Here is a 72,089-nt window from a genome sequence, read left to right on the forward strand (position 1 = left end):
GCAGGGTTTAAGAACATTTGTTGTTCGACCTGTTAGTCAAATGCGTTTCGTTAAAATATACTTTTTCACTTTTTTGATCTTTTGGAAAATGTTGTTTGTGCTGTATTTAGACCCCTCTAACAAGAAATTTGTTTTGCATGCACACGTATAAAAATTGCGGTTTTTATCCAACGCAATCATAGGTTTGAACGTTGTTTTCAATTTAGACTTGTTTATATTTTTTCGTTTGGGCTTGTATTATATTTGCCTTCGGGTTTATATGGTCCGTTCATCCTATTTTGACTCCTCAAAATTCAAGAGTCTATCCTAAATTGAGGTAAATTATGTGGCCTTCCAATAACCGTTTCGATTCCTAACATCACTGAAGAGACATTAATTGTCGAAATCCGGATATGGTGTACAAAAAATCTTTGCACCTTTGTTTGCGGTATACCATCTTTGCCGCTAGTATATTGTTTTCCGTTTGGTATTAAATTTATAGTTAAGATCCATTTATTACACCTTGTGATCCGTTTATTTGACAATTGCCAATGGCAGTCAGCAGGGTTTAAGAACATTTGTTGTTCGACCTGTTAGTCAAATGCGTTTCGTTAAAATATACTTTTTCACTTTTTTGATCTTTTGGAAAATGTTGTTGGTGCTGTATTTAGACCCCTCTAACAAGAAATTTGTTTTGCATGCACACGTATAAAAATTGCGGTTTTTATCCAACACAATCATAGGTTTGAACGTTGTTTTCAATTTAGACTTGTTTATATTTTTTCGTTTGGGCTTGTATTATATTTGCCTTCGGGTTTATATGATCCGTTCATCCTATTTTGACTCCTCAAAATTCAAGAGTCTATCCTAAATTGAGGTAAATTATGTGGCCTTCCAATAACCGTTTCGATTCCTAACATCACTGAAGAGACATTAATTGTCGAAATCCGGATATGGTGTACAAAAAATCTTTGCACCTTTGTTTGCGGTATACCATCTTTGCCGCTAGTATATTGTTTTCCGTTTGGTATTAAATTTATAGTTAAGATCCATTTATTACACCTTGTGATCCGTTTATTTGGCAATCGCCAATGGCAGTCAGCAGGGTTTAAGAACATTTGTTGTTCGACCTGTTAGTCAAATGCGTTTCGTTAAAATATACTTTTTCACTTTTTTGATCTTTTGGAAAATGTTGTTTGTGCTGTATTTAGACCCCTCTAACAAGAAATTTGTTTTGCATGCACACGTATAAAAATTGCGGTTTTTATCCAACGCAATCATAGGTTTGAACGTTGTTTTCAATTTAGACTTGTTTATATTTTTTCGTTTGGGCTTGTATTATATTTGCCTTCGGGTTTATATGATCCGTTCATCCTATTTTGACTCCTCAAAATTCAAGAGTCTATCCTAAATTGAGGTAAATTATGTGGCCTTCCAATAACCGTTTCGATTCCTAACATCACTGAAGAGACATTAATTGTCGAAATCCGGATATGGTGTACAAAAAATCTTTGCACCTTTGTTTGCGGTATACCATCTTTGCCGCTAGTATATTGTTTTCCGTTTGGTATTAAATTTATAGTTAAGATCCATTTATTACACCTTGTGATCCGTTTATTTGGCAATCGCCAATGGCAGTCAGCAGGGTTTAAGAACATTTGTTGTTCGACCTGTTAGTCAAATGCGTTTCGTTAAAATATACTTTTTCACTTTTTTGATCTTTTGGAAAATGTTGTTTGTGCTGTATTTAGACCCCTCTAACAAGAAATTTGTTTTGCATGCACACGTATAAAAATTGCGGTTTTTATCCAACGCAATCATAGGTTTGAACGTTGTTTTCAATTTAGACTTGTTTATATTTTTTCGTTTGGGCTTGTATTATATTTGCCTTCGGGTTTATATGATCCGTTCATCCTATTTTGACTCCTCAAAATTCAAGAGTCTATCCTAAATTGAGGTAAATTATGTGGCCTTCCAATAACCGTTTCGATTCCTAACATCACTGAAGAGACATTAATTGTCGAAATCCGGATATGGTGTACAAAAAATCTTTGCACCTTTGTTTGCGGTATACCATCTTTGCCGCTAGTATATTGTTTTCCGTTTGGTATTAAATTTATAGTTAAGATCCATTTATTACACCTTGTGATCCGTTTATTTGACAATTGCCAATGGCAGTCAGCAGGGTTTAAGAACATTTGTTGTTCGACCTGTTAGTCAAATGCGTTTCGTTAAAATATACTTTTTCACTTTTTTGATCTTTTGGAAAATGTTGTTGGTGCTGTATTTAGACCCCTCTAACAAGAAATTTGTTTTGCATGCACACGTATAAAAATTGCGGTTTTTATCCAACGCAATCATAGGTTTGAACGTTGTTTTCAATTTAGACTTGTTTATATTTTTTCGTTTGGGCTTGTATTATATTTGCCTTCGGGTTTATATGATCCGTTCATCCTATTTTGACTCCTCAAAATTCAAGAGTCTATCCTAAATTGAGGTAAATTATGTGGCCTTCCAATAACCGTTTCGATTCCTAACATCACTGAAGAGACATTAATTGTCGAAATCCGGATATGGTGTACAAAAAATCTTTGCACCTTTGTTTGCGGTATACCATCTTTGCCGCTAGTATATTGTTTTCCGTTTGGTATTAAATTTATAGTTAAGATCCATTTATTACACCTTGTGATCCGTTTATTTGGCAATCGCCAATGGCAGTCAGCAGGGTTTAAGAACATTTGTTGTTCGACCTGTTAGTCAAATGCGTTTCGTTAAAATATACTTTTTCACTTTTTTGATCTTTTGGAAAATGTTGTTTGTGCTGTATTTAGACCCCTCTAACAAGAAATTTGTTTTGCATGCACACGTATAAAAATTGCGGTTTTTATCCAACGCAATCATAGGTTTGAACGTTGTTTTCAATTTAGACTTGTTTATATTTTTTCGTTTGGGCTTGTATTATATTTGCCTTCGGGTTTATATGATCCGTTCATCCTATTTTGACTCCTCAAAATTCAAGAGTCTATCCTAAATTGAGGTAAATTATGTGGCCTTCCAATAACCGTTTCGATTCCTAACATCACTGAAGAGACATTAATTGTCGAAATCCGGATATGGTGTACAAAAAATCTTTGCACCTTTGTTTGCGGTATACCATCTTTGCCGCTAGTATATTGTTTTCCGTTTGGTATTAAATTTATAGTTAAGATCCATTTATTACACCTTGTGATCCGTTTATTTGGCAATCGCCAATGGCAGTCAGCAGGGTTTAAGAACATTTGTTGTTCGACCTGTTAGTCAAATGCGTTTCGTTAAAATATACTTTTTCACTTTTTTGATCTTTTGGAAAATGTTGTTTGTGTTGTATTTAGACCCCTCTAACAAGAAATTTGTTTTGCATGCACACGTATAAAAATTGCGGTTTTTATCCAACGCAATCATAGGTTTGAAGGTTGTTTTCAATTTAGACTTGTTTATATTTTTTCGTTTGGGCTTGTATTATATTTGCCTTCGGGTTTATATGATCCGTTCATCCTATTTTGACTCCTCAAAATTCAAGAGTCTATCCTAAATTGAGGTAAATTATGTGGCCTTCCAATAACCGTTTCGATTCCTAACATCACTGAAGAGACATTAATTGTCGAAATCCGGATATGGTGTACAAAAAATCTTTGCACCTTTGTTTGCGGTATACCATCTTTGCCGCTAGTATATTGTTTTCCGTTTGGTATTAAATTTATAGTTAAGATCCATTTATTACACCTTGTGATCCGTTTATTTGGCAATCGCCAATGGCAGTCAGCAGGGTTTAAGAACATTTGTTGTTCGACCTGTTAGTCAAATGCGTTTCGTTAAAATATACTTTTTCACTTTTTTGATCTTTTGGAAAATGTTGTTTGTGCTGCATTTAGACCCCTCTAACAAGAAATTTGTTTTGCATGCACACGTATAAAAATTGCGGTTTTTATCCAACGCAATCATAGGTTTGAAGGTTGTTTTCAATTTAGACTTGTTTATATTTTTTCGTTTGGGCTTGTATTATATTTGCCTTCGGGTTTATATGATCCGTTCATCCTATTTTGACTCCTCAAAATTCAAGAGTCTATCCTAAATTGAGGTAAATTATGTGGCCTTCCAATAACCGTTTCGATTCCTAACATCACTGAAGAGACATTAATTGTCGAAATCCGGATATGGTGTACAAAAAATCTTTGCACCTTTGTTTGCGGTATACCATCTCTGCCGCTAGTATATTGTTTTCCGTTTGGTATTAAATTTATAGTTAAGATCCATTTATTACACCTTGTGATCCGTTTATTTGGCAATCGCCAATGGCAGTCAGCAGGGTTTAAGAACATTTGTTGTTCGACCTGTTAGTCAAATGCGTTTCGTTAAAATATACTTTTTCACTTTTTTGATCTTTTGGAAAATGTTGTTTGTGCTGTATTTAGACCCCTCTAACAAGAAATTTGTTTTGCATGCACACGTATAAAAATTGCGGTTTTTATCCAACGCAATCATAGGTTTGAACGTTGTTTTCAATTTAGACTTGTATATATATATATATATATATATATATATAGATATAAGAAGATGTGGTATGAGTGCCAATGAGACAACTCTCCATCCAAGTCAAAATTTATAAAAGTAAACCATTATAGGTCAAAGTACGGTCTTCAACACGGAGCCTTGGCTCACAAGAAACAGTAAGCTATAAAGGCCCCAAAAATTACTAGTGTAAAACCATTCAAACGGAAAAACCAACTGTCTAATCTATATAAAAAACGAGAAACGAGAAACACTTATGAACCACATCAACAAACGACAACTACTGAACATCAGATTCCTGACTGAGGACTGGTGCAAACAAATGCAGCGGGTTTAAACGTTTTAATGGTACCAAACCTTCACCCTTTTTCTGAAACAATAGTGTAACATCACAACATAGAAAGAAACACTATAAAATATCAACTGAAATAGCTTAACTCAATCAAAGGACATATTAACACCAGTAAACAAATAAATTTGACCTATGATACAATGTAAATACAAAATAAATAAACTGAGGGAAGAATAATAAAAGTAACATGTTATATCGGTATGAAATGTTAAACAATTTAAGGAAAACAATATGCTCGAACAAAAATATCAGCCATTTGCAATAACTTTAAACATAGGTAAATGAAAATATTTTGTTGTTAGGTATACGTGTACAGTTCCAATAGAGAAAGGAAATATTGTTACAAAATAAATAATTTTGATGTTCATAGTACGAAGTGAAAATTTATAGTAGTACCTAACACTTATCAAAGCTGGTATATAGACCAGATATAGCCCTGAATAACATTAAATAACAAAAAAGCATTACAATTAGTATCAACAGGTCAAATAAACAAGAAAGTACGATTTGAGAGTACTCGCAGTTACTGACAGCTAGTTAAAAGCCAAAACAATTAATAATAAAAAACCATGCATCAGAGACTAAAATCAACTAAAACACATCCCAGGGATTTAGTATTTTAATGTCATGGACAGTCAAGGAAGACATGACTAGTGCAATGCCAAAAATAAATGTATCGACAGACAGTAGGATAGTTAGGAGTTTAACCTCTTTATAGATCAAAATGAACGTGGGTGTGTCTTTATACATCCCGTTTGAAAAGAATTCAAATTTAGTTATGTTTTAATTTGCTGATGACAAAATCGATATTAGTGCCAATGTAAACTATATTCAAAGATCTAATTACAACATTGGTAAGATAACCTTTACTAATAAGTTTATTTAAAGGTTCGATGAGTTTACACGGATCACATAGTGATTTCCGCGCTTTAAGTACAATATTACCGTGAATTTAGGATGTAAAATACCGTTTTTAATCAGTTTTCTACAGGTACAGCCAAATTTACTAATCAAATCTTTGTATCTATGAAAGAACTTAGCAAAAGTTTTACGTAATTTATGGTAACGAAATCCCTGACTTAATAATTTACCAGTGATGCATTGATTACGTTCGTTAAAATCTATGACATCACTACACACACGGGCATAACGAACGAGTTGGGATATGACTTTTTTCTCCTATCTCAAATATTGCTTTGTTCTCTATATCAATCCAAGTTAAATATACAGATTTAAGTAAATTTTAGTACTTTTTTGTCAATTGAATTTATCATTACAGGCTGTCGATAGACTGGGTGATCAAAATATGCTTGATGAGTGCAAAATGCGAAAAACAGAAAATATTGGAGGGTCTATAGTGCCATGGAATGTCAGAGGTAAGGATCTAACTCTTGAACTGAATATAAAAGGACCAAATTTGAAAATACTATACATTACTATTAAAGTGAATTTAAGTTCAGCAAAAGAAGAAATGACAACATCATTTACTGAATACCAATAGTGGAGAAAAAGAGGTAATGACCAAACTACTAGACTTACAGTTGGGTGCAGACCAAGCATAACATACAGAAAATGCACGTTAACGCCGCATACTCATGTTTTGTTTGTCAATTCCAATTTTCGCGTTTACTGCAATTACTAATTTCTAATGTTTACTCGAGTAAACGCACGTTTACGCTGTGTCCGTTTAATCAATAGTTAACGGCAATTACTACATATTTTACATCTTTATCCGTACGTGCACTTAGAAAGCACGCGGTTACTCTTTGCGTTAACTATTTGGGAAATTTTAAATTTAATTTTTTTTAATTGTTTGAACGATTTTTATTTTTTAAGTTTGAATATAAACCATAACTTTTTTAAAAGTACGTTCTTTTAGATTCCAAATAAACAATGTTAATCTTGATTTTCAATGGCTTATTCATTTGTTGCAAATGATAAATAAATAAAATATCGCTAAAAAAATTGATAAATTATTGGATAATTAAAAACTTCAAAACTTCAAAAAAAAAGAAAGTTTTATATGTTAACAACATTGTTCATTACGCTAAATTTTAACTAGGCAATGCTTCAAGACTTGAAATTAAACAGACGAAATAAAATTATCTATGAAATTTTGTTTTCAGATAATACACTCATTTCAAAATATTTGCCGTAGTTCATAGTTTTACTGCATTTAAAAGGATTTTGTTGATCGACATATATATACAGACGATGCAGACAACAGGTTTATTTTTTTATAAAAAAGAATTCTTCGAAATAATTCCTTTTCTTTTATGTCAAAAGTCTATCCTAAGGTATAAAAAGAGAATTCATTCCGCCAGTACAATGGTACAAGTTTTGATTATATGAAATAAAAAAAATAGAAATATTCATTATTTTTATTGTTATCGACATACATATAAGTAACTGTAGATTTAAAGAGCTCTCAATTTGTGTAAAAATATCCCTCGTGAAGTATCAAAAGAATAGAATTGTAATGTAATATTTTAACAAAAGGTAAAATATGGCACGTTATATTGGTGTCAACAACAAATTAAAACTCCTTGAAGTTCCCTTTCATGAAATCCATCCGAAGGTAAAAAGTTCTCAACCATCAGGCTCATACAAGAATATTATTTAAAAAAAATTATTGGCACTTTTTATTGTTATCTACATACAAATAAGTAACTGAGACTGAAAGAGCTCTCAATTTGTGTAAAACTATTCATTCTGAGGTACCAAAAGAACTAAAATTTAGTGCCGGTACATTATAATCAAGAAACCAGGAAAATATTGGCAACATTTATTGATGCTGACAACAAATTTTGCAATTTTAAACTTAAATTTCTTCACTTTTATGTATAACAATCCATCCTGACGAACATTTATAGGTTAAGAAAGCAATCAATTATTAGGCCAGGAAACGATGCCAATCTGCGTTAAAGCGTGTTTACTACAACAAGTAAACGTGCGTTTACCTTTTATAAAACTAGAAGACGCGCCTTTTTCACGTTAACGCGGAAGTAAACGCGGAATTAAACGCCCGTTTACTCTTTACAAAAGTAGAAGACGCGCCTTTTTCGAGTTATCGCGGAGGTAAACGTGAACGTAAACGCCCGTTTACTTTTAATGTCTACTGAAATGTTGCAGTTAACGCAGAGTAATATGAAGCGCATGCGAGTAAACGCCGCGTTATCTTTCTCCACCCGTCTACATGTAATGCTTGATTCTACACTCAACTGTAATATCAGAAGAGTGAACGGAGTTTCGACCAACCTATTGGACTCAATATCTGTGCAGCAAAGGAGGTAAGGACCAATCTGTCAAACTTATTATCAGTGGATTGAATGAGGTCAAGACCAAGCTGTCAGACTTAATATTAGTGGAGTAAAAAAGGTCAGGACCAGGCTATTAGACTTTATAAAATCAGAAGACCAAAAGAAGTTAGGACCAAACTATTAGACTTAATAGCAAAGGAGCAAAATAGGTAAGGACCAAGCTATTAGACTGAAAATCAGTGGATCAAAACAGGTAAAGAAACACTTTAGATATTAAAATCCACGTTCAAAGTGTTAAGTATCAAACTTGTGACTCAAGATTAGTAGCGTTTAGGACCAAACTATTAGACTAAATATCAGATGAGCAAACGAAATAAGAAGCAAACTATTGGAATCAATTTCAGTAGAGAAAAACAGGTAAGAGCCAAGCTATTAGACTGAATATCAGTGGAAAAAAAGAATAAGGACCAAATTATTAGACTAAATATCAGAAGAACAAAAGAAATAAGGACCAAACTATCGGACTCAATATCAGTGGAGGAAAACAGGTAAGGACCAAGTTATTAGACAGAATATCAGTGGGAAAAAATAAGGACACAATTATTCGACTAAATATCAGAAGAGCAAAAGAAATAAGGACCAAACTATTAGACTGAATATCAGTGGGAAAAAGAATAAGGACCAAAACATTAGCCTCATATCAGAGGAGCAAAAGAGGAGACAAGGACAAAACTATTGGACTCAATATCAGTGGAAGAAAATTGGTATGGACAAGCTATTAGACTGAATATCAGTGGAAAAAAAGAATCAGGACCAAATTATAAGCCTTATATCAGATGAACAATAGAAATAAGGACCAAACTATTGGACTCAATATCAGTGGAGTAAAATAGGTAAAGACCAAGCTATTAGACTGAATATAGTGGAGCAAAACAGGTGAGGACCAAGCTATTAGACTGAATATTAGTGGAGCAAAACAGGTAAGGACCAAGCTATTAGACTGAATATTAGTGGAGCAAAAGAATAAGGACAACATTATTTGACTTAATATCAGAAGAGCAAAAGAAATAAGAACCAAACTTTTCGCCTCAATATCAGTGGAGCAAAGCAGGTAAAGACCAAGATATTAGACTTGATATCAGTGGAGCAAAAGAAATAAGAACCAAACTATTCGACTCAATATCAGTGGAGCAAAACAGGTAAGGGCTAAGCTATTAGACTGGATATCAGTGGAGTAAAAGAGGTAAGGACCAAACTTTAGATACTAATATTCATGTTCATAAGTGTTAAGTATCAGTCTTATTGAAAATAGAATGTTTTAAAACACACATGAATTAATTTGGTAGAACATATATAAATGTTATTTAGTTTGCTAAATAAGTTAAGACCAGATTACATTATGGCGAATGATTGGTTAAACATAATGCACCAATGGATGAAAAAAAGCGAAATCTTCGGTCGATTCCTTATAGGAAAAAATATAATAATCGAAACCGACCTCTAAGAAAAATTTAAAACGGAAAGTCCTTTATCAAATGGCAAAATCAAAAGCTCAAACAATAAAACGAATGGAAAACAACTGTCATATTCCTGACTTGATGCAGGCATTTCCTTATGTAGAAAATGGTGGATTTAACCTGGTTTGAAAGCTATCTAACTTTTATGACAGGAGTTAGTACCCTTAAATGATAGTTGTCTAACCAGTTAAACTGTTGTACCAAATATTATAAAACTTTGTCACAAAAGATCAGCTACACAAGTGTAACAGTTGAATCAAATTAAAATGATTGAAACAACAACTCTTTTCAAATTTTCCCAACTAAATTCCAATGTTAGACATTATAAAATGTTTTCTTCTTGTCCTGAAAACTATAATGAATTAATATTAATTTAACACACTTACGATGATCTGTAAGACAACACTGTAACAATACAGTTTCAGTTTAATACCAAGCTATTAGACTAAATATCAGAAGAGCAAACGAAATAAGAACCAAACTATTGGACTCAATATCAGTAGAGGAAAACAGGTAAGGACCAAGCTATTAGACTGAATATCAGTGGAAAAAAAGAACAAGGACCAAACTATGAGACTAAATATCAGAAGAACAAAAGAAATAAGGACCAAACTATTGGACTCAATATCAGTGGAGGAAAACAGGTAAGATCCAAGCTATTAGACTTAATATCAGTGGAAAAAAAGAATAAGGACCAAATTATTAGCCTCATATCAGAAGAACAAAAGAAATAAGGCCCCAAATATTGGACTTAATATCTGTGGACGAAAACAGGTAAGGACCAAGTTATTAGACTGAATAGCAGTGGGAAAAAAATAAGGACAAAATTATTAGACTAAATATCAGATGAGCAAAAGAAATAAGGACCAAACTATTGGACTAAATATCAGTGGAGGAAAACAGGTAAGGACCAAACTATTAGACTGAATATCAGTGGGAAAAAGAATAAGGACCAAGTCATTAGCCTCATATCAGAAGACCAAAAGAGATAAGGACAAAACTATTGGACTTAATATCAGTGGAGGAAAACTGGTAAGGACCAAGCTATTAGACTGAATATCAGTGGGAAAAAAGAATAAGGACCAAATTATTAGCCTCATATCAGAAGATAAAAAGAAATAAGGAATAAACTATTGGACTCAATATCAGTGGAGCAAAACAGGTAAAGACCAAGCTGTTAGACTGAATATCAGTGGAGCAAAACAGGTGAGGACCAAGCTATTAGACTGAATATTAGTGGAGCAAAACAGGTAAGGACCAAGCTATTAGACTGAATATTAGTGTAGCAAAAGAATAAGACCAACGTTATTTGACTAAATATCAGAAGAGCAAAAGAAATAAGAACCAAACTATTGACCTCAATATCAGTGGGGCAAAATAGGTAAGGACAAAGCTATTAGACTGAATATCAGTGGAGCAAAAGAATAAGGGCAAATATTTTTGACTTAATATCAGAAGAGCAAAAGAAATAAGAACCACACTTTTCGACTCAATATCAGTGGAGCAAAACAGGTAAGGGCTAAGCTATTAGACTGGATATCAGTGGAGTAAAAGAGGTAAGGACCAAACTTTAGATACTAATATTCAGGTTCATAAGTGTTAAGTATCAGTCTTAAGGACAATAGAATGTTTTAAAACACACATGAATTAATTTGGTAGAACATTTATAAATGTTATTTAGTTTGCAAAATAAGTTAAGACCAGATTAAATTATTGTGAATGATTGGTTAAACATGATGCACCAATGGATGAAAATAAGCGAAATCTTCAGTCGATTCCTTATAGGAAAAAGTAAAATAATCGAACCGAACTCTAAGGAAAATTCAAAACGGGAAGTCCTTTATCAAATGGCAAAATCAAAAGCTCAAACACATAAAACGAATGAAAAACAACTGTCATATTCCTGACTTGGTGCAGGCATTTCCTTTTGTAGAAAATGGTGAATTTAACCTGGCTTGAAAGCTATCTAATTATTATGACAGGAGTTAGTATCCTTAAATGATAGTTTCTTTACCAGTTAAACTGTTTGACCAAATATTATAAAAAAAGATCAGCTACACAAGTGTAACAGTTAAACCAAAGTAGAATGATTAAAACAACAACTCTTTTCAAATTTTCCCAACTAAATTCCAATGTTAGACATTTTAAAATGTTTTCTTCTTGTCCTGAAAACTATAATGAATTGATATCAACTTAACACACTAACGATGATCAGTAAGACAAGATTGTAACAATACAGTTTCTTTTTAATTTTTTTTTATTATTGTTGCATTGAATAAGTTATATACAAAACTGTCAGATGAAGGATACAAGCTCCATGGAGCCTCTAGCTATGTAAATTGTTCTTAAAATATAGGACATAAATTGTAAATAATATTATTTTCTTTTTGCTGGGTCCACATTTCAGTATGCGTCGAAAAATTAACTTCAAACTTGACTAAATAATAAGAAAAGAAGGAAAACTGGTTCTTTGTATACTTGACTTTTTCCTTGAGTAATTTTGGTTGAATTTCAAATACTTTGGCCTCGAGCAGCCCTGAAGATACATTATTTGTTGATGAGCACAACTGGTGCGGAAATGTTGGTACAGTAAATGTTATTATAAACATTAAAAATATAAAACTTAGTTTATTGGTTGATCAAGTAAGGGGTGGAATATTTATCTATAAAATATCCAGATTAAAATGATTATACGTATTCTAATGTTCATGATAAAACCTTTACGATGCAGAAATGCTTGTATTGTGCCCTAATTTTAATGCAGTAACCGTTTACCAAAAGAGGAGGCAAGTTCTAATCCATCTAGAAAATGTTTCATTTTGTTTTAATTGGGAGAAAATATTACAAAATATTACAACCAGATTCAAGATCGTTTTTAATATAATTTCACAATTCTTTAAACATTATAGAAATGAAGTTGTAAATTGTTTAGTAGAAATGATCATTTTGCGTACATAGCAGCAATGTTTCATTGAATTATATTGGTGATGTAACAAAGTAGAATTAGTCAGCTGCACAATCGGGCACGCCTACCTTAGCCAAACGAAATTCTTAATTTGGATTCGTTTTAATCGACAACCATTTCAAGAGGGTGTTAATTTGTTACAAAACACCAAAAAGATGTGTAGGTTGAACGAATTAGACACAAAGCATTGAGTGTTATAGGATCTTCAGAGCTTACAATTGCTGGTCAGTAATTGCAAAAAAACGAAAAGTAGTGGTTATTATAAAGATGAAACCATAAAGAAAATAGAAAAAAAACCTTTGCAATATTCAGCTTTAGATTACTTAATGTAAAATTTACTGTGATTTTTTGTTTGATATAATTTATTGATATTATGTCCACCTTACCTTAGGTATTTGAAAAAAGAATTGGGTAAAATTACCAAAGTTTATAACTAAAAATTATTTTTTTCTTGTCTTCTTATTGCTTTGTGCAGGGCCATCCCGTTTTCAATAATTCACAGATTACGCCATAACCTTTTTATATATTATACTAACTGTTAATAACTATTATGAAACTGGTAAATATACATTCCTTGGTAAAAGCTATGACTGTCGTAAATATGAAACGTTTAGTGACATGTATTTAACGAATTCAATATAATTTTTAAAAAAAAGTAAATATTTATCTTTCAGAACAAATCAATCAGATATTAGAAGAATGGCAAATGAATGCTTGTACATTTGTTGAGACTAGAGCTGCCAAACATGTTTTAGAATGTGTGCAAAAAAAATAATTGTGTAACTATTACTGCTAGTTCTGGTGTTGGAAAGACTGCAACACTGCGATATGTTGCTTTAAACATGATGAATGACGACTATGATGTACTATTAGTAACAAATCCACAAGACATTCTTAAGTTCTACAATCCATACAAGAAAACATTGTTTGTTATGGATGATTTATGTGGAACTTATTCTATAAATAAGTATGAGATTGATAGTTTTCAGTCCGTCATTGAACGTATAAAACTACTGCTTAAGAATCAACTTACAAAAATCATTGTTGCAAGTCGATTACAAATTTACCAAGATGGAAAGTTTAAAACGTTATCAGTTTTTAGGACATGTGTATGCAACCTGCTACAAAAAGAGAAGCAGTCAATAGCAGAATTATATTTGGAAACAAAAGCTTCAGATATAATTCAGTACTGCAATTTGTATGATTGTTTTCCTCTTCTCTGTAAATTGTATGATGCTACTCTTGATCTCAATATTGAAGATTTCTTTACAAATCCATTTTCAGTATATGCAACCGAAATTGACAAGCTTTATCAAAAGGAATATAATGGAAAATACTGTGCTTTGGCTTTGTGTGTCATGTTCAACAACCGATTGAAGGAAGAATGGTTGACCAAAGAAACACAAAAAGAAATAAGAATGGTAATAGAGAACACATGTGAGGCCTGTAGATTGGACAGAGGTACATCTCGACTTATCCTATTAGATGAAATAAAAACTCTTGAACATACTTTCATTAAGAAAGATGAAGATGTATATAAAACTATACACGATAAAATATTTGACTTTCTGACATATTATTTTGGACAAAAAATGATCCAGTGTTTCATAAGAAATGCAGACAGTCTGGTTATTATGCAGAGATTTTCAATTGAAACAAATTATGACACGGATCAGTTTATTACTCTTGTACCAACTAAATACCAACAGATGTACATACAGAGAATGATCAATGACTGGTCAAAATGTAGAGTACAGTTTGTTTTTAATAACATAAATTTTCAGGAACTGACATTCAGACAGAGATTCCTATGTTATTTGAAAACACTGAACATTTCATTCAAGAAACAATTAGCACTGAAATGTGATGTTATTAACAAAGATACTGTGCTGATCCAGTGTTGTTACATAGGTGATATTCCTTTAATTCAGTGGTGTATTTATCAGGGTGTTTATGTTGACCGTTGTAACTATAGAAGTGTGAGCCCTTTGTTTGTATCAGCATTACAAGGTCATACCGGTGTAGTGAAGTTATTACTTGAAAACAAGGCAGACATTAATAAAAGTGAGGATGTAGGAATATCTCCTTTGCATATTGCCTGTCAGAATGAACATAAAGAGGTAGTAAAACTATTATTGGACAACAAGGCAGACATTAATAAATGTACAAACACTGGAGTATCCCGTTTGTATTTTGTATGTCAGGAGAGTTATATAGAAATGCTAAAACTGTTACTGTGCATATTGCATGTCAGAATAATCATAAAGATGTCGTAAAACTTTTACTGGACAACAATGCAGTCATTGATAAGTGTATAGATAATGGAGAAACTCCTTTGCTTATTGCGTGCAACAATAATCATATGGAAGTCGTAACATTATTATTAGACAAGAAGGCTGACATTAATAAATGTACAGATGAAGGGGAATCTCCATTGTATATTTCTTGTCAAAATAATCATCCAGAAGTAGTTTAACTATTACTGGATAACAAAGCAGTCATTGATAAGTGTACAGAAGATGGGGCATCACCTTTGTATATTGCCTGTCAAAATAATCATATAAAAGTAGTCAATCTTTTACTGGACAACAAGGCAGACATTAATATGTGTACAGATAAAGCAGAATCGCCTTTGTATATTGGTAGTTACTATAATCATATAGAAGTAGTAAAATTATTACTTGACCACAAGGCAGACATTAATAGGTGTCCAACTAATGGACAGTCACCTTTGTATATTGCTTGTCAGGAGAACCAAATAGGAGTAATAAAACTATTACTGGACAACAAAGCAGACATTAATAAATGTAGATATGATGGAGCATATCCTTTGTTTACTGCTTGTCAGAATAATTTAAAAGAGACAGTTAAATTATTACTGGAGAGCAAAGCAGACATTGAAAACTGTGCAAATAATGCAGAATCTCCTTTGTATGCTGCTTGTCAGAATAATCATATAGAAGTATTAAAACTATTACTGGACAATAAGGCAGACTTGAATAAATGCAGAGATGATGGAACTTCTCCTTTTCATATTGCTTGTTACAAAAATCATATAAATGTAGTCAAACTATTACTGGAGAACAAGGCAGACATTAATAAGTGTTCAGATGGTGAAGTATCTCCTTTATTAATTGCATGCCAGGGTAATCATATAGAAGTACTGAAACTATTACTAGACAACAAGGCAGACATTAACAAGTGTGCCGTAAATGGAGAATCTCCTTTGTATGTTGCTTGTAACAATAATCATATAAAAGTAATTAACCTATTACTTGAAAATAAGGCAGACATTAATAAGTGTATAGATAATAGATCATCTCCGTTGTTTATCGCTTGTTCTAATAATCATATAGAAGTAGTAAAGCTTTTACTGGGTAACCAGGCAGACATAAATAAGTGTACACATGATGGCGTATCTCCTTTGTTTGAAGCATGTCAGAATAATCACGTTGGGGTAGTAAAATTATTATTAAATAACAAGGCATGTATTGATAAGTGTGCAGATGATGGAGTATCTCCTCTGGTGATTGCTTGTAGGAACTATCATATAGAGGTAGTAAAACTATTACTCGACAGACAATAATAACTGTGTAGACAAAACTAAAGATGCAGACGAGAAAAATGACTGTGTTTTATAGCCTCAATTTAAAAATAATCACAGCTAGTCTTTCAAACTATTGCTGGATAACCTCCTTTGTTATTCATAAATAAAACATCGCAAATTTATTTATAAGTATAACTACTGTAAACCAACTTATTTTTGCGGATACTTTATTTCGCGTATAACCCTTTCTATCCCAATTCGCGCCGACTTAATTTCGCGATTCTCAAATTAACTTGATGCAGGATCATTCAAATAAGGAAAAATCCAAGTTTTACGTATTCGCGACGATTTATATTCGCGTTATTTTTCTGCTTTACCTAAATTGTGATTAGATGTAATTTTACTTATAAAATTGAAATATTCAATTGTTTTTTTTTAAGCTATGTTTGTTCTTATTTTTGTTGGATGTTCATCTTTATTTTTCTCTTAGTGTTTATATTAAATAGTAAATGCAGCTCATCTTCAAAGTCACCTGGCATGTACGTTAACACCTTGGAAATCATAATATCTTCCGATTTCACTAAGCAATTAAAGGTATACTTGTACAATAATTTACATTGTTTTTATAGAACGAAACATTCAGATGAGTTGTCGAGTGCATATGATTCTGTCTGTTTTACAAATTGGTTATTTGTTTCTAATAGTACACTAGTAAAACAGTCATTTTGATCTGAACAGCTCCCAAAAGACAGAACAATGAATTGTTTAGTTATGTTTAGTCTTTCCGTTCATTTTCGTCAATAAAACAAGGCTAATTTGTAGTCATGATTCTTTTCCTGGTACACTTCGGGAATGAGTTGTTATATGATTATTTTTGAATTCTAAAATTTGTGGTTAGCTGTGATTCAATAAATTCATTAGATATTATATCCCACAAATGAAATTAAAGAAGAATATAATGATAAATATACAGAAAAAAGGGGTTTAAAAGTAACCAAATGACAAAGTCAATCATGCGCACATATATAAATATATGTATTGTTTTAAACAAACTTCGTACTCAATCAGAAAATTTAAGTTATGCAGTTATGCTCTTACATATCGAACTGAATATTTTTTATGAATAAATGCAACAATAGTTAACCGGTTTTCAAATCTCGTAAATTGATAAAAAGGCACAAATCAATATAACAAACAAAAACTGAGGGAATTGACTAATGGGTGCGTCGACATGGTTAGTGTTTCTTGCTATGCATTCATCAGCCGAAAAGCAAATCTAAACTTTGTCAAAATATCACATTGGTAAATAAAACGCATACGGTAGAACTACATATCATGCGAGTGTTCTGCTATCGCAAGTTCTAAAACCACAAGAACATTTCGTTCGTGAGTTAAGACACCACAGTGAAATTAAACTATCACATTGATTCGAAGAATTTCTTTTTAAAAATAGAACCCATAAAGACCAACCTAGGTATAGTAATTAAATCGTCTTGCAATGACAATGAAAAAGTCAAATACGATTTAAAATTTGGAGGCAACCAATTGACAATCTTTACACCTGCCTCTGTAGAGAAAGTGCGTAAGATTATTCTGAAAGCTCTAACTAAACCATGCGTAATGAACCCACTTCCGAAAAAAAAATTTAAATCGTGTTTGAATATTTTAGCTAGAGTCATCATGCCAGATAGTGAACTTGTCACTGAAACAGTGTTGTGTAGCACCATCGTTAAAGGAGACGGTTGTCCGACCACTCTGCCCCTCTTGCGTAATGCTGGTACACACAAAGAGGTGTTGAAAAATTATCGACCGATCCTTAACCTTTCGTTTGTACCCAAAGTAGTCGAAAATGTCGTTGAAATTTCTTGAAAACCATCATATGTCAACACTTATGATGACGTACACTCAGCCTACCGTGCGTGTCATTTGCTTGAGACAGCACTATTTCGTGTTCATCATGACATTACTTTTGCACTTGACAACAACTGTTTTGCCGTTTTCCTAATGCTAGATCTATCGGCTGCTTTCTATGTGGTCGATTATTCTATTCTGGTGAAGCAGTTGAAACATTCTTGTCGATAAACGGTACAGCACTTAGTTGGATGAAATTGAATCTCGAGATAAGGTCTCAATGCATCACTATTGGTTCTGTTATTTCGGATGAAATTCATCACAAGTATGGTGGTCCCCAAGGATCGGTCCTGGGATCAAAACTCTATTATATTTTTTCTTAACCAATTGGCGAAATATGTAAACGCCATGATACGTACTCTCACTGCTATGCAGACGACACACACGTTTGCTACGTGTTCAGACTACTTGATAATAGGACAAACATATCAAGGCGACTTGAGGCTTGCGTTGCTGATATCAGCAAGTTGAGATTATGTTAAAATTACTCCAGGATAAAACTGAAATGATTGTATTTTCTCCAAAAATACCGAGTGAAGTACCTTATAGACTTGCATCTGAACTTTGGTGGAAGCATTGGCTGTATGGACTATCAGCTACCATTATTCAGAGATTACCGCGAGTCCAAAACAGAGCAGCAATGGTCATTACAAGGAGGAAGAAATACGACCATATCACACCAATCCTTTAATATCTTCATTGGCTGTCCGTTACTGATCGATGCCAATATAAACTTCTTTTGTATGTGTTCAAGTAAGGTTTTGCAAGAGGAGGCACCAGTCTACCTAAAAGAACTCGTTACTATCTACAAAGCGATGTGAAAACTGAGATCTGAAAATGCCATGCTTTTAATAACGAAAAATGTTAGATTTAACAAATGGGAAAAGAAGATTCAACAAAGTAGATGAAGTTCTGTGGATCAATTTGCCAAGTGAATTACGAAACATACATTCTATGAACATTTAAAAAAAAAAACCTAAAAATTCATTTATTCAGGCATGCTTTTTAATACTTCTTAAAATATATTTACCTCATTGTAATTTTTGAATTTCTAACTTATTTGAATTGTACTGGTCGAGGACCAGTTACCGTCACTTTTTGTCAGTATATGTCATTTATCTTCTTAACGTGAGAAAATTTAAATCTATCCTTTGACAAGGAAAGTGGTTACCAAAAATACTTTAATACTTCAATTGGTCAGTATTTAATATTGACCGAATTTTCTAGAAATTAACTTTTTACGGCGTCTGATTTCGTACGAAATTTGAAGATACCGAGGACCAGTTACCGTCAGCACCGAAATTGATACAATTCTCTCTCAATGGTTGTCAGATGACTTTAAACACGATCTTAAACTATTCTAACAAAATGTATAGTATTGATCTTTTACATAAAATGTTATGAATCAATTTGGAGATAAGCAGATATTTTTTTAACGTTGAAGCGTCGTCTTCGTTACGCAGGAGTTGTCTCTCTTTACTTACCTCGTCAAAGTACCTCATTTTGATTTACCGCCCTTTTTTGATGAACGGTGAACCCCGGCGTGGAAAGCATGGCTCGAAGTAGAATGAAGATGACTGACCAACTGTGAGGAGGAGAAATTTGAAACAGACGAATAAACAGTCAAGACTTTACTTAAAATAGACCGCACATTTGGTTGTGATATAATTTCGAGATCGTTAATATTATAAATCTGACTTGAAATATCGTGAATTAGCTTCCAACTTCCAAGTTCCAGACAGCTCCAGTTTACACGCAGGTAATTTCACTAAAACACGGGTCAACATTTAATTAATTAGGTGTGTAAATACAGACATTTTTTTCCATTTGTTATGATGAACCTGAAGTAGAAGGGGCGACCATTTGATATGTTGTTTTAAGGGGATGGGGTCCACTTCAATACTTAATTGTTAGGGGTGCCGCTAGGGTTCTGTTTTTGTAAATAATTGTTTGTTTTGATATTGTAACACAGTGATGACTGCTGTACCCATATTTTGACTATTTTATTTATAATGTCTGTTTTGTTCACGCATCGTTGTAAATATAACGGAATTTGATAAGACTGTCGTACAAGTGAGAGGTTTAGCGCTATAAAACCAGGTTCAATCCACCATTTTCTACATTTGAAAATGCCTGTACCAAGTCAGGTATATGACAGTTGTTGTCCATTCGTTTGATGTGTTTTGTCATTTGATTTTGCCATGTGATTAGGGACTTTCCGATTGAATTTTCCTCGGAGTTCAGTATTTTTGTGATTTTACTTTTTACCCCCATCCTTTTTATATAATTTATATTTTAAAAATGTATACCTTTTCATATATGGTGTAGGTATTGTTTGGGTTTCATGTGGTGTGTAATGTACAAATGAAATACCAAAGTGTCAAAAGAGAAAAATTGGTTGATAAAAACACAACCGATTTTTAACACCAAGAAAGATGACAGTGAAGAAGTTATGGGAACTTTATTGACATTGTCATATATTTCTGATAGTTTTCCGACCTATTCACACATTTTTAAGCCTGAAAAAGTGACATATTCCAGCTGTACATCCTTTCACCTTGTATATAGGAAGTGCCCCCACCCACCCCCCGGGTCTTCAGTTGTATCGCATGGTTATGTTAACTTTTTAACACATGACATGTCCTGATGCATGTGTTACAAATTATGCCACCTGCTGGCCCCACAACGAGTTGTTGCAAAAGTTCCGGAGATGCATAGTGTTTGCCACTATCTGTACACAAGGCATCGTATAAATGTACCAATTCTAACTAGACATGGCTGCATATATACTTGTACTATAGATACTGTGTTAACTGTTATCTTGATGACCAATTTCTTGATCAAATTATATATACATGTAACGTGACGGTACCCAAATTGCACCTATTTTGACAGTTTTTTCACCTACGTTTATTTATGATCCAGACAAGTTTCCATTCTGTGTTTATTTTGTAGAAGTGTCATTATTGTGTAAATGGTTCCACCAATTTAATTTTGAATCCATATTGAATCACAGAAAAACGGGTTTCAACAGACCTCCAAACGATCCAGAATACTGTAATGAGGAGTACCCAAATTGAATCAATGCTTAAATTCACATCCTTAAAAACCGAATAAGTTAGGAGATGTTTTGTGTAATTTTTTCAAATATTTAGAACAATTTGACATTGGTCCATGCTTAGTTACTGTTCATTTTTTAAGAAATGGATGCTTGTTACATATTTAATATTTACTCATTTTTATACGCCCGTTTACCTCTGTCCATCCGTCGTCAACATGTCGGACATTAACTCAAAAGAGCTTTAACCAATTTGCATAAAACTTTGGTGAATTGTTTATAAAAACGGGACGTATTATGGTATACCATTGTCCGTCTGTCTGTCCGTCCGTCTTCCGTAGATTTACTTTTTCCAGGGAATGCTTCATCATGTGTTCATATGCTGATATAAACTGTGAACGTTAACATTTTGTGTATATTTTAAATATATTTACCTATGTTGAAAGACGTGCATAATGTCAAATCATAAAAATACAAATTGTTTAGTCTCAAAGAAAACGTGTAAGATTTCCTCAGCTATTTTTGTTGAATAGGTGCAATTTGGGTGCTCGGTGCAATTTGGGTACTGTGACGTTAATTAGTACAAATCAGTTTGATGTCCTCTTACACTATAATAATAAATTGATGAAATACATTGGTACTGGCAAATCAGGTTGGGAACAACCCCCCAAATGAGAAATATCCCTTAAATTAGGGACTTTCCCTCGGGCAAGGGGTCATTTTACTGTTGTAGGAAAAAGAAAAAAAAACTTTTTTTTAACTTGAAAGGGGAAAAATTCATTATAGTTAAAACAACTTTTCTAAAAGAGGGATCCCATTATTTTTAACAATATAAAAGAAGATATAATAAGTCCATGACATGTTACGACCATACATGTTTGTATGTATAGTTCTTTGGGAAAAGTTTCTTCAAATAATATAAATATAGGCTCATTTGTATTTAAAGTGGTTTTTACCAAAAAAATATTTGTTATCTCTTTTAATGTACCCCTCTTAAATTAAAAGGGATTTTCATTACATTGATGGTCATTTGAGGGGTTGTTCTCAACCTGATTATGGTACATGTTAGTCCTAATATTTTAAGGAATTTGTTATTTTGTAAATTAGCTGATGTACATTAGTCTGAGACACGTTTTGGACTACATGTAGTGTACAAGGTTGAGTATTAATGAAAAATTGAATTCTTCCCTCTTGTTAGATTAGCTTATATATATTGATTAGCTCAATAGCTGGTCATACAATGTATGTATGCTCTAGTCTATATAGTCTTCGCAAGATGTACGTGTACTTGACTCCTTGACCATTGCTCTTGTGATTTATTGACCTACATATGCATGTAATCAAATTTGCATGTACATGTACTAGACTCCTTGACATTGCTCTTGTGATTTATTGACCTACATATGCATGTAATCAAGTTTTTATGTTCAATTTGTACTATCATGTTTAGCTACATGTAGCTGTGTAGGTCATCTATATTTGGTGTCTGCAATAATTGTAAGATGTGTATGTCTTTCTGGAAGGATTCAACTGACCACAGCCTCAATTTCCTGGTTCATGGCTAAAGGTGATCAGTGGTGTGTTTTCTGTTTTTTTTTAGTCTGTTTCTCAGATGCAATGGAATGAGCAGATCGTTAATTATATAAGGGTATGTTATGATTGTAAAGAGAACATGTCTGTCTTGCAGGGTTCATCTGAAATATTTTTTTGCGTGTTTAAAAGGGTGAAGTATCTTCTTAATTTGAACATTATTAGAACTGGTCTGCAGTGATCGGGAAGGTCGTGCGCCAGTTGCGCATTTTTGACCAGAAATGGTGCATAGAGTGGCAAATGTCAGCGCCAGTGTGGCGCACGATATTTTTCGGTTCATATCTAAACGTTCAGATATATAGTAAAATGAATTTCCGATCGTGTTTCGTGTCACCATATTTGTGTACAAAACTATGTTGTGTTCTCTCCAATGACCGGAGCACCACCTATATATTTTTGGGCCGTCTTGGGCGTTTTCCTTCGTGTTTAGGATAGCAACGTGCGGTATATCTGATTACCGCAAAAATATGATTTTCTGTAATTATATTTATGGTGTTCAAATACAAAGACAAAACTTGCATTTTATCAATATGTTCTATTTTAGCCATGTGGTCCATCTTGGTTTGGAGCCGGGGTCATCAGACAAATTTTTAAAGTTGAGATGACAAACCCTCAAGTGTGCTCACATGGCTCCTTGTGACTGCAACAAAAATAAAGCCTGGTCTTTTATAACGACAAAACTACAGGTACAATATACCTTTTTTTAGCTCACCTGGCCCAAAGGGCCAAGTGAGCTTTTCTCATCACTTGGCGTCAGTCGTCGTCGTTAACTTTTTACATTTTGAAATTCTTCTAGAGAACCACTGAATGGAATGAAACTAAACATGGCATGAATGTTCCTTATGAGGTGCTGACAAAGTGTTGTTACTTTGAAGCCGATCCATCATCCAAGATGGCCGCCAAGGGGGGACTTAGTTTAACATAGGACCCTAAGGGAAATACATACAAATGTCTTCTTTTAAAGAACCACTGAATGGAATGAAACCAAACATGGCATGAATGTTCCTTTTGAGGTGTTGACCAAGTGTTATAACTTTGAAGCCGATCCATAATCCAAGATGGCCGCCTGCGGGGGACTATGTTTAACAAAGGACCCTATGGACCATACATACAAAAGTCTTCTTTTTGAGAACCATTGAATGGATTGAAACCAAACATGGCATGAATGTTCCTTATGTGGTGCTGACTAAGTGTTGTTACTTTGAAGCTGATCCTTCATCCACGATGACCGCCAGCGGGGGGACTTTCTTTAACATAAGATCCCATTGGAAATACATACACATGCTTCTTCTAGAGGTGCACTGAATGGAATGAAACCAAACATGGCATAAATGTTTCTTATGAGGTGCTGATGAAGTGTTGCTACTTTGTTGCTGATTTACTGTTCAAGATGGCCACCAGGATTTTTTATAAAATTACAGGGCCAATATTAAACCAAATTTGGCCTCACTCATATTTAGGGTATATGTTATGATTTTAATCTATTTTAACATGATTTCCAAAATTAAAGTAGAATCAGGTGAGCGACACAGGCTCTTGAGAGCCTCTAGTTTCAATACATTGGCATATCAAAACAAAGTCAAATCATCAATTTCTGATACTGTAAACACAATTTTTTTTTAATTTGAGTATGCTAGTAAATTGAAGGTTAAATACACATGTCTGCTATATCATGTACAAGTATTTCATTAAACATTGTTAAATGAACAAAATATTCCTTTATTACTTGAAAAAAAAATCCAGGTTATCTGAAGTGATGGTGAACTTGTAGTACATTTTAGCGGGACAGGTCAAGACAAACAAGGAGGAGTCCTTTATGATTACATCCTTTAAAAAATCTTTTGTGAGAACAGTATAGCCCAATTACTGACCCTAAATTTTTAGATGGTTAAAAAGTTATATAAAATGTTTTTATGAAAGTTTCAGATTATTGGATACATCAACTTGTTTATAATTAACATCTTCAAAAATCAGTTGCTAAAATATTGGTATATACTGGAAGGTATACATTGTACATGGAACTTGTGTGTACTTCTTGAAGTACTTGTTATTTTTCATATAATTTTCTTTTCAATGTTTTAAAAACCGCAGGTACATTCATTTGTTTTTGTTTTAGAATTACCAATAACGTAATAGTTTTGCAACTTGACCATTGATTATTTTTTTCATTTTGTGAATCCAAATCATGGGTTAAAACTTTATCGCTACCACTTTTTAATTTTACTTCCAGATACAATATGAAGAGGGCAAATAAAGGTAATCTAATCAATATGTTGAATTTAAAGATTAGGAAAAAATATGATTTTCTGTAGCTTAAAATTTACATGAAATATAGAAGTGAAAAAATTGATTGTATCCCCTACAGAAGATATTTGTGTTATCAAAATTTTATCAATATTGCAGCAATAAGTTTGTTATGAACAGTATGAAATTTAAATCAATAAAATGCAATTGCGATCTCAAACATTATTTAAAAACAAATTGCACAGTTCTTCAAATTCAGTATGACAAGAGTCTTTGGATAGATTTTTGTTTTATTCCCTATTCTTCCATTGTCTCAATAATGTCAATATCACTATCAAATTGTAAAAACTCTTCCCTTATTAAAGGTGTCTTCACTCTGCTACTTCTTCTACTGTCTACAGATGAATTACTACATGTAGCATACTGGTGGACTTGAGCAGTGATTTGTTGGTTAGATTGCTTATTTCTTTTTTCTTCCTTCCTCTGTCTCTTCCTCTCTCTTTCGTCTTCTTTTTCAGTGTCTCTCAATTCTCTGTCTCTTTTCTTCCTTTCTCTTTCCTCCTTCTTTGCCTCCTTTAAAACTTCAGCTTCTTCCTTCTTTCTCGCTCTTTCTGTTTTCCTCTTTTCTTTCTCTTCTTCCAACTTTTTTGCTTCATCATGCTTATACTGCAGTTTCTGTAGCATTTCATCCCCTGTAATGACTCTTGCTTCTGTTACAATTTTACTAGAAGTTTTTTTTGCCTGAGATGGATTTGCAGGGGGTAACAACACATCAGCTAAACTTTTTGGGATTAAGTTTTTTGTAACGAGTGGATTTTCTGTTGTTTTGTTCAGCTCAGTTTCTGTTGTGTATGTTAAAGTGTTGCCACAACAGTGACAAAGAATTGTTGATTCCTGGTGCTCTACAAAAGAAAAAAAATTTACACTATAATAGTATTAATTGAAAGGCTAATGAGTTATTGTCAAACTCAGGATAGAACTGTTTATACCTGTGAAACAATGATTATAGGTTTCATAACGAGTGAGAATAGGATATCGCTTGATAACAACTTGTGTTATTTAATTTCTATATAATAACGAGCCTTCGGTGAGTTTATTATTACTATATGATATATATGCTCGATGTTAATATTTATTTTCACTTCGCATTCATCGTTGAATTAAATAATAAACACAAAACATTCATCTGAATATTATTAAAATATTTTTTTAGGTTTTTTTTGTCTAGCCTGTGGCTTCTGTTACAAACAGCTTGACATGCTTGACAAAGGGATATTTATCCGGCGGTGGCGTTATAACTAACTTCTTAAAAGCTTAATATTTCAGAAGATAGAACACCTGGATGCTTCATACTTTGTATATAGAGGCCTTATGATATGAAGTTTCCGTCTGTCATATTTCCATTGTCCTTGGCCGTATTTTCATGGTTCAGTGACTACTTGAAATAAAAATCAAGATTTTTTGTAATGTTAATTTCTCTCATATAAAGAGTAATACTAGGATAACTTTATTTGGTACATGTATGTGTGAACCTTGCAAGGTCCTCATGAGCTTTAATACAGTTTTCACTTGAGCTCAACCTCATTTCATGGATCAGTGAACAAGGTCAAGTTTTCATGGTCAAGTCCATATCTCAGATACTGTAAGCAATAGGTCTACTACATTTGGTGTATGTAATGATTGCAAGGTGTACATGTCCAACTGGCAGGTGTTATCTGACCTTGACCTCATTTTCATGGTTCAGTGGTTAAAGTTAAAGTTTTTGTGTTTTGGTCTGTTTTTTTTAAACTGTATGCAGTCGGTCAACTATATTTGATGTATGGAAATATTTTACGATGTTCATGTCAGTCTGGCAGATTTTATTTGACCTTGACCTCATTTTCACGGTTTATTGCTCAATGTTACATGTTTGTGTTTTAGTCTGTTTTTCTAATACTGTATTCAATAGGTCAACTATATTTAGTGTATGGATATATTATACGATGTACATGTCAGTCTGGCAGGTTTTATTTGACCTTGACCTCATTTTCATGGTTCATTGCTCCATGTTTAGTTTTTATACGACCGCAAAAATTTTGCGGTCGTATATTGGTATGACGTTGGCGTCGTCTTCGTTGTCGTCGTCGTCCGAAGACACATTGATTTTCGCACTCTAACTTTAGTTTAAGTGAATGGATCTCTATGAAATTTTACCATAAGGTTCAATACCACAAAAGGAAGGTTGGGATTGATTTTGGGGGTTATGGTACCAACAGTTAAGGAATTAGGGGCCAAAAATAAGCATTTTTGTAACTTCCAGACATAACTTGTGTGTTAGTGTATGGATCTCTCTGACATTGTACCACAAGGTTCCATATCACACAGGGAATGCTGGGATTGATTTTGGGGGTAATTGCCTTAAAATTTTAGGAATTAGGGGCCAAAAAAGGGGGAAAAAACAAGCATTTTTCTAGTTTCATGACAATAACTTGTGTGTAAGTGTTTGGATATTTCTGAAATTGTACTACAAGGTTCCATATCACAAAGGGAAAGCTGGAATTGAGTTTGGGGGTTATTGCCCGAAACGTTTAGGAATTGGGGGCCAAAAAACACATTTTTCTAGTTTCCAGCCAATAACTTGTGTTCAAGTGTATGGATCTCTCTGAAATTGTACTGCAAGGTACCATACCACAAAGGGAAGGCTGGGATTGAGTTTGGTGGTGATGAATCATAAGGGGGTTCAAAAAATTTGGGGGGGGGGGGGTTTCTTTCCTTTTTTTTTCTTTTTTTCCTTTTTTTTTCTTTTAAAATTTTCCATTTTAAGTTGGTTATTTCTGATTTATATTTAAAAGCAAATAATAATGATATGGTAGGAGATACACACCAAACAGGATATAATAAGTATTGTGCAATAGCAAGAAATCTTCAATTGCACAGTATTGCGCAATAGCAAGAAATCTTTAATTGCACAGTATTGCGCAATAGCAAGAAATATCCAATAGCACAATATTGCGCAATAGCAAGAAATTGTCAATTGTACAGTATTGCGCAATAGCAAGAAATATTCAATTGCACAGTATTGTGCAAAAGAAGATACTTGGTATAAATTGCTTATTTCTTGACCAATTTCAATGGGGTTTTATTCTTGAATTCTTGTTCTTCTTTAATATGCTGAATCTAACCGTGTATTAAGTTTTTGGATTTTGGGCCCCGTTTTTAAATTGGTCCACATTGAGGTCCAAAGGGTCCAAAATTAAACTTTGTTTGATTTCATCAAAAATTGAATTATTGGGGTTCTTTGATATGCCAAATCTAACCGTGTATTTAGATTCTTAATTTTTGGTTCCGTTTTCAAATTGGTCTACATTAAGGTCCAAAGGGTCCAAAATTAAACTAAGTTTGATTTTAACAAAAATTGAATTTTCAGGGTTCTTTGATATGCTGAATCTAAACATGTTTTTAGATTTTTGATTATGGGCCCAGTTTTCAAGTTGGTCCAAATCAGGGTCCAAAATTAAACTTTGTTTGATTTCAACAAAAATTGAATATATGGGGTTCTTTGATATGCTGAATCTAACCATGTATTTAGATTTTTGATTTTTGGGCCCCGTTATCAACTTTGTCCACATTGAGGTCAAAAGGGTCCAAAATTAAACTTTGATTTCATCAAAAATTGAATTCTTGGGGTTCTTTGATATGCTAAATCTAACCATGTATTTAGATTTTGGATATTGGACCATAATAGGTGAATGTCCAATTTAAAAATTTTTAAGTTCTTAGACCACATTCATTCTGTGTCAGAAACCTATGCTGTGTCAAATATTTAATCACAATCCAAATTCAGAGCTGTATCAAGCTTGAATGTTGTGTCCATACTTGCCCCAACTGTTCAGGGTTCGACCTCTGCGGTCGTATCAAGCTGCGCCCTGCGGAGCATTTTATTGTGTTTTGGTCTGTTTTTCTTAAAACTTGAAGCAATTGGTCAACTATATTTGGTGTGTGTAATGATTGTAAGCTGTATGTGTCTGTCTGGTAGGTATCATCTGACCTTCACTTCATTTTCATGGTTCAGTGGTTAAAGTTTAGTTTTTATACAACTGCAAATTGCGTCGTATAATACTATGATGTCGTCATCCGAAGACACATTTGGTTTCCGGACAATAACTTTAGTTTAAGAGAATGGATCTCTATGATTTTTTACTAGAAGGTTCAATACCACAAAAGGAAGGTTGTGATTGATTTTGGGGTGATGGTACCAACAGTTTAGGAATAAGGGGCAAAAAACAAGCATTTTTGTAGTTTCCGGACAATAATTTGTGTGTAAGTGTATGGATCTCTCTGAAATTGTACCACAAGGTTCCATATCACAAAGGGAAGGCTGGGATTGCTTTGGGGTTAATTACTCTAAAAGGGGAGGGGGGGGGGGGGTTGTGGTGTTCAAAATGTTGGGGGGATATTTTTTTGGGGGGGGGTTCATTTTTTTTCTTCAAATTTTTGAAATCTTCAATTGCACAGTATTGCGCAATAAGAAATCTTCAATTGAAAACAAATACAAATATTTGAACCAATTTTGATCAGATTAATTAAGTCTTTAATTTTTTGAGGGTTCTAACCTTGTATAATTTTTTTTATATTGGGCCCAATTTTTAAATTGGTCTAAATTGTGTTGCTGAATCTTATTGTGCATTTAGATTTTTATTTTGGGCCCTGTTTTCAAATTAGTTCATATTAAGGTTTGAAGGGTCCAAAATTAAACTTTGTTTGATTTCAACTAAAATTAAATTATTGGTGTTTTTTTATATGCTGAATATAACCATGTTGTTAGATTTTAGATATCAGACCATACTAGGTAAATTAAATGTCCCATTTCAAATTTTTAAGATCATTGACCACATTTATTTTGACAAATTGTGTCAGAAACCTATATTATGTCAAAAATTGGATCACAATCCAAATTCAGACAGTATCAAGCTTGAATATTGTGTCCAAACTTGCCCCAACTGTTCAAGATTTGACCTCTGCAGTCGTATCAGGCTGCTCTCAGCGAAGCATTTTATTGTGTTTTGGTCTCTTTTTTTTAAACTGTATGCAATAGGTCAACTATATTTGATGTATGGAAATATTTTAAGGATTAAACTAATTTTTACGAGAGTTGATATGATGCGATATCCAATTCTCAAGAGTTGTTAAACCTATTTCTCTTATGGTCAACACTCTTTTGTGATAAATTAAAAATTCTGTGAATCGTTGATCTACTCTTTTGCACATACATGCAACAGTATGATGTCATATGTCTTTTTACAGTGTCAAACTATAACATCAGACATTTTAAAACTTTATACATCAGAACTTTTTTTAACAATTTCATATGGTAAATTCAGAAATCTTTGTGATGTTTGAATTCTTGATAATGTTGCATGAATTAGGTGTCACAAAAATAGAATAGATTTGCAAATAATTAAAGATGTGGCCACTTTTCCAGAAATTAAAAAAAAAATCTCAATTTTTTTTCCATTTTCAACAGATGCATGCAAACATTTCTTAATCTACGGAGTTAAGTGTTGAAATCAGGAGCATAATGCTTGCTTTAACATAGTTTGCAAAATATTACCATTACTAGTGATAATTGTAACATCTACATCTGTAATCTCTTTATTTCCCTTTTCAGTTTTATGAAAGTCTGCTGGAGCTAGTTGAGAATTGGGAATTATGGACCTGTCTACAGGATACATTCCAGATTTCCTAAAAGACTCTTTCACACGTGCTAAGGATAAAGTCTGGTCAATTGCAGTGCTGGAAATAAAAATCATACCCATTATTCGAGAAGGAAGAATTTATAAAGTGAAAAGTAGTTATAAGGTATTTGTTCTTGTCATGGGTTATATCATACAGTAATAAGATTATGCAAGTGATGTGAAATAAAAGTTGGTGTGCTTCATGTGACTAAAATTTGAATATCAACAAGTAAGAAACAATGAGCTCACAAATGCAAAAGAAACATTATAAATCAGCCATAACTTTCAAATTTTCCAAGGGCATTAAATGTTACCCTTAACCTTCCTTCTGTCCCATTTTCTTTTCAAAACGAGAGTTGTGGCATTTATGTCCTCAAGACACATTCTTCTTTTTTATGCCCCACCTAGGGGCATTATAAATGTTTTTCGGCCTGTGCGTCCGTCCATTCGTCTGTCTGTCCCGCTTCTGGTTAAAAGTTTTTGGTCAAGGTAGTTTTTGATGAAGTTGAAGTCCAATCAACTTGAGACTTAGTACACATGTTCCATATGATATGATCTTTCTAATTTTAATACCAAATTAGAGTTTTGACCCCAATTTCACAGTCCACTGAACATAGAAAACGATATCGGAGTGGGGCATCCGTGTACTATGGACACATTCTTTGTTATTTTTATGCCCCCGCCGTAGCGGAGGGGCCATTAAGTTTTACCCCTTGTCCATCTGTACGTACGTCCCAAAATTGGTTTCCGTTCTCTAACTTTAGCTTGCCTCGAGCAAATGTTATGAAACTTATACACAATGCTTATTTCAACAAAACTCAGATCAAGTACAAATTTGGTAGTGTCACTTTTACCGTTCTTAATTTATGTCCCTTTATAACTTTATATGCTAGCTGGGGCATCATCTGTGTCCATGGGAACACATTCCCCATTTCTTTTTTTTTTTCATCTACAATGACTACATGTTACTATATTTCCTTACAGATGCTTAATGAAAGGATACAGCTAGTAACTACTGAGACCGATGGAAATCAATACCTTGTTGATTTGAAAATCATGAAAATATGAATTATTCTGCCAAGGTGAAGAGGAAGCGTGGAATCATAAATTTTGGTTGTGTATATCATTCTATTTATCAGGTGAAATAAGTGTACAAACTATTATTAATTAAATTATGAGTTAAGCACTCTTATTTTAAACAAAATTTGTAATTTGATTTGATGATAATGTTTCCTTATATTGTGTACCAAAATTGTGTACCAAAATGCTTGTTATTTGTCAGCAAAATATTTTTTTCCCATTGAAATGAAAATAAATTTCACTAAATAAGTTAAATTGTCAAATGATAATTAACCATTGCAATACAAAATTCATTTATACCAAATAAATATTTTAATCATAACCCAGCATACTGTAAATACCTTAATAAAGCAGGAAACTTTGCTTTGCCTATGGTGGCAGACTTGTTCAGGTTTCCCACTGTCACAGCTAATTGGTTGACCTTTTCTTTCAAGGGACCAAAGATGGCAACATCAAGGGGCTGAAGCAGATGAGTAGTGTGTGGTGGTAAGCCAATAATGTGGATGTTGTTTGCCTTAGCCTTTTCAATCAGGTCGATACTAATGTGTGAGTCATGGTTGTCAAATATTAATAACACTGGTCTTCTGGTTCCACAGAATGGGAGGAACACTTTGTCAAACCAGTTTTCAAATAACTCTGTGTCCATATAACCTGATTCAGATGAGCCGTACAGCCAGGTATCTGGAACACCATCTTTAAAGTTCCTGTGTGGAAGGCAGTCGTCAAAAATGATAAAAGATGGAAGGACATGTCCATCAGCACCTATGCACATATGTACAGTGATGTGACCATGCACCATCACTTTTTGCTGATAACTATGGGAACCTTTTAGTGTTAAAACTTTTTCTTTACTTTTTTCTTTGCCACTGAACCCAGATTCATCACAATTAAAGATTTGGTTAGGTTTATTTGTCAAACCTAAACTATCAACTGTGTCAGAAAGCAGTTTAAAATACTGGTCCACAACTGTGACATTCGACATACGCCTCCTGGCTTTGTCCTGCTGTTCAGGAAGTTTTTCCGACAGTTCCCTGTGTCTGTTCAGGAGTTTGTTGATCCATTTGTTGCTCGGACCTTTGTCCATATTAAATAGTGTTTTCCTGCCTGATTTTTCCACGATTGAAAGAACAAATGCCTTCAACATCCTTCTCGTCAATGGGAAACCCCTTTCAGACATATACTTGACATAGTTGATCAAGGATGTCTCTTCCTCATCTGTTAGCATTTTTGAAGGCCCATTCAAATGGTTGTCGTATTTTCCATTGACATGGTCGGATATAGTTGTCCGCGGAACCCCATATTCTTTAGCTGCTTTTGAAATGCTCATTTTGTTAGAATTCACTGCACCAACAGCTTTATCAAGAGACTCCTGCAGGTATTGCTTTTTTTTAGGCATCCCTAAAAGTAGAAATATACATATATATATGTATATGTCAATAACACACTTAGTCATTATATGTATTGAAGTATTTCCGATTTTTGATGGTTGATAACTAGTGTATTTTTGTCCCCTGTCTTGCGTGTGGTGTGGGCAATATAGAAATGGTGGTTGTCCGTCTGTATAAAACAAATCTGTACCCAGAAATTGAATGCTGATTCCCCCTAATGTAAGAAATTTCAAAGAGAAAGCAGGCAGGAAAACATTTTATTTTATTTTTATGCAAGAGATCAATCTAAGCACATGCAGCTTCAATCTACAGAGAATTTTTTCTTAAACTACTGACCAGTAATATTTATTACTATAAAAATAAGATGTGATATGATTGCCAATGAGACAACTCTCCACCAGGCCAGGATACAGCCTTTAACAATGAGCAAAACCCACTCTGCATAGGAAGCTATAAAAATTGTATAAGATTTGTAGGGTAGAGGACCATAGAATAAAGGTTTTAAAACTATTGAGTTATTAGATTGTTGGGAAATGAATCTCACTTAGTACCCAGATAATTTAACCACATATGTGAAAATGTGTCCGCTCTGAAGTGAGCTATCAAATTGTCATAGCTATTTAAACAACTTTACAAGGAATAATTCTTTTATAATTACTTGATAAGAATAAAAGATGTGTAAGCAGTTTTACTTGGCCATGGTCATTTGAACCCCCCCCTTTTACCCACAAGCATTTTTCTAGTTTCAGGACAATAACTTGTATAAAGTATTTTAATTGCTCTGAAATTGTACACAAGGTTCAATACCACAAGTAGAAGGTTGGGATTCATTTTGGGGGTAATTGCCCAAACGGAGCAGGAATTGGGAGCCAATAAGGGTCTAAAACTGTTTTTATACGACCGCAAAAAATTTTTGCTGACGTATATTGGTATGACGTTGGCGTCGTCCGAAGACACATTGGTTTTCGCACTCTAACTTTAGTTTAAGGAAGTTTGCTCCTCCTGTTTTTGAAATTTTGCCAGATTTTCGGAATCCTCTGGTTTTATCCATGTAGTGCCTTTAAAAAATTTTGCCCACTAACCCCTACTTTTCTCTTCATAATTTTATTACATATAGTTTCAAAAGCCATATTTGAAAATCTTATAAAATCCTTGTTATTTTTTCATAGTTTTTGAAAGAAAAAAGATGCCAATGTTAAATGTATGAAAAATCTAGAAAGAATCATTTCCCGCCAATTTTCCAAGGCTTATATCTCAAAAACAAGCACACGAACCTATCATTTTTTCTTCTTTTTAAGTTCTGTTATAAATATACTTTCAATTCATAACAGTCTTTTTGAAAGCTTGTTATTCTGAAACAGAGTAGCAAACATCCTTAAGTGAATGGATCTTGATGAAATTTTACCATAAGGTTCAATATCACAAAAGGAAGGTTGGGATTGATTTTGGGGGTTTTGGTACCAACATTTAAGGAATTAGGGGCCAAAAAGGGGCCAAAAATAAGCATTTTTCTAGTTTCATGACAATAACTTATGTGTAAGTGTATGGATCTTTCTGAAATTGTACTACAAGGTTCCATATCACAAAGGGAAAGCTGGAATTGAGTTTGGGGGTAATTGCCCAAAACATTTAGGAATAAGGGGCCAAAAATAAGCATTTTTCTAGTTTCCAGACAATAACTTGTGTTCAAGTGTATGGTTCTCTCTGAAAGTGTACCACAAGGTTCCATATCACACAGGGAATGCTGGGATTGATTTTGGGGGTAATTGCCTCTAAATATTAGGAATTAGGGGCCACAAAAGGGGCAAAAAACAAGCATTTTTCTAGTTTCATGATAATAACTCGTGTGTAAGTGTATGGATCTTTATGAAATTGTACTACAAGGTTCCATATCACAAAGGGAAAGCTGGAATTGAGTTTGGGGGTTATTGCCCAAAACATTTAGGAAAAAGGGGCCAAAAATAAGCATTTTTCTAGTTTCCAGACAATAACTTGTGTTCAAGTGTATGGATCTCTCTGAAATTTTACTGCAAGGTACCATACCACAAAGGGAAGGCTGGGATTGAGTTTGGGGGTGATGAATCATAAGGGGGTTCAAAAAAATGGGGGGGGGGGATTTTTTTTTTTTTCTTTTAAAATTTTCCACATTAAGTTGGTTATTTCTGTTTTATATTTAAAAGCAAATAATAATGATATGGTAGGAGATACACACCAAACAGGATGTGTAAATTATTATAAAATAAGTATTGTGCAATAGCAAGAAATTTTCAATTGCACAGTATTGCACAATAGCAAGAAATCTTCAATTGCACAGTATTGCGCAATAGCAAGAAATCTTCAATTGCACAGTATTGTGCAATAGCAAGAAATATTCAATAGCACAATATTGCGCAATAGCAAGAAATTGTCAATTGTACAGTATTGCGCAATAGCAAGAAATATTCAATTGCACAGTATTGTGCAAAAGAAGATACTTCGTATAAATTGCTTATTTCTTGACCAATTTCAAGGGGGTTTTATTCTTGAATTCTTGGGGTTCTTTAATATGCCGATTCTAACTGTGTATTAAGTTTTTGGATTTTGGGCCCCGTTCTTAAATTGGTCCACATTGAGGTCCAAAGGGTCCAAAATTAAACTTTGTTTGATTTCATCAAAAATTGAATTATTGGGGTTCTTTGATATGTCGAATCTAACCGTGTATTTAGATTCTTAATTTTTGGTTCCGTTTTCAAATTGGTCTACATTAAGGTCCAAAGGGTCCAAAATTAAACTTAGTTTGATTTTAACAAAAATTGAATTCTTAGGGTTCTTTGATATGCTGAATCTAAACATGTATTTAGATTTTTGATTATGGGCCCAGTTTTCAAGTTGGTCCAAATCGGGGCCCAAAATTAAACTTTGTTTGATTTCAACAAAAATTGAATATATGGGGTTCTTTGATATGCTGAATCTAAACATGTATTTAGATTTTTGATTTTTGGGCCCCATTATCAACTTTGTCCACATTGAGGTCAAAAGGGTCCAAAATTAAACTTTGTTTGATTTCATCAAAAATTGAATTCTTGGGGTTCTTTGATATGCTGAATCTAACCATGTATTTAGATTTTGGATATTGGACCATAATAGGTGAATGTCAAATTTAAAATTTTTAAGTTCTTAGACCACATTCATTCTGTGTCAGAAACCTATGCTGTGTCAAATATTTAATCACAATCCAAATTCAGAGCTGTATCAAGCTTGAATGTTGTGTCCATACTTGCCCCAACTGTTCAGGGTTCGACCTCTGTGGTCGTATCAAGCTGTGCCCTGCGGAACATTTTATTCTAGTTTTCAGACAATAACTTGTGTTTAAGTGTATGGATGTCTCTTAATTTGTACCACATTTTACATGAAGAAAATTCATTCAAAATTAATTTTTTTGGAAGGTTTTTTTTCCTCGAAAGAAAATTCTCTTCAAATATTTTTTTTTTTTGGAGGATGGGTAAAAAAACAGTTTTTTTTTGGGGGGGGGGGGTCTATTTTTGTTCCCTCAAGATTCAAGAAATTGTCAATTTTCCAAAAAAAATTGAGGGTCACAATTTATTAAATTGCTAATTCTTTGTATATAGTCTGAAAACAGATTTACTAAGTATTGCGCAACAGCACAGTGTATTGCACAACAGCAAGAAATCTTTGACTACATTTATTCTGTGTCAGAAACCTATAATGTGTCAAATATTTAATTACAATCCAAATTCAGACCTATATCAAGCTTGAATATTGTGTCCATTTTTGCCCCAACTGTTCAAGGTTGGACATCTGCGCTCAGCAAATCAGTTTATTTATATAGATTAGACCGTTGGTTTTCCCATTTGAATTGTTTTGCACTAGTCATTTTGGAGCCCTTTATAGCATGCTGTTTGGGGTGAGCCAAGGCTCTGTGTTGAAGGCCATACTTTGACCTATAATTGCTAACTTTTTATACATAGCAGACTTGGATGGAGAGTTGTGTCATTGGTGCTCATACCACATCTTATATATATTAGTTACAGATCAAGTTTTAATTTTTTTCCGAACTAATGATTTTGTGCAGAGTTATGTTCCTTGGACTTGGAAAATTAAGGCAAGTGATCAGCTTTTTTCATTTTTTTCATTCATTGATTGATATTTGGTATATAGTTTAACCATGACAAGTTGTAGATAGGTGTGCAATTTGTTCAGTTTGGATGATTTTATTGTAGCGTTATGGTCCTTGGACTTAAAAAATCACTCAAAAAATCATTTTTCCATCGATATGTTATGGCAATGTCTGCTTCTGAGTCGAAAGACATTTTGGTGTGCAAAAAATAACTTGAATACAATTGTAATGATCTCTCTGAAATTTTAGCACAAAGTTCCATACCACAATCGGAGGGTTGGGATTGATTTTTGGGGTGGTTGTTTTGTAATTCGGGGCCAAAAACAATTATTTGTATGGTTTGAAGACAATAACTTGAATATAATTTTACTACAAGGTTACAACATACTTAAAAAGAAAGTTGGGATTGATTTGAGGGTCATGGCCCAAACTATTTAATAATAAGGGGTCGGAAAGGGGCCAAAAACAACTATTAAAAAGTTGGTCCAAATTGTGGTCAAATATTAAACTTTTTAATGTCATCAAAAAATGAAATTGGTGTTCTTTTATGTGGGCAATCTATCTGTTTTAAATTTTTGGTTTTTGGACCGTTTTATGTTTACTTGACGTATGGTGGTATACGGTTGTCCGTCCGTCGTCAACATGTCGGACAATAACTCAAAAACGCTTAATTCAATTTGCAAATTTGCATGAAACTTTGGTGAATTGTTTAGATCTATTGATGTGATCTCCCTTTCATAAAAGAATTTTAGATTTTATGTTTTAGAGTTGTGGTTTTTTTTCTTTAAAAAGGGTGATTTTCCAGTTTTCGGACTAAAACTTAAAAACTCTTTTGAGCAGTTTCATGAAACTTTAGATTTTACTCTTCTGAGTGGTGGGATTTTAGTCCATGGGACACGGATGATGCCCCCGCTTGCATATAACGTTATAATGGGGCATAACTCAAGAACTGTAAAAGTGATGCTACCCAAATTTGTACTTGATCTGAGTGTTGTAGTAATAAGCATTGTGTAAGTTTCATAACATTTAGTTGAGGTATAGAAACTAAAATATTTGGAATTTTTATACGACAGCAGGTAGTACTATGTTGTGGTGTTATCTGCGTCGGAAGACATTTTTGTTTTCGCAGACAATAACAAGTATAAGTTCATGCATCTCTGAAATTTTAGCACACGATTCCATACCAGTAAAGGATGGTTGGGATTGTTTTTGGGGGCTACTGTCATTGCGGTTTTGTAATTAGGGACCAAAAAAGGTAAGTTTTACTGGTTAATGGAAAATAAATTAGTTCGCGAGAATTACTTAGTGTAAGTGTATGGATGTGTAAGAAAAGGGCCAAAAAAAATTTATTGTCTGGTTTTAAGACCATGACAAGTAAGGATTTTTTTTTGTCTTTTAACACGAGGTTCCACACCACAATAGGAAGGTTGGAGGTCAAAAAAGGTAACAAAAAAAAATTTTGCAGGTTCACAGACAATAACTTGAGTATATGTGTATGGATCTTAGCACAAGGTTCCATACCACAATAAGAAGGTTGGGGTTATTGTCGTAGCTGTTTAGGAATTGGGGTGCCAAAACAAGCATTTTTAGCTCACCCAGCCCGAAGGGCCCCATGTTAACTTGCGCCATCACTTGTTGTATGTCGTAAACTATTTCAAGAAACATCTCTGAAACTACCCGGGGTAATACTTCTTTTAACTGAATGTTCCTTAGGGTAACTGGTTTATAAATTGTATCAGAAGTTTTGATCCATTAACAAACATGGCCGCCATGGCTAAAACTAAAACATAGGGGTCAAATGCAGTTTTTGGCTTTTATCTAAAAAATTATAGCAGTTAGAGCAAAAGTGACATGTAGTTAAAGTGATGAATAAGTCTAGATCTATCTGCTATGAAATTTTCAGACCAATTGGACCACCCATTGTAGGGTTACTGTCCGAAATAGTTTATTTTTATGAAAAAAGTTTCAGCTAAGTAGGATCTACAAATAAGTCAAATGATCAAAATAGTCAATTGACTCTTTAAGGAGTTATTGCCCTTGAAACGTTCATTTTTTTACATTTTTTCGTGCAAGTCTCATTACTTTTTCAAAAATCTTCTCTGAAACTACTCGGCCAAATATCCAAACTTAAATTGAATGTTCCTTAGGGCATCTAGTTTATAGATTGTATTCGGCGATTTGATCCATTCAAAAACATGGCAGCAGTTTCTAAAAATAGAACATAGGGGTCAAATGAAGTTTTTTGCCTTCATCTCAAAAACTGAAGCAGTGAGAGAAAAACTGACGTAGGTGAAAGTGTTTAAACAGGTTTAGATCTACCTGTCCAGTAATCTTCATACCAATAGGAAAACTTATTGTTGGGTAACTGTGCAGAAATAGTTAATTTTTTGGAAATTTTAGTTTTATACGACCGCAAAAAATTGGTTTTCGCACAATAATTTTAGTTTAGGTGAATGCATCTCTATGAAATTTTACCATAAGGTTCAATACCACAAAAGGAAGGTTGGGATTGATTTTGGGGGTTAAGGTACCAACAGTTGAGGAATTACGGGCCAAAAATAAGCATTAAAAAATTTGTAACTTCCAGACAATAACTTCTGTGTTAGTGTATAGATCTCTCTGACATTGTACCACAAGGTTCCATATCACAAAGGGAATGATGGGATTGATTTTGGGGGTAATTGCCTCGAAATAATAGGAAAAAGGGGCCAAAAAACAAGCATTTTTCTAGTTTGACGACAATAACTTGTGTGTAAGTGTATGGATCTTTCTGAAAGTTCCATATCAAAAAGGAATAGCTGGAATTGAGTTTGTGGGTATTGCCCAAAACGTTTAGGAATAAGGGGTCAAAAATAAGCATTTTTCTAGTTTCCAGACAATAACTTGTGTTTAAGTGTATGGAGCTCTCTGAATTTGTACTGCAAGGTACCATACCACAAAGGGAAGGCTGGGGGTAATTGCCTTAAAAGTTTAGGAATTGGGAGCAAAGAACAAGCATTTTTCTAGTTTCAGGACAATAACTTGTGTGTAAGTGTATGGATCTTTATGGCTTGCAAAGGGTATTTCATTTCATTTGTTTTCTATACTGAAATGGGGTCACTTTTCATGGGGTTCAAACCACTAATGATAAGTGAAATAATATTTGGTATGCAATAGTTGTAACATTTGCACACACCTACATGGAGATTATTACTCCCTAGCATTGCTCTAGAAATATTACATTTCAATTTTTTCCACGAACTAGTATGTTTCATACAAGGAAATTTTTGATTTATATTGGGACTGAAATCCAACAACAAAAATGAGACCTTTAGCATTCATGTTAAATAATTATAAAATCAGTGTCTCGAAAGCTAAATAAGGGACTCATTGTAAATCGTACCACATCTTATTTTTCGAAAATTGTTAACCGACACCTTTTAGGAGATTGGTGACGATTTTTACCCGTTTTGTCTGAATCCGATATCCATGGATGTGTTTACCTCAATTTCAGGGTTAATGTGTTAATAGTTCTGTTGGGTCTATATTATTGGGTATTGGAAGGAGTTGGTGTCTGCCTGACAAAAATTTGACATCGACATATTTTTGTCTCGCCTGCGACGGAAGGCGAGACGGAGATGTTGCGTTTCCGTCGGCGTCAACGATTGTTGAGGTTTCCGCTTAAGTTATTTTGATAGGAACGACGTGATGGATCAAATGAAATTTCTATTAGTTTGACGACTATTTCGAGGCACTGCCCCCGTAGGTTGTGGTCCAGTGACTCAATTATTTACCAATTTTCAATGTAAGTTTTCGGCTTGACTTGGCGAGACCTATCTCGGTGTTGATAGTTAATAAGGAGTTATTGGTCAATGTTCAGTTTTATTTGGTGTATGTGTTTGTTTATGGTTTTGTGGATTGGTCTCTTTCTCGGATGCTATAAGCAGTATGTGAACTTTATGGTGGTATACAAGTTCGTCTTTTTGCGTTCATCTAAGACCTATCTAACCTAGACCGTTACTTTAGTCATTGATACTGTTTTCAGTTTATATGATACTTGAAATTGAAAGCCTTTATCTTTTAGACCTTCAATATACCTTCCACCAGCAATGCAGGCGACACATTCTAGCGTGTGCACTCTTGAATTTTGTCAAAGGTTTCTTTTATATACATGAAACAAAAAGAATTGTATTTTATTTTTTTATTTAAATCGTAGCTAATGCCCGTTTATTGCAATAACTACGAGTTGTCCGCAGGTGGTCTGTTGCAAGACAGCATTTCTGTACTCGTCCAGCATACCGGAATTTGCCCTTCATCATGATAACTTTTACCTTGCATAACCTTTCTTTTGTGGTAATTTTACATTTCCTCTCGTTCTAAATTAGTTATTAATTGCCAATTGAACTTTGAACAGATTTTTTGCTGCCAATTTGCAGTGTTGTGTCATTTATATAACAAATCATACCACCACCCCTCGCGGCCTATTAATCGCTAATGGTTTCCCCTTGATTTAAGTCTTTATATCTGGACCATTTGTTCGGTGATATTGCTTTTCTTTAATTTGTACGTCCAATTTTTTTTTATGTAGGTGTGTGTTGGGCTGTTGTGACATGCTGTACTGTCCAATTTTTGTAATTTTCATATAAAACAGCAACGTTTTGCCAGTTGAGCGATCCAAGATCCTTTCGATTTATTTTTCATGATGAATCCAATGGTTGTAGTCGAAAACATGGAAATTTAAGTTAGAATTTATACCTATGAATAGGGTATCATGACTCAAAACTCTTAATGAATAAAAAGCAATGCCATACAGGCAGGGAAGTTCGTTCGTTCGTCAAGTAAAACGGACTTAGTCCGCCGGTTCATGTACAGGTGAACGAAATTTAAAACCAGACTTGTAGGAGTGCATTGGTAATAAATATCCCTTAAATACCCCTTAAAGTAACAACAAGTGCTTGTCAATACATATTTATGACGTAATTATAACTATGGCCTTGACTTTTAGCGTTGCAGTTTGTAAACAATGCGTACGTTGCAATTCTCAGATGTGCATATGGTGTACGACCTGAATAGGCAGTTTGGCTTATGGATCTAAGATTGAAACTTTTGAATATCAAAATGTAAGTCAAAATATTTTATTAATAAAACCTCAATTCTGGAAGGAAAAAGCTTATTGGTGTCATAAAATGTTGTGCAGTGATATGAAATGTGTAGAATCTAGGATGTAGTTAATTTTAGAAGGGTATATTTTAATGTCTTCAATCCGAATGTTATTTTATGGGTACAAACATACAAAATGATACTCCAGAGATCATTATCAAGTAGAGGCAACCCCAAAATACGGCCACAAAAAGCAATATACAACGTTAATCCGCAACCATTTTGACATCGCAGGTCATTATTAGCCAAAATGGCGCTCAATGGGATTCGAAGATGACATCAGTTCTTATAAAATATATTTGTATTCCATATCGTGAAATGACTGGCTAAAATGATTTCCAAACGATGGACAGGGTTCTAGAAAATATGTAAACAAACCTTTTTTAGGCCAGTTTTTATTCATTTTTGCTACATAGGATTCCCCCGCCTGAACATGAGATGCGGGGGTTGTAAAAAAAGAGTTTTTTAACAATTAAATTACCAAGACCTGATACTTACTGAACTAAATTTAGTCAACAACTTCTTGATGCTTGTCCGTTAAAAACTCACGATGACGTCATACGATAGACCACGACGTTTCGCGGAAAAAATGCAATTGACGGTAACTGGTAACTGACGGTAACTGGTCGTCGACCAGTACGGTTCACTTTCCGTTTTAATTTACCATGCCCGTTTTTAGGATGTAGTTCTATATCAGAAAATGTAATGGCATAGTTTTATATTGATACAATAAAAATATAAAATTAGATTATTTTAATTTACGATTTGATAAGGGACTTTCAGTTTTGAATTTTCCTTGCAGTTCGGTATTTCTATTATTTTCCTTTTTGCTTTATATACCCTTCAGCTATACATGTCTTTCGTGGATTGATTTATAAGAAAACTAAATAAAAAACCCAAACAGCTTATGATATAAAAAAAATACATTTTTTGTTCTTTCGAAACAACTTTTAACTTGTCGATTTAGGAGCTGTTAACATCGATAAACTACTGTAGTCGTAATCAATTGATACCACATCTTCTTTTTTATATTAATCTTTTGAAAAGTTTATCAAAAAAGATAATCTTTTACGTCCTCATAGATAAACTTGAATTATTTCAATTTTCATTAAGGCGATCTGACATCGGAATGTGTCGCTTAAACAAACACAACAGAAATATTTGGTATTCAAATATCATTACTCAGGTAAATTTGAAGTTTGTTATAGATAGAATTACATTTCATCCGCCAGTTAGTTTAATAGATTGATGACGACTTCAAATTCCTCTTGATTTTGATAAAAAAAAAAAACAGTTGAGAGGTAAGGAACCACGCCATTGTCCTTTGTAATCACTCGATGTTTTTTGTCTTTTGAATAAATTGCTGTTGATGGCTTATGTAGATAGTAGATCTGTGTCGCATTAATTCACTTTTAAAATATGTCAAGTTATCATATGGTATTGTCTGTGACTTTCTGACTTTTGAGGGCCATATAAAGATCTCAGATTAGCATTCTTATGCTACTCAGTCATTGGCTCACACCCCCAAATCTAATTTTATTACACAATTAAACACCAATGCATTACTCTTAATTCGGCGTGATTTGTAGATAGGTAGCAAGTATCAGTCGTTAGGTATTGTATGTTTTGCATTTCATCCATAAAATTTCAACCGTGGATTGAATATTAAGCACATTAAATAATATAAAAAATCAATAACTTATTTCTTTCTATCGAAACAACTTTTAACGTAAAATTTCAAATATTTTTTTTTCAAATCTTTTACGTCCTGAGTGATAAACTTGACAGATTTATCTAATTTGTTATCAGTCAGTTGAATCTATTTTCATAAAGACGGCAAGACACTGGAATGCTCAGCATGAACAAACACAACAGAAATGTAAAGTCATAAAAAATCAATACTGAGGTAAAATTTGAAGTTTACTCAATATAAGAACGAGATTTCGTCTTGTATTTTATATAACGGATTTATTATATACTATCGAGATTCATGATACATGTAGCTTTAATATTTTTTTAATAAAAAAAATCACTTTAAGGTAAATAACCACGCCATTGTCCTTTTTTTCTTAATATTTTTGTCTTTTGAATTAATTGCTGTTTATAGCTTATGTTTCACAATATACACACGCAATTGTGCTATGCATGATAAATGCGCGAAGGGCAATACAATGCAGCAATCATGCGTAAATCATCCGTGCACCGTGTGATATCTGAAGTATGCATAAAGCGCACGATATTTACGTGTTTTTTTCGCGAACATTGTTACATGCGTGTATGGCATATCATTGTAACCACATTATTTACGCACAAAGGCTCACAAGTGCGAAAGTGTATTGAATTTCCTTATGGAAATGGAAAACCACAATTGACGTGTAAATCAAAACATAATCCAAACGGTTTGTTTATGTATTTAGCGCATGTGTAGTTTCTTGAGTTCCTGAATTTTTTATATAATACATGTACCTTAAGTTGCATCGATTTACGGATACATCAACTAATTGGTTGCTCTGAGTTCCTCAATCGGTTGATTTAAGTGCAACTCATAATATTGTTTCTGTGTTTTTCATGTTTTTCTCTGCTAAAGAGGGTTATTTTTGTTGTTTGCTTTTAAATCACGAGTGTAGCATTTAACACGGAAATTGTAATTAACACTCTCTCAGACCAAATGGATTGGTTCGTATCATCAATGGTGCTCACTGTGTATAAAATGTTTTCAAAAGCAAATTCATTTCTAAAACATGTTAAAATATATAAATAATCATCAGACATGTCAGATGTCTTTATTTGTGATTATTTCTGTTTTGATAAAAATCTGTGTATATCGATTGTTCATGTATTCGATCTAAAAATAGATTGTGGATAGACTATTAAATTTAGGCAGGGTTATTTATTTATTTTTATTTTTTTTTGTTTTTTGCATCAATTACTTTATAAAAACTTCATGAAATATGATTACACATGTAGAGAAGTTTTGTAATAATCAAAAAACAGTATCCAGGGCAAAATTTGGAAAAAAAGAAATTAACATTTGTTTGTCTTTAACTACTTATTTGACTAGTTTTTTTACATTTGTTTTTGGTCTTGTACACATGTATATTTAACACTGAGTAGGTGGAATTGATAAGATCATTCAGAAGAAATATTTTTTTAATCATTATGTTTGAAACCAATATCTATATTGTGCATTTCATAAATATACACTGCCCCAAAGAAATAGGCAATTTTTAAAGTTTAAAATTATATTCAGATTGAATTTGAATGATTGATTCATTGACGGTTGAATTTTGTTCAAAAGCAACTATTAAAGGCATATTCAAGACAATAAAAAATGTAAAGCTAATACCACACTACTTCAATCATACAAATACAGTAAGTATGTCGTTTAACATGCTAGCCAATGAGGTAACAGCTAGCCAGAAGGAAGACCTGTCCCCCATCTGGGCACGTCAAGGTGACTCGCTAATATACCAGACTTTGCTCATATACTGATACAAGATCTAATTTATCATGGCTCTGATTGTAAGTTTATTGGTATTCATCCGGCCGGGTTCGAACATCCCCTTCCCCCCCCACCACACCCACACACACACACACACACACACACACACACCCGCCCTTTTCATGAAAAGTAACAAGCTTTTTTTTCCCTATGTACAACCCTTTTTGTTTCGTCACTTTTTGTTAATGGAGAAGTCGGTGATAATTGTAAACGGCAAATATTTGCTTATTCAATAAACATTATAGAAAAAACACACAAATTGTCTTCATACAAAATAAACAAATCTGAAGTTTATATTTTGTTTTCGTTTTTGGTCATTTAATGAACAACTATTTACAACTTTTTTGGAATCAGAACTTGACAGATATTTTTTTTATCTCCCCTTACTTAATGGCTACGCATTTAATTTGCTCTGATGAACGTGAATGATAGTCCTTTGAACTTATTATATAACACATGTACCTTAAGTTGCATCGATTTACGGATACGTCAACTAATTGGATCCCCGAGTTCCTCAATCGGTCGATTTAAGTGCAACTCAAGATGGTTTTCATGTTTTTCTCTGCTAAAAGAAGGTTATTGTTGTTCTAGGTTGATGTTTGTCCAACGGCAACTATTAAAGGGTCATAGTTAAGACAATAAACAATGTGAAGCTAATACCACACTTCTTCTATCATACAAATACATTGAGTAGGCCAATTAACATGACCTCGAGGTAATTTCATTAAATAAATAACAAATATTTATTTTTGCATTGTTCTATATTTTACAATGACTATGTTGTTTGATTATCATTTACAAGAATGCATTGACATTAAATCAAAATTTGAGGGAAAAAAAATATATAAACTCTAATGTTAAGCATACAGTTGTTTAATTGTAATTTTAATTCACGTAGCGCATGCATGTATTTATGAAGAAACATTGATATATCAAAAACAAAAAACAAGAAAAAGTGCTGTATAGTTGATAATATATTAGTTAGTTACAGAATAAAAAAAATTTGACAAAATAGGAGACAACCGAATGAGTATGATAAAGAAGTTGTCAAGTGCGGTTCAGACCTTTGGTCGAGTATAATATAGACATGAACGACAAGTTGAGAAACGGATTAAATATAGGTTGAGTACAGATCGAGAAATGCCAAAGACTGTTTCTATCTTGACCAGTATTAGTACAGTTTAGCGGGTCTGTAAATTATTTCAAATAACGTTCAAACTTATTCATAATGGCCAATTCAAAACTTTTGATCGATTATTATTACTACAGTCAAAATTTGTTTTCCAAACGATTAATATTTGTTTAGTTCTTATCAGAAATCAAATCAGTCAAATATATCAGATCTAACGAAGTGTTGTTAGATGTTCATGTTCTTCTGACAAGAGAGGCGAAGGATACAAAAGGGACATTCAAACTCATAAGACGAAAATAAACTGACAACGCCATGGTTAAAAAAGAAAAAGACAAAAAAACAATCAACAGTACACAAGACACAACATAGAAAACCAAAGACTGAGTAACACGAACCCTACCAAAAACTGGGGGTGATCTCAGGTGCTCCGGAAGGGTAAGTAGATCCTGCTCCATATGTGGCACCCATCGTGTTGCTAATGTAAGTACAAACCCGGTGATATGTGTAATTCGGGAGGTCACATTCTGGGGAAGGGGTCGTGATTGTAGTTTCGACAGTGTAGGGAAATGGATTAAAAAATCGTCGTTAATGTTTGATCCTAGATAATATGGTCAAAAGTGTGCATTTTGTAAACTTGGAACTAGGTACATGTTTCAACCAAATACCTCACAATAATAAAAACAGATATATTGATATAGCGTTTTATTTATTCACGTGTTACAGACTATTCAATCTCTCTACATTAAGTTCATTATCAATTATGTGTCAAACCATCCTTAAAAATTGCATCATTTTTTTTATTTGTATAAACTGACAAAGTTTCAAATGAAAAGGATAAACATTAAATCAAATAAAAATACAATTTTTTCTGGCATCAAAGAAACAACAACCAACTAACAGAAAAAAAAGACAGATTTTATGATGAAAATATTGTTCTTAATGATTGTAGTGCGTTTTTGTCGGACTCATTTTGGAGCGTTGAACGTGATGTGGCTGTAGCTTAGATGATGCTAGAACAGACCAATGCAGCATGTTAATCATAAGAATAATTCAACTAAAGTGTTCCATAATCCCGATAGTTTATAAATCTATTCATTCGTCTCGAGGTTATATCGTTTGTACTTGCTGTCACTCATTTAAAATTTGATAAATAAAGAATATTTCGGTTATCTATCATTGTCGTACATTCAGCAAAAATCAGCCAATGTAACAGTTATTATCATTTGATTATAACGTGTTTTTATAGAATTTTAGTTAAAGTGCACACAAATAATCATGTGACATTATCTATACCTTGAACTTTGTAACTTAAATCAACAAGAAGATAAAAAACCAAATCAATTTATCTCATTTTAACATATGAAGCAAGTTAGAAATTAAGTGAATGGTAAGTTGATCTATATTACTATATGTATTTCATGTTTTTTGGAAATTATTGTTAACAAAGTGCAACTTACCCAGTACACAACTTACCAGTTGCACTGACTGAGTTTATCTGAGTTTAATTTCGTCGATTTCTTTTCATTAACTTACCAGATATGTTCAAATGCTATAGAAATATGGACATTTGAAGGAAATAAGAAAATCTGCACCGTTACCAATTCGGCATGAGTACAATGTTTCAAAATTATTGCTGACTGTATTGGATGCGTGCATTAGTACGAAAGCTATTGAGATTATTTGGGGGTTTCAATTCATATCGACAAAAAAAAAACGCTTTCCCAGTTATTCCTGTGTAAATGAACAAAATCCAAATCATAGTTATTTTCACTGTTGTTCTTGTGATCAATACTCCTTTAAAATCGTTAAAGATATCGATTCACCTTTTTTCAAAATGTTTGAATCAAATTTTGGCCGAAGCAATCAAGATATATAATGAATGAATTATTTACTATTTTGCATTTGAAATTAACACTATATAAATTTTATTTGCCTGAATCGCTTTCCTAGATATACCTTTATTAGGAACACTCAAAGCGAAAACATTGGAGGTCAAAGATGTATAAGAGCCGAGACACTTAAACAGCTATATGACCAAAAAAGACCTAAATATAATAGCCAATCATTTTAAGGTTAACATTGCCGTAGGAAGTTAGCATTAAGCTGTAATAAAGAACTATTTTTTTTATTCCATAGTAGCCGAGGGTATCACAAGCCCAGTAGCCAGTACTACAGTCTAACATTGTTAATTGGGATTTGAGAAATTATTTTAAATTAAGGAATATATCTCTACCCAAAACTCTGATTCCTTGACTAAAATTGTCTATAATTCTGATCCATTTTGTTTTTTATCAGCTTTGACCTTTGTTTAGGTTTTTGATTTTCTAATTTTAGCCTGGAGTATCACTTAAGAGACATTCATTGTCGAACTCGACTGACTCTTGCGTTACTCTCCAGGCCATTTTGATAACAATACTACTATCTACATGACCTAACCATTTTATGAATCTTTGGTAGATGATCTATCATTGTTAACCTTTAATGAAGTTTAAAATTATTAGTAACTTTTCTATCATGCTTTCTTTGAATAATTTGAAGTTACGCATACGTTTCAAATTTAGCATAATCCTCTGTATATCTAAAATGAAGCTCTTTCGACTTATCATTTGTAAATGTAGATTCGAAGTCGTAGATTCATTCAATTATTATCTAATCAATCGTTATTTTAGCATTATGTTTTTGCTTCCGCCTCTATAATCTTGAGTTTTTGATAACGCAACACACTGGAATAGTTTTTTGGCACATCATGTAGAGTAGAATAGTGTCTTCACTTGTGTGTTTTAATCATATGTATCACTTTTTCGATGAGCAATAATCTCTGCTGGCAATGTTTTTATCAAATCTCCTTTATTGCTTAATATTGATATTGATATTAACAACCTGAGGTTTTGTAAGTGTTAGCCATATCATTAGAAATTTGGCCATTTTTTATCAAGGCGAACCTGCATCAACTTTTCTTTGCTATGCTACTAATACAAATATTTATTGTCGTAAAGCACATAAAATAAAGCTTGTGACAAAACAAAATACAAATTACAACATATATACAAAACTTTTAAAACAATATAACAATAAGTTAATCAAGAGTCCTTTGTCCTCAGTTACATTGACCGTTTTATAAACGAACCTAGACTTTGTGCATGTTGTAAACTTGTTGGATGATTATATTATGTATGTGTTCTAGGTTTTTTTGTTAATGTCCAGTTAGAAATATTATTTGTACAATTCATGCCGTTTGATAAACAGAGCGAACCATGTAGATGAAATTTCCTGAACAAGTTTCCGGATTCTTGATGCAAACATTTGAAGGATATAATGTAATAATATAGGGATAATGATTCTTTTCGACATTACATGTGATAAGAGACATAAACTACAGTTGTAGAATATGTCTCTTATGTGACAATTTCCATAATCATATAGAAAAGAAAAGAAAATGTGAATTTGGAGAATTTAAGGGAATCAAGTCAATGAATATAGGATATTTCTTAAATGTTTGTCGCTTGACGATAATGATGTGATTCAATCAATTTATATTTTTTGCATTGACAAAGATATCTGTAATCATGGTGGCCATCTTTTTCTTCTTTCAGATCTGATTTTAAAAATACTGAGAAGACTTGGTGCAATCCCAAAAATAATGTGAGAAGTGATAAGTTCTGAAAGCATGTGAAACAAAAAAAAACAAAACCGGCGCAGTATCTGATACTTCTGAATCTGACTGAAAACCCAAACGTGTTAAAAGTAGTGGTGTTAAGGACAAAACATAAAATTGACAGGAAGTCAATAAATACAGTCCATAATACCACCCTAGCTTTAAGTGACAATTAACCTGATACATTTAAAGGCATATCAAGATGGCATCTAATGCTCTTTCACAAAAAGAGGAAAACTATGTAAGAATGGCTTTGTTACTCACTGGAATTTCTCCACGTGCAGTTCGTGTCCTGTTTGATAAAGAATTTCCTCCAGCATCTATCAGTTCATCAATAAACACTACGACTACTAAGTCAACGCTTAATTACTTGAAAAATAGAAAAGTGATAAACCAGGCACAGTGGAATCTCCTGTTTTCTAGCAGTGGTGAGCATGTGAAATTAACTAGGTGCAATTTGGTCAAATGTTTCTACCAGTGACATGATCAAATCCAACCTGTCACATTTTTCATGTATTACCTTGTGACCTAAGAGGGTGCCCTACAGAAGAGTGTTAAGTATGTGTAGTAACCTTAACACTGTGGGATCTCATGTTTTATAGTAGCTGTAAGTATGTTTAATAAATCAGGTACAGTGGAATCTCATTTTTACTAGCAGCGGTAAGTATATTTAATAAACCAGATACATTGAGATCTCATGATTCCTAGTAGTAATAAGTATGTGTCATAAATCAGCTTCAACAAGATCTCATGCTTCCTAGCAGTGGTAAGTATATGTTAAAAATCCGGCATACTAGAATCTCTTGTATCTTATGAGTGGATAGTACGTATAATAAACCTGGTGCAATGGGATCTCATGTTTCCTATCAGCATTAAGTATGATTAAAAAACCAGGTACAGTTTGATCTGATATTTCCTATCAGTCGTAAGTATGTGTAATAAACCAGATTGAGTGGGATATCATTTTACCTATCAGTATTAAGTATGTGTAATAAAACAGGTACAGTGGGATCTCCCGTTTCCCATCAGTGGTAAAATGTGTAATAAACTAGGAACAGTGTGATCTCTTGTTTCTTAACAGTGATATGTATGTTTAATAAATCAGACACAACGTGATCTCATGTTTTTACCAGTGCTAAGTTAGTACAACCAACGAAACAAGCGCAATGAAGTCCTATAGCATCTAGCAATGATAAGAATATAAGTTATCTACGTTCATATCCGTAGATATGGATATTTTAACACCCTGAAGTATCCAAGTACAGGGTACTGAAGGTTGTTAAAATATCCATATCTACGAACACGAACGTAGATAACGAATTAATCCCCGGTCTTAGTCCAAATTTGGCGATTTTTAGAGAAATTCGACCACAAAGTGTAACGTGAAAGCAACGTTTTTTTCATTATTTAAAAATGTTTTATTGAAATTTGGGAATTTGACATATTTTTAACGGGGTGTATGGTACTACCTTTGGTAGAACCCTACAGGTAGTCAAATATAAGACGTTTTTAATCCAGAGACAGAGAAACTGGAATGGGTCGAATTTGGCGCTCAATGTTGTGAGAGTTACATCATAGACTGTGTGACGTCAACGTGGGTCATTTGCATAGCTAGGTCAGTAGTCCTATTCATTGAAAATGTGGCAGCAAAGTGATGCATTTACTAAAATGAGTGCAAATGATCGACATAATAAGATTAAATCGTTAGTTGATATAAATATATAATTACAGACAGCATGGATAATCTACAGAATCCAGTATTTAACAAGGAACTACCATGGAACTAAGGAAATCGCGCGTGAAGTTCCACAGTGTAATGGTAGCAACATCCGGGTATATGGGTTAGCAACGTCCGGGTATATGGGTTAGCAACAACCCGGGGCTATGGGTTTTGTAACGACGTGCGTTAACCAATAAAAATCCTAGATATACAAACCCGGGGATAATATGTTATAACCGGGCATAACCTGATCTCATATTTAATGGCAGTGGTTAGTATGTGCACGTGTAAAAACGAACTAAAATGAGAGCTCATGTTTTGAAGCAGAGGTAAGTATGTATAATAAACTATGTCGATTGTGATCTCATGTAAACCGCCAGTGGTAAATTTGGGTAATAAACCAGGTACAGTTATATCACATGTTTTCTATCACCACAGTGGGATATCATGTTTCCTAGCAGTGGCAAGTATGAGTAAAAACAGGCACAGTGGATATCATATTTCCTAGCAGTGGTAAGTATGTATAATAAAGCAGGTACAATAGGATGTCATCTTCAATCAGAGGTACGTTTTTTGTCATAAAGCTGGCACATGAGTTTCCATGTTTCCTGGCAGTGGTAAATATTTGTAATAAACCAGGCACAGTCGGATCTCTAATTTTCTAGCAGTGGGAAATTTGTTATAAACTCAGTAAAGTGGGCACTCTAGTTTGTCCTAGCAATGGTACGAAAAATAAACCAGGTACAACGAGATCTTTGGCTTCCTAGCAGTGGTAGGTAATTGTAATACAGCTGTGTTACGCCAGAAAATCGCCTGTTAATTGTAGCCAACAAAAGACACAAATCAATAATAAAATTAACAAGATTTATTGTACACTAGTTTACAAGAAGTATTACACAAATAGAAATGTAAACTTAACTGTCAAAATATGAGTCCAATCTTTTATCTTTGCTTTATCCGGAAATCTTCACGTAAATCCACAGAATATTACGTCCAATAGGTCACAATTTATTATGATGTTGTTAATGAATAAAAGTGTCAATCCAACTGCTGAGAATGTTGATGTCTCTCGATGTCTAAATCTATTTCTATATATGTGTCTAACTTTAGGGTCTGCATTTAAATACTCGTAAAGGAAAGTTCTAGATAACTGTAGATGTTTAAATTACGCATCTTTTGTTATGATCATTCTGGAAACGTTATATAAGTGAAATAGAAAGTTCTAATCATTCCATGAGTATCAATGATTGTTCCAGTGAATTCTAAACTGCATAATTGTAACACAATGTGTATTATTTTGTACACAATATAGAAAAATATAATGTAAACATTCTTAGGCCACACAAAACAAATTAGGCCAACTAAATAAATATGATAGTTACAATATCATAACACCTCCCCCCTTAAAAAAAGTTTTAGTGTAACAAAAACTTTTCATGAATAATATGTACAAAAATACATAGTATATACACAGTGTTTTAATAATTTCTAGATAAAGCATCTGCTATTACATTATCTTTACCTTTAATATGTTTTACAATAACATCATATTCCTATAACAATAAACTCCACCTAGTCAATCTCTGGTTCTTGTTTCTCATTTTATGTATGAAGGTGAGAGGATTATGATCAGTGTAAACAAGAATAGGATGCACAGTGGGATTTAAATATACATCAAAATGTTGAAGTGCAGACAACAGTGCAAAACACTCTTTTTCAATAGTCGAATAATTTTCTGATGTTTATCTTATTTCTTAGAAAAATATGATATAGGTTTCATTACATTATCATCTGTCTCTTGATATAAAACAGCTCCAACTCCTACATCGCTTGCTTCAACGGCAAGTTTAAATTGTTTTTCAAAGTCTGGGGTGATCAGAACTGGACTATTTATTAAAAGTGATTTGCTATTTTCAAAAGCGTTTTGACAATTTTCACTCCAGATGAATTTAGAATCTTTCCGTAAAAGATGAGTCAATGGTTGAACAACAGTAGCAAAATTTGAACAGAATTTCCTGTAAAATCCGATCATTCCTAAATATCTCATAAGATGTTTTTTATTTGTAGGAGGATGAAATTTGGTAATTGCATCCACTTTAGCCGTAAGAGGTTTCTCTTGATCTTGGCCAACTGTATGCCCTAAATAATCAACAGTGGCCTGGCAAAATTCACTTTTATCAAGATTAACAGTCAAATTTGATGGTGACAATCTATCAAAAGTATCATATAAATGTGTTAAATGTTCTTCCAAGCTATCACTACACACAATAAGATCATCAATATAAGCATAACAACAGTCTAAATTTTTTATAACATTATTGATCATTCTTTGAAATGTAGCTGGAGCACTTTTCATGCCAAACGGCATTACAGTATATTGAAATAAGCCGTCTGGTGTGACAAAAGCTGATATTTCTCGAGCTCTCTGTGTCAATGGGACCCTTCCAGTAACCTTTCAATAAATCAAATTTGCTCACAAATTTTGCTTGTCCAATGTTATCAATGCAGTCGTCTATCCTTGGAATCGGATAGGAATCAGATTTTGAAACAGAATATACTTTTCTAAAATCAGTTACGAAACGAAAGGTTTTATCTGGTTTGGGCACAAGCAGACAAGGAGAGCTCCATTCACTGTTACTCGCCTCAATAAAATCATTGTCAAGCATATATTTAATTTCTTGTCTCATAAATTCAAGTTTGAGTGGATTGAGCCGGTAAGGATGTTGCTTAATAGGAGAAGCATCACCAACATCGACATCATGACAAACAGCAGTGGTTTTGTTTGGCACATCTGGAAAAAGATTTTTAAAAGAAAATACCAAAGCTTTTAATTTTTCTCTACGATCAAAAGACAGAGTGCAAGTTTTGAATCTAAATTTGACAAAAATTTCTGAATTTTTCAATCTTACTGTCTCTTCCATAGTTTTAGAACTAAAAGGTGGTTCAATTATATCTGGTTTGTCATGATTGTTCTCCAATTTAACCATGGCTAAAGTGGCAACTTGTTTACTCCCACCTTCATTAGTACGCTCAAAATATGGTTTTAACATATTAGTGTGACACACTCTATTTTGTTTACGCCGACCTGGTGTTTTTACAAAATAATTCAAATCATTGATTTTACTCTCTATGGTATAAGGACCACAAAATTTAGCTTGTAATGGATGTCCAGGGACTTGCAAAAATACAAGTACCTTATCACCAGGCTCAAAAAATCTGTCCCTGGCATCTTTATCATACCATATTTTCATCTTATTCTGAACAGTTTTTAAATTGTTCTGAGCAATTTGACAAGCAGTATACAATTTTTCTTTAAATCTAGATACATAGTCTAGAAGATTCAAGTCAGTGTGTTCAGTAAGCCATTTTTCCTTAATCAATTTTAAAGGTCCCCTTACAGTGTGACCAAATACCAACTCAAAGGGACTAAAACCAAGGGATTCTTGAGCAGCCTCTCGGACCGCAAAAAGTAAAAAGTGAACAACATTATCCCAGTATCTGTCAAATTGAAGACAAAAAGTTCTAATCATGTTCTTCAATGTTTGATGAAAACGTTCTAAGGCACCTTGAGATTCTGAATGATAAGCACTTGATCTATACTGAGCAATCCCTAACTTTTACACGACTTGCTGAAATAAACCTGACATGAAATTTGAACCCTGGTCGGAGTGTATAGACTTTGGAAGTCCTACTAGCGTGAAAAATTGATCAGAGCTTTGACAATAGTAGGTGTCTTGATATTCCTTAACCGAATAGCCTCAGGAAAACGAGTGGAGGTACACATGATTGTCAATAAATACGCATTTCCGGTCTTGGTCTTCGGTAAAGGTCCAACGCAATCAATTAGTACTCTGCTGAAAGGTTCTTCAAAGGCTGGAATAGGCAGAAGTGGTGCTGGTGGTATTTTCTGGTTAGGCTTACCAACAACCTGGCATATATGGCATAATTTGCAGTATTCTTCGACATCACTTTTTAGTCTTGGCCAGTAGAAATGCTGTAAGATCTTAAGGCAAGTCTTCCTTATACCTAAGTGTCCAGCCAAGGGGTTGTCATGGGCAAGACCAATAATGTCTTGCCTATAGACTTCAGGCACAACCACTTGATATACCACTCTCCATTCCTCCTCTGGGGTAGCATCAGGGGGCCTCCACTTTCTCATTAAAATGCCGTCTTGATAGCTTTCGGCGACTTTGTCTGCTTCCTCCTGTGGTTGAGCCCTCTTTCAGAGCTGAAGAACCTTAGGGTCTTTATTTTGTTCTTCGACAAATTTCCTTCTGTCTAATGAATGGCTGTTTACGTCTGGCCATGGCATAATTACATTCTTGCTAATACTAGGTGGTCTTATTACGGCCTTCTCTGAGCTACTGGGACCTTCAATGTCGGCTACAAAGGTGTCAGAAAGGTCTATGTAATCAAACTGGTCTTCTTGCAAATCCTCATTTTGTTGTCTTCTAGCCATCGCCCTAGTAACGACACAAATTGGATACAGTTCAGCATCATCTTCAGGTGAATTAACATCCACCACCGGTTTACTGGTAACAATTGTTTCAGCAACCACTTTTTTCCTAGCTAGATCATTTCCTAGCAATAATGAAACACCCTCAGCAGGGAGATTAGGACGAACACCCACAACAACTGGTCCAGTTATCAAATCTGACTTCAGATAAATACGATGGAGGGGAACATCTATACAACCTAACTCCACACCTTGTAACAAAACGGAGGCACCAACAGAAGTCTCCTCGGACAAAGGCAACACACCTTCTAACAATAAAGACTGAGAAGCTCCAGTGTCCCGTAAAATCTTAATAGGCTGAGGAGTAGTATTATTAACAATAGAAACAAACCCATCAGACATAAAAGGTTTATAATCCTCCAAAAAACTGGACTTAAAAGCCTGACTCACAGGACATTCCAACGTATTGGTAACACGGGGTGTCGTACAAGCACTGGTCTTGGGCTTATTTTCTCTTTCATTCTTCTTCTAGAGTCTAAAACAATCAGCCATCAGGTGACCATTCTTCTTACAATAAGCACAAGTCAGTGACTTCTTCTCAAAAGTATCAAAATTTGAACTAGACATATTATAACTAGACTGACTCTTATTTTGTGCAACAGGCTTACTCTTAGTACGCTCAGTGCTTTGATTCTTGTAATTTCCACTCGAAGTATTAAAATTTTGATCTTTGAAACTTCTCTTATGTGAAAGGGTATAATTATCGGAAATAACAGCTGCATCTTGTAATGTCTCAACAGTTTTGTCATCTAAATGTGTTTTTAAGTCTTAATGAACACACTACTGAACTCTTCTAATAACATCGATTGTCTTAAATTATCAAAATGTTTATCTATTTTTTTTACGTAAGCAATTTATCAAATAGATCTTCTTTTTCCCTAGCAAATTCAACATAGGTTTGTGAATCAAACTTTTTATAAGACCTAAATTTCTGTCTATAAGCGTCTGGCACTAGCTCATAAGCTTTCAAAACTTCTTTTTTAACCGTGTCATAGTCAGAACTATTTTCTGATGAAAGTGCTGAGTAAATTTCAGCGACCTTGCCCTCAAAAACACTTTGCAGCATTGTAGTCCAAAAAGGCTTCGGCCATTTCAAATTTTGAGCAATTTTCTCAAACTGTGGAAAAAAATTTATCAACAGTTTTTTAACAAAATTTGGGAACCAAACGTATATTTTATGCTGCATCAAAATTAAAATGTTTTGATTTTGATTAGAATTTAGTGTTGTTTTCTTCTTTTGCCATTCCAATTTTCATTTTCTCAATCTCTAACCTTTCCCTCATTTCAAGTTCTGCCTGTTTTAATTTCAATTCATCTTGTTTTAATTTAAATTCATCTTCTTTTTCTTTTTTCTCCATTTCTAACCTTTCTTCTTTTTTTTTCTCCATCTCTAACCTTTCTTCTTTTTCTTTTTTCTCAATCTCTAACCTTTCTTCTTTTTCTTTTTTCTCCATCTCTAATCTTTCCTTCATTTCGAGTTCTACCTGTCTTTCTTCTTTTTCCAACTGTTTTATTTTGAGTTCATTTTCTAATTCAAGCTGTTTTAATTTGATAGCGTCAACATTTTCGACCTTGAGTTCAAGAGCCTTTTCACCAAATATTTTTGAGTCAACTAAATAATCTATTATCAATTTTTTTATAATTTGTTTTCTCATAGATACTCTTAAGTCTAATTTCAGATGCTTAGCAAGCAACACTAATTCGTCTTTTTTAAAATTATCAAACCCCTCCAGGTCTGGCGTTTTCAAAAATTTACTGGCATCAAATGCCATTTCGTAGAATTTTGTTAGCTAGTTCTAATAAAAATACTGAAATATTTTCAATAGGATATTTACGTTATCCAGGACGAGCCTCCAATTTCTGTTACGCCAGAAAATCGCCTTTTAATTGTAGCCAACAAAAGACACAAATCAATAATAAAATTAACAAGATTTATTGTACACTAGTTTACAAGAAGTATTGCACAAATAGAAATGTAAACTTAACAGTCAAAATATGAGTCCAATCTTTTATCTTTTCTTTATCCGGAAATCTTCACGGAAATCCACAGAATATTACGTCCAATAGGTCACAATTTAGTATGATGTTGTTAGTGAATAAAAGTGTCAATCCAACTGCTGAGAATGTTGATGTCTCTCGATGTCTAAGTCTATTTCTATATCTGTGTCTCACTTTCGGGTCTGCATTTAAATACTCGTAAAGGAAAGTTCTAGATAACTGTAGATGTTTAAATTACGCATCTTTTGTTATGATCATTCTGGAAACGTTATGTAAGTGAAATAGAAAGTTCTAGTCATTCCATGAGTATCAATGATTGTTCCAGTGAATTCTAAACTGCATAGTTGTAACACAATGTGTATTATTTTGTACACAATATAGAAAAATATAATGTAAACATTCTTAGGCCACACAAAACAAATTAGGCCAACTAAATAAATATGATAGTTACAATATCATAACAGCTGGCACAATCGGATCTTATGTTTATCAGCAGTTGTAAGTTTGTTTAAGAAACAAGGCAGAGTAAGATTTAATGTTTCCTGCCACTGGCCAAAATATTTAATTAGCTAGGAACAGTAAGATCAACATATACTCAAATCAATGATAAGTTAGTGTAATAAACCAGAAATAGTGTGTCCTAGCAGTGGTTTGTATTTATTATAAACCAGAAGCAATATGGAATATCATGTTTACTACAGTGCTACAATAGTGTTATAGACCAGGCACAATGCGATCTCATCTTTCCTATGAGTGGCTAATATGTAAAATATACCAGCCACAATAGGGTCTCATGTTTCTTACCAGTGGTGATATTTCGTGTAACAAATAAGGTACAATAGGATCCACTGTTTACTATCAGTAGTAATTATATTTAAAAAAAAAAGGTAGAGTAGAAATTGACGTTTCCTTTTATGTATGTGTATGTGTATATGATGTAAGAAACCATAAATTTCGTGTTTCCTTGAAGTGTTAAATATGTGTAATAGAGCAGGTACAGTGGGATATCATGTTTCCTACAGTGGTAAGTATTTGTAATATAGGAAGCAAAATGGGATCTCATGTTTTCTAGCATAGGTACGTATGTTTAAAAAAAAACATTTTTCCTATCATAAATAAGTAATAAACCTGGCACTGGTATGTGTAACAAACCATATATAATTGGATCTCATATTTCCTAGCACTGGTAAATATGTATAAGAAAGCAGACACAATCGGATCTCATGTTCTTTGCATTGGCAACTATATGTAATAAACAAGATACAATCGGAGCTCAGGTTTCCCACCAATGGTAAGTATGTGTAATAAACCATATACAGTGGAATCTTATGTTTCTTTGCAGTGGTAAGTATGTCTAATAAACCACAGTTTTATAAAATACAGTGGAATATCATGTGTCCTACCGCTGGTAAATTGTGTTGAAAGCAGGCATAATCAGATCTGATGTGTTCTTTCAGAGGTAAGTATGCGTAAGAAACCACGCACAATGAATCTTATGTTTCCTGGCAGTGGTAAGTATTTGTAATAAAGCAAGCACAACGGAATCTTTTGTTTCCTATCAATTGTTTGCAAATGAAAAACACCAGATACATTGGGATTTCCTGTTTTTCTACATGTGGTAAGTGTTCTAACAGTGGTAATTGTGTGTAATAAACCAGATACATTCGGATCTCCTGTTTCCTCCCAGTGTGAACAATATGTAATAAACCAGGTACAGTGTGATCTCATGTTTTCTACCGTTGTTTAAAACGTGTTATAAAGCAGTTACAATGGGATCTCATGTTTCCTAGCAGTGGATCGTAGCCAGAGTTGAATCTGATTTTTATAGCCAATTTAGTATGTGTAATTAACCATGCAATGGGATCTCATGTTTCTACCAATGGTTAATATGTTTAAGGAAGAATTCACAACAGGATCTTATGTTTTCTATCAGTGATACGTATGTGTAACAAGACCAGTTCAACAGGATCTTCTGTTTCCTAGTAATCGTTTGCATGTGAAATATACATGTCATAATGGGGTCTCATGTTTCCTACCTGTGGGAAGAATATAAATACCAGTTTCTATGGTATATCATGTTTCCAACCAGTTATACATTACCTAGCATGTGTATGTGTAATAAACAAAGTACAGTGAGATCTCGTGTGTCCTACTACTTGGCAAATAAGTGTAAGAAAGCATTCACAATTTGATCTTATATTTACTAGCAGTAGTAACTATGTGTAATAAACACGATACAGTAGGATCTCATGTGTCACAACAGGGGTATGTATGTGTAAATAACCACTCACAATGAAATTGTAAAGTTTAAAGCAGTGGTAAGTATGTGTAAGAATGCAGCCAATATTGGATAAAAGAAGTACCTCTGTGATATAAACCAGGTACAATGGGATCCAATGTTTCCTACCAGTGGGAAGTACGTATGTTATAAACCGTGTACAGTGGACCTCACTTATTTACCGTTGGGTAGAACTGTAACAAACCGGATACAGATGGGGTAAATGTTTCCTACTCGTAGTAAGGATGTGAAATTAACGAGGTACAGTGGGATCTCATGTTTGGTAAGTACGTGTAACAAACCGGGTACAGATGGATCTAATGTTTCTTACTTGTAGTAAGGGTTGACATTGAACAGGTACAGTGGGATCTAATGTTTCCTACCGTTGGTATGTACGTGTAACAATCCGGGTACAGATGGATCTTATGTTTTCTACCAATAAAAAAATGATGTGAAATTAACCAGGTTCAATGGGATCTCATGTTTGGTAAGTACATTAACAAACCGGGTATAGATGGATCCAAATATAAAAAGAAGATGTGATATAATTCCCAATGATACAACACTCCACAATAGACCAAATGAGACAGAAATTAACAAATATAGGTCACCGTGGGCCTTCAACAATGAGCAAGGCCCATACCGCATAGTCAGCTATAAAGGCCCCGAAATGACAAATGTAAAACATTTCATACGAGAAAACTAATGGTCTAATTTATGTATAAAATAAAGAACGAAAAACAAATATGACAACCACTGAATTACAGGTTCCTTATTTTGGACAGGCACATACAGAATGTCGTAAAGACTATTTCGATGTATTTTCAGCACCAAGGGACATGTGAAAACTATCTAATCATTGCATATTTGATCATTGTTTCTGATCATTTAGTTGGTTAGAATGAAGATTTAAGTCGCGCATAATAAGTTTTTAATGAATGTAACTTGTGTATAACTGATAAATCATTAAGTCAGAGAGTTAGTTACCACAAATTAATTAAAACCGTTACCAAATTCTTTCCTAGATACAAAGATTTGGTTAGGAAATTTGACTGTTCCTGTAGAGTTCTTATCAAAAACGTGATGTCTTATTCTTTCACATGTTTATAAAACCCGTTATTTAGATACTATACATGTAAAATAATTGAATCTTTGAACAAACTGATTCTTAATGGTTATCAATTTAACACAGTAGTAAAAAACTTTACATATTGTTTTTATTGGTACTTACACTGATTTTGTATTTGAAACATTGAAACGTAACTAGATATATGTTGCTTTAAAAGGTACAGTTATGAGAACTCATTATCCTACATCCTATCGATTATGTTTACTTATATTTTGGCAGTGCACAAGGCCATGCGTTTCCAAGACTGTGTATTACGTCATTACACTAAATCAATCGTATGTGTACTGGTAGATATTTTAATCTTGGAGAATATGATTTATTTGTTAGTTGTAATTGGCTTTGAACTAGTTTTCAGTAACTGCGAGTACTCTTATTTCAATGCCTTGAATGACCCAATATATAAATGTAAAATACCATATACTAATTTAAAATTTAGTATAAGAGATAAAATTGAGAATGGAAACGGAGAATGTCAAAGCGACAACAACCCGACCAAAGAGTAGAAAACAACCAAAAGCCACTAATAGGTCTTCAACACAGTGAAAAAATCCCGCACCCGTAGGCGGGCTTCAGCTGGCCCCTAAACAAAAATATGTACTAGTTCAGCGAAAACGGACGTCACACTAAACCCCAAAACATATAAATGAACCAAAATTAAGAAAAAAAATACAAGACTAACAAAGGCTAGGCGCTCCAGACTTTGGACAGGCGCAAAAATGCGATTGGATTAAACCCTCCCCGTATACCTCTAGCCAATGTAGAATAAAACAAACACTCAGGAATACGCACAGTAAAGCTTGGTTAAAAAGAAGTCCAAGTCCGATGTCAGAATAGGTAACAGAAGAAAGTAAGCATAATGACAATGATACATAAATTAACAAAAGGACTACTAGCATTTACTGGCTTGTCAGCTCCAGACCTCAATTGAAAGATTGTGTTTTCATCATTTGAAAATCAAGCACAATCCCTCTCGTTAGGGGTTATGTTTAATACCATAATTAAATATACCAGAAGAACAAAACCTGTATGGTGCCAACAACTGGTTTTAGAATATATGTGTGCTAAATATATGAAAAAATACCCCATGCAGAAAACATTAATGAGAATAAATTGTATTAAATTTAACCAAATATATGCAAACATTTAATAAATTTATATGCAGGAAAGATCAGTGTATTATTTGTAGATGCCGTATTGGTCATGCTAGAATACGAGTATCTTTTAAACAATCAAATTCAACCAGTTTGTGTACCTTGCGATTGCAAGTATACTATTAAACATATCCGAAAAAATCCTTTTAATGTAAACAATATGTATGATTCATTGAATGACATTCATGTTGACATAACTGTTTCATCTTTAACAGAAATTGGAATATATTCCAAAATAGGAATGTGTTGTATTAGTTCAAAATGATTCTAATTTTTTTATCATGTCATCTTATTGATGAATTTTTATTTTTGCAGATACGTCTTTTCGCTTTAAACTAAAGTTTTAGTAAATTGAAAGACTTTTTGTTTGATTTGTGAAAAAAACGTCTTGTTATGATATTTGAAATAGCTCTTGCTGCGATATAGCCTTTTTGTTCTGGAGCGGCGTCAATCAATCACGTATCAATGAATATGTCGAAGCTTTGGTTGGGCCTACTGTTTAGTAAGTTGTTTTTTGTGTTTTTGAGTTAAGCCTATTGCTACTGATTTTTGCATTTTGTTCCATGTTGTGCTGTTACACCACTGTCCCGTGTTAGGGGAGGGTTGACTACTCACAGACATGATTAACCCCACTACACTCTTGTCTTTAGTTCAGTGTTTGTAGTTGGTTCATATCTGTCGTATTTGTTTTTGAAAATTGTTTTGTGATGCATAAGGCCGTTAGTTATAGTCGTTTGAGTTGTTTCAGATTTCCATGTCGAGCCTACTTATAGCTGTCCATACAGTATTTGTTTTCTAAATGTTGAAGGCCGTATGATTGCCTATATTTGCTTACATTCTCTTCATTTAAAGTATGGTGGATAGTTGTCACATTGGCAATCATACCACATCTCTTCATTTTTATATTTATATTTATTACAATTAATTTGAATTCAAATGCAAATTCAAACATTCTTTTTGTAAGCACATATATAAAAAAATGTGACATTGCGTGTTTCAAGTTTCAAACATACATGATATATACAACATCATAAATAATATAAATACAAAATAATGCAAAACGAGAGAAAATTAATAAAAAATTTAATCTAAGGATTTTTCATTCATTGATCTTTTTGCCATTGCAACCGTCACATTACATTTTCCTAATTATCCAAGCCAAGATACAAATTGGTCTCTTTGATCATGGTGTTAATCTCTATAGATGTAGTTTGCATAAAATGATTAATCCAATGTTACATTCAGTGGACCTCAGGGAGATAGTAGATTAAGATAATTCTGTATGACAATATATATAATAAACCTATAGACAAAAAGAGTCTACTGTCCATCCTGCTACAATCTTGTAATTATATTCATGAATTATAATTGAAATGACGGATCATTTCAATATATAAATCTGAATGATGAAAAGTCTAACAATATGATTCAAACTAAAACATATTAAAATGTTAACACAGCAAACACTTTTGCATTTAAATATTTATGGAAATTTCCAAAAAAGCATGACAAAACCTTCATTCTGACAAAATATTGGAACCTCAATTCTAAAACGTTACAAAACGTTTTGTAAAATTTACCATATATTTGTTAATGAAATTTTTTTTTTTTTTGTTACCAGGTTTAACAGATTCTAAGACTTTTGATGTTACGCTGATGATAGCATTGCTTAGGAACTTGCCAACATTGCCCCTGATTCCTCCTATTAATGGATATGACCAACTACCTGTTACTATAGAAACAACACCTACCTCAGATTTAGCAAGAATTAAATATTATAGAAATATTCTTGCACATCTTCATGATGGAAAGGTAGATGGTACTTTCTTTAATACAGCATGGAGGGATATAAGTGGTGTAAGTAAAACTTAGAAATAAATGCTATAGAAACTTCCTGGCACATATTCATGACGGAAAGGTAAATGGCATTTTATCTACTATGGCATGGAAAGATATAAATTATCTGAGTAAATCAAGATTTCAATACTATAGAAACTTCATGATGGCAAAGTAGATGGAGTATTATTTACTACAGCTTTAAAGGATATAAGTAATGTAAGTAAAATCTAGATGTGAACACTATAGAAACTTGCTACTACATCTTTATGGTGGCAAGGTAGATGACACTTTATTTACTACGGCTTGGAAGGATATAAGTGATGTAAAAAAAACTAGAACTAAACACTATAGAAACTTACAGGTACAACTTTATTATGGAAAAGTAGATGGCACATTATTTATCCAAGCTTGGAAGGATATAAGTGATGTAAGTAAAACCTAGAACTAAACACTTTAGAAACTTACTGGTACATCTTTATGATGGAAAGGTAGATGGCATATTAATAATTATGGCTTGGAAGGATATAAGCAATGTAAGTTCAACCTAGAACGAAACACTATAGAAATTTCCAGGCACGTCTTCATGACGGAAAGGTAGATGACACTTATTTTCTACAACATGAAAGGACATGTAAGTAATGTAAGTAAATCTTAAAACAAACACTAGCTGTTGCCATCACTTGGTGTCCTTCAATGTAGTTGTTAACCTTTACAAAGATCTTCTCTGAAACTACTGAAACATAAAGATAACATTCATTGTGTTTAATATCTCGAAAATTCATAATAGATAAAGTCTGATACGGCAAAAATGCTCAGAGCTCCTTCCTATTTGCACCAAAATTAGGAGATAACTCATTATAGGAGTTATTCCCCTGAATTGACAGGTTTTTTTTTTTTACTTATTTTCAAATATGTGCCTAATATCGTGATAATTATAATAGATAAGTAAAACTTTATAAGTAAAAATGATCAGCAATACAATAACACCTAAATCGCTCAATGTTTGGTGTCATTACATGTCTCCTTATAGGTGTTATTGCCCTTTAATGACGATTTTTGACTAATGCATGAGATTTTGCCTGTTATCATGATTATATCAAAAACTAAAATAGATAGGTAGAAACTATTTCTCGCAAAAAGAATTAGCAGTACAAGATCTACAAAAATATCGATACAACAAAAACCATTGTATGACTCCTTATAGGAGTTATTGCCCTTAAATGATGATTTCAAACAAATTATCAAGATTTTGCGTATTTTCTTGAAAACTCTAATTAATATGTAGCAACTATAAATAACAATAAAAGACCTATAAAAATTCGTATATGTCTTAAAACACAGGGTGACTCTTTCTAAGTAATAATGCCTTAAAAAGACGATATCTTTACTAACTTTTAAGTTTAAGACTCATGGCTCATCATAGGTGTAAAAAGGATTAAATGGAGATATGAGATACATTGCAATGAGACAGCATCTCAATAAAAAAATTTCCCAAATACATCTATAGATATTAACCTGCAGTCTTAAACAATAGACAGATATCTACACAAAAATGGTTGTAATTATTATATGGAGAGATGCCTATTTAGACAACTTATTTTGTGTACTTTTCCAGGCTGTTCTTAGATTAGGAGGAAATGCAATGAAGCAAGAATGTGATCATTTGATGACAAAACCATTGGACATGTCAAACCAAGAAATCTTAAGAGACTTGCAGCAAGTTAACAAAGACCTTGAGATAATTAAACAATCACTTGATTTAATTGAAGTTGATCATACAGAGATGAAAACTGACATGAAGAAATTAAAATCAGGTCATGATAGTTTGCAGAAATCCTTTGATTTGCTTCAAGTAGAACAAACAGAATCCAAAAAAGACATAGAGCTGTTAAAGTCTGACCATGAAAATTTGAAAAAATCCCATGATTTGTTACATAAAGAAACCGTATCAAAACATGAGATGAAAATAGTTAAAAATGATGTGAACTCATTAAAGTTGGATTACGATAGTTTGAAAAAGACACATGGGTTGCTGCAAGTTGATCTGAGTGATATGAGAATAGATGTTCAAAATGTTGAATCAGATTATGAGAAATTGAAAACTTCCCAAGCTTTGCTTCAGAGTGATCAGATAAAAACAAAAGAGGATGTGAAAAAGCTGGCATCTATTTCTGTGGATCCAGTTCCATGGAATAGAAGAGGTATTTAATTAAAACAAATTAATTAATAACCCTACAGACTTATAATTAGCATGATAAGTGACTTGTAGTTTTAACAAAATTTGAATAGGAAAAACATATTATATAAAAAGGGAGAGGTTTCTACAAAATTTTACGTTTTTATCAATGTTTTTATTATACACACATCATTGAAGACAGGGCAAAACTTACTAAAATACAAATCTGATTTTATTATCCTCATATGAGGTTTAATACCCATGCGTATGTAGTTTCAATTCTGAAGGATTTAGCACGTGATTATTGCAAGCAATCAGAATTTGACTTACTGATTTTGGAAAGTGCACCCGGAACAGAAATTTGAAGTGGTTCATTGAAGTGTCCCAAGAGTTTCCATAGAGAACTACATCGGAGAACAGCAAGTGTGTCGTTTCCAGGGAAGAATTTTTTGCAACTATTCTCTGGACCTTTGTCATTGTAATAAACCCCATACAATAACATTCAATACAAAATATTCTGACAATAGACAAAGAATAATTAAAATCTGTTCCGTTTGCCATAGTTTACAGTTGTACCATGAAACCATTTTTCATGTCTTTGACCGTTGCGTTCAAACTGAAACTACTATATTTGTTATTGTGTTATATTGACCTTAGTCAGTTTGTAGCTTTTAGGGCACTGTCAAAGTGTATAGAGTGTATAATTTGTGTACAATTTGCCAACTACGATGGTGTAAGAGTGGAATAAAAAGTAGGGAGACCGTCTGAACCTGACGAGAAAAAATTGAACCTTTTTTCAGTCTTATATATGTTAAAGTCTTTGAGTAAATCAGTGTTAGACTTTGAGTTTGTGAGTGTTCATTTTTCTTTTTCATGCTTTATTTTCGATAAAAAAAATATTGCAAAATTGGTTACATCTGTTTTTCAGATGCTATAAGCAAAATGTCTCTGATATTTGGTGTTTTAAATTATAGTAAGTTGTACATCTGGCAAGGATCATCTGACCTTGATTTATTTTCATTATTTATTTGTCATTTTGAAGTTTTGGTGATTATGTCCGTTTTTCAGATACTGTAAACATAATAAGAAATCATGATGAATTTTATATTTGGTGTATAGAATGATTGCAAGTTGTACATGTCAGTCTGGCAGGATTCATCTGACCTTTACCTCATTTTCAGGGTTCATTGGTCAATGCTAAGTTTTCTTTGTAAGGATTATTTCTCAAATACTTTTTAGTTAAGCGGCTAAATAAAGATATATGTGTGGTTCCGGTTTCCAGACCGATACTTTTCTAAACCTGCCTTTCTGATAAAAATAAAAAGCATTAAATTAGCGATGGACTACTGTCAGTTTGTTGCTTAATGGGAGAAAATGATGTAAAACTATCTTCATTAAATCAAGGTTGAAATGATACCTTAATTAATGTTTGACATTTGTAGCAGTATAAAATTTCTATTTCCTTCCTAGTTGTGTGGCAGATTATTACAAGTGTGTTCATATTTATTTTAGACAATGTTACAAATGACCATCATGACCTAGTTTTTCCTTGTTGATTATTCAGTCCTTTTTAAATGAATACGTTCCATCGTTAATATTAAATAAATGATTGACTGTATTTTATATTGAATACATATTTCCAAATCAAATTAATACGATCTTGCAAACACATCAAAGTGAAGATCATGTGTTAAAATTGGTGTATTTACTTTTGACCACCATGTGCGTTTTGGTGGGAAAATATTACCGAAAGACATTGTATTTGATCTATTATAGATATTAAACAATTTCATCCTTACAAACACCAGAGATAGGAACTTATCAATAAAATTGATATGAAGAATAATTATTATTTGGGAAAAAGAGTGAAACAAGTATAATCAAGAACAATACATTAAGATATCATAAGTGAATTTGAAAACAAAACCAAAAAGCTGACATATCTTTTTTTTTATAAAAGACTTCGGTTTCCAGACAATTCTAATACTTGAGTATAATTGTATGCCTGTCCAACGTCAGGAACCTCTGGTTTTTTTTTAGTCTTGTATATATTTTTTTTAATTTTGGTTCCGGTTTCTGAGTTTAGTGTGGCGTTCATTTTTGCTGAGCTAGTATACATTGTTGTTTAGGGGTCAGCTGAAGCCCGCCTCCGGATGTGGCATTTTTCTCGCTGTGTTAAAGACAGCATTGATGGCCTTGGGCTGTTTTCTGCTCTTAGATAGATTAAGACAGTATTCAGAATAAATTTAGAAAAATTCTTAACATAGTCAGATTGAGTTATAACCAGACACCAATTTTCAGTAATATCCAGACAACATTCAGACAAAATCAGACAACATTCAGAAGGATTCAGATATAGCCAGAAAAAAATCAGACAACATTCAAAAGGATTCAGATATAGCCAGAAAAAAATCGGAATGATTCAAAATGTTGATATCCATACAAAACTTTAAAATTTAATCAACAGAAATTTCCCCCAAAATCGAAAAAAGAAGATGTTGAATGGAAATCAATCTGCTTACACACTAATGCGGGTCACATATTCATACGCTCAAATACAATAATAAAAAAAAATCAGGAAGTTCGTTATTGACTAGTTTCAGTAAATTCAAACTTTAAATTTGTGATTCAATTTTTTATCTGATATAGATCTGAAATTCACTGTTGGGTTCTTTTTCTGCCTTCTTGCTCTCCAGTTCTCTCTTTTCTTTGTGAGCACATTTCCTTCAAAATAAAACAGGATTATGTCACATAAAAGTTTATGTCAAATCATGTTTGAACTTTTTAATAATTATCTATAATGTTTCTGTCTTTTTCAAAAGGGCACCTCCGGTAAAAATAGTTTCTTAGCACTATTCCAAGACCTTGCTTATATCATCCTTTTCATTTCAAAGTGACATAATTTGGTTAAATATAATAGATCAGCACTGATTTTTGAGCCCATATTAGACATTGCTAAAATAAATTCTTCTCACGCGGGCTCCTAAACAAGACAAATGTTGGAGTAAAACAGGTAAAACGTCTGGACTGACCATAAAAGTAGCTCCATAAGGGGAGCCAAAATCCAACTCTGACATTGCTGATATAGACCTTTGATACAAATTTCATAAAAATCTGGAATAAATTGAACACATGAGAGTGCTTTACATTGAAACTTTCTATAAAATTAACATCAGAGACATAACTTCTGTTAGAATAATTGATTACATCTGAATTTCGGACTTGTCCCAGATATTGCTCATTCAAATTTCGCCTATAAACATTTAATAATCCTACAAGAAATGTAGGCTTGGAAGTGCTTACAATTTCAATTTTTTACCCAATTTATATTTGCAAGAGGCAAAATAGTTGTTTGAATTGAGGTTCACACTTATCAGAGGCATTGCTAAAATAAGCTTGCTGTTCGGTGTGAGCCAAGGCTCCGTGTTGAAGGCCGTACTTTGGCCTATAATGGTTTACTTTTATAAATTTTGACTTGGATGGAGAGTTGTCTCATTTGCACTCATACCATATCTTCTTGTATCTATTTCGTTATGAATTTCATCAAAATCTGGTTTGAATGTACATGTGAGAGCACCTACAAGACCAAATCGACAGGGGCTCAGTATGTCCCCAAGCAACGGATTACACAGAAAAAAGTGTTTGAAATCCTTTTGGAAACTATAATAATTTTGGACATCATGCTCTGATTTTTAATTTATAGTATTAGTTTTAAATGTATATGCAAAATAATGTAGGACTTAAATATTTAATACATATCTTTAATACTAGTGTTTTATATTGTCATGTGTAATATGTGGAGGTTATAGCTTACTATAAGGTATTGGTTTAATGATTGTTGATAATTTAAAGTCAGTATGGTGACATATTATTGCTTACATCTACATTCGTAAGTCATTTCTCAAGTAGATAGTTATCTCATTGGCAAACTTATCGCATTTCCTTCTTTTTATTTTATTAATACTAAGTCATGTGCATACCAGCTACTGTTGTGTTTGCTCCATATTTATTTTCAATAGTTCTGTTGGAATACATGTACATAAAGTCATAAGTCTCTATCACTGAAGAGGTAAGAGGAACCAATTCTAAAATTAAAAATGTTAATACTAATAAGTATACCCCCACATCTTTTTTTATTTACTCTTATAAAATATTCATTGCAGTCGTCAAAGTGAAATTCAAAAAGAGCCATCAGAAAACACTTTATTCAAAGTTGATGGGTTGTGGCTGTTTTTAGAAAGATAGCACGAACAATTATTGGAAATAATCAACTAAAGTTTTATGAATGATTGTGAATCAAAACAAAAACTGTCTTCTGACCCCCGTACAATTGGAAAAGCCCTTACTGAGAAATTGAATAGAATAAAACATACGTAACAAGCGCAACTAACATATAAAATTTAAATTAGCTGACATCTAAGACAAGTATTTGCCACTGAATGTAAAGCAAACAATTATCAATGTAATTTTCATTCCAAAATTATTGCAAACACTATTCTACCATTATGCTAATTTGCTAATTTGCAAATTTTATAATTATTATTGTCCTAGAAGCATGCCTTTTTTTATACGTGTATCACTCTT

At 33.2% G+C, this 72,089-nt stretch overlaps 3 protein-coding genes and 1 long non-coding RNA gene across 4 annotated transcripts; 2 read left to right on the plus strand and 2 right to left on the minus strand.

Moving 5' to 3' along the window:
* The first annotated feature begins 15,226 nt into the window (after positions 1-15,226).
* Positions 15,227-16,207, plus strand: LOC127717257 (putative ankyrin repeat protein RBE_0220). The gene has a single exon (XM_052222997.1). It carries the CDS (start codon positions 15,227-15,229, stop codon positions 16,205-16,207), a length of 981 nt encoding a protein of 326 aa, XP_052078957.1.
* A 3,584-nt stretch (positions 16,208-19,791) lies between these two features.
* Positions 19,792-32,342, plus strand: LOC127717269 (uncharacterized). Its single transcript, XR_007989160.1, has 6 exons — positions 19,792-19,838; positions 23,272-23,413; positions 24,958-24,983; positions 30,619-30,809; positions 31,670-31,824; positions 32,200-32,342. It is a non-coding gene; the product is annotated as an uncharacterized LOC127717269 (long non-coding RNA).
* Positions 24,977-33,554, minus strand: LOC127717266 (uncharacterized). Its single transcript, XM_052223049.1, has 3 exons — positions 32,107-33,554; positions 30,562-30,743; positions 24,977-25,873 (listed from the first exon to the last, which is right to left on the minus strand). Exons 1-3 carry the CDS (start codon positions 33,216-33,218, stop codon positions 25,269-25,271), a joined length of 1,899 nt encoding a protein of 632 aa, XP_052079009.1. The 5' UTR covers positions 33,219-33,554; the 3' UTR covers positions 24,977-25,268.
* A 24,503-nt stretch (positions 33,555-58,057) lies between these two features.
* LOC127717268 (protein enabled homolog) lies at positions 58,058-58,852 on the minus strand. Its single transcript, XM_052223050.1, has 2 exons — positions 58,330-58,852; positions 58,058-58,299 (listed from the first exon to the last, which is right to left on the minus strand). The coding sequence occupies exons 1-2, from the start codon at positions 58,704-58,706 to the stop codon at positions 58,146-58,148; spliced, it is 531 nt and encodes a 176-aa protein (XP_052079010.1). The 5' UTR covers positions 58,707-58,852; the 3' UTR covers positions 58,058-58,145.
* Between the last annotated feature and the right edge of the window lie 13,237 nt (positions 58,853-72,089).

This window comes from Mytilus californianus, unplaced genomic scaffold (genome assembly GCF_021869535.1).
Source record: "Mytilus californianus isolate M0D057914Y unplaced genomic scaffold, xbMytCali1.0.p SCAF_94, whole genome shotgun sequence".
NCBI classification, from domain to species: domain Eukaryota; kingdom Metazoa; phylum Mollusca; class Bivalvia; order Mytilida; family Mytilidae; genus Mytilus; species Mytilus californianus.

What these genes read in the sequence shown, in the direction of transcription:
- LOC127717257 (XM_052222997.1), top strand. Translation starts at nt 15,227, where the DNA reads ATGTGTACAGATAAAGCAGAATCGCCTTTGTATATTGGTAGTTACTAT.
- LOC127717266 (XM_052223049.1), bottom strand. Translation starts at nt 33,218, where the DNA reads ATGACTAAGTGTGTTATTGACATATACATATATATATGTATATTTCTA. An exon ending in AAGTTTCCTGCTTTATTAAG is followed by an intron (nt 30,744 to 32,106) that starts GTATTTACAGTA and finishes TTTTATTTCCAG; the next exon opens with CACTGCAATTGACCAGACTT. An exon ending in TACAATTATCACTAGTAATG is followed by an intron (nt 25,874 to 30,561) that starts GTAATATTTTGC and finishes TTTCTTTTGTAG; the next exon opens with AGCACCAGGAATCAACAATT.
- LOC127717268 (XM_052223050.1), bottom strand. Translation starts at nt 58,706, where the DNA reads ATGGCATTTGATGCCAGTAAATTTTTGAAAACGCCAGACCTGGAGGGG. An exon ending in AAAAAAGAAAAAGAAGAAAG is followed by an intron (nt 58,300 to 58,329) that starts GTTAGAGATGGA and finishes AAAAGAAGAAAG; the next exon opens with GTTAGAAATGGAGAAAAAAG.